The sequence below is a fragment of the Dreissena polymorpha genome, chromosome 2 (assembly GCF_020536995.1).
Source record: "Dreissena polymorpha isolate Duluth1 chromosome 2, UMN_Dpol_1.0, whole genome shotgun sequence".
NCBI lineage: Eukaryota > Metazoa > Mollusca > Bivalvia > Myida > Dreissenidae > Dreissena > Dreissena polymorpha.
This window is the reverse complement of record NC_068356.1, coordinates 45,921,005-45,993,093: the sequence shown is the minus strand read 5'-3', so window position 1 is coordinate 45,993,093 and position 72,089 is coordinate 45,921,005. Positions and strand designations below refer to the sequence as shown.

Sequence of the window (72,089 nt, the reverse complement as noted above, 5' to 3'; positions counted from 1 at the left end):
ATGGTGTCGCCATTTTAAGGGACGAATCCATGAATCACTGGTCATCAATTAATTATCGTTTATGCTAGACATGGAATTAAAATTTGCCAATATGGAATAACAGTGTTATGTGTTGTAACTACAATATGAGTTAGTAAAATGGTTAAAGCTTTGAGCAGGGTTTTTGGTTTCGTATTCAACATCGTTTTCCTTACTACAATAATGCTTGTGACTTGATGCTGCAACGATGTGGTTTCACACAGAGTTTCATGGTCGTTTTGTATGGTATCATTTGATGAAACAAGTTAGAAAAATACACACATATACAAATATATATATCAAATAGAGACATACTAGTAAAATCACACTTACACAAATTTGTTAGATCTATCTATTTCAACTTGTTTTTATAACTTTATATCAAATATACAAATTTAACAAAAATACATGAGTATCGCTGAATAGCATGCGGATAGAACGAATAACAATTGACGTTTGAAAATTAAGATGTTAATATTACAAGAATTCTAAAATACTATAAGTTATTTTACTTTCTTAACATGTAAGCAGTTGCAAGTTTGTCTAGTGTCAATTTTTTTTTTGAAGTTTTAATCGACGTGTGTTTTCAAATGGTTCTTTATCATTATCGTTTAGCCTAAAGGCTATAATATTGAAATGGAATACCTGTTTTTACACATTTACTATCAACCGTTATCGGAAAAAGCGAAGTTTTTCTTGGCACAATCCATTTTAGACAAAAATCCTCAGACAAATGATAATAATGCTGTGAACTCAAAGACTCGAGCATATCAAAACTATAACCGCAAAAAATGTAAGTTTATACAGAAAATGACGGTTTTATATTTAAAAAATCTTCCGTTCAGAAAATGGTTCAAAAGGAATTATAATCGTACATCTACTAGAAAAAGTCAGAGGGTTGATAAAAGAAAAGAATTTCCAAAAAAATGTTTGACAGATATCTAAATTAAATATGAAAAAGGAGCATGAGCAAAGCTGAGCAATATATAAGAGATAGATTGCACATGCGGTATAATACATAAGTGGGTTAAAGTTCCCCAGAGTCGTCTCACAGATGTAAATGTATCCTATAAAAAGGACTGGACATATTTATCCCCACGTTTTTCGGAGAAAAAGTGGGGATATTGTATTGATGTGCGTCTGTCCGTCCGTCCGTCCGTCCGTCCTGGCCACCTGCTCCTCCTACACTATTAGCACTAGAACCTTGAAACTAACAAACATGGTAGCTATGAGCATATGTGCGACGGTGACAGTGACGGAATTTTTATCTGACCCCTGGGTCAAAAGTTATGGGGGTTGCGGCGGGGCGGGGTCAGAGATTTTCACTCATTTTGTATGTTATTTTACATTAACTTCTTCATTTCTGCACCGATTTACTTCAAATTGATATTGAGTATCTCTTATGACAATAAGGTCAATCTCAACTATGCATGGCCCCATTACCAACCCTGGGGCGCCCCGGCCATATAGGCCACGCCCACCCAAAATTGCCTTTTACTATAATTTCTTCATTTCTACACCGATTCACTTCAAATTGATACTGAACCTCTCTTATGACAATACGGTCAATCTCAGCTATGCATGGCCCCATTACCAACCCTAGGGCATCCCGCCCACATAGGCCACGCCCACCAAAAATTGCCATTTACTATAATTTCTTCATTTCTAAACCGATTCACTTCAAATTGATACTGAACCTCTCTTATGATAATACGGTCAATCTCAGCTATGCATGGCCCCATTACCAACCCTGGAGCGCCCCGCCCACATAGGCCTGCCCACATAGGCCACGCACACCCACAATTGCCTTTTACTATAATTTCTTCATTTCTACACCGATTCACTCCAAAGTAATGAACCTCTCTTATGACAATACAGTTAATCTCAACTATGCATGGCCCCATTACCAACCCTGGGGCGCCCCGCCATCATAGGCCACGCCCACCAAAAATTGCCTTTTACTTTGATATCTTCATTTCTACACCGATTCACTTCAAACTGATACTAAATCTCTTTTATGACAATACGGTCAATCTCAACTATGCATGGCGCCATTATCAACCCTGGGGCGCCCCGCCAACATAGGCCACGCCCACCCAAAATTGCCTTTTACTATAATTTCTTCATTTCTACACCGATTTACTTCAAATTGATACTGAACATCTCTTATGACAATACGGTCAATCTCAACCATGAAAGGCCCCATAACCAACCCTGGGGCGCCCCGTCCATAATAGGCCACACCCACCCAAAATTGTCTTTTACTATAATTTCTTCATTTCTACACCGATTCACTTAAAATTGATACTGAACTTCTCTTATGACAATACGGTCAATCTCAACTATTTATGGCCCAATTACCAACCCTGGGGCGCCCCGCCCATAATAGGCCACACCCACATAGGCCACGCCCACCCAAAATTGCCTTTTACTATAATTTCTTTATTTGTACACCGATTCACTTCAAATTAATACTGAACCTCTCTTATGACAATACAGTTAATCTCAACTATGCATGGCCCAATTACCAACCCTGGGGCGCCCCGCCCACATAGGCCACGCCCACCCAAAATTGCCTTTTACTATAATATCTTCATTTCTACACCGATTCACTTCAAATTGATACTGAACCTCTCTTATGACAATACGGTCAATCTCAACTATGCATGGCGCCATTATCAACCCTGGGGCGCCCCGCCAACATAGGCCACGCCCACCCAAAATTGCCTTTTACTATGATTACTTCATTTCTACACCGATTTACTTCAAATTGATACTGAACATCTCTTATGACAATGCGGTCAATCTCAACTATGTATGGCCCCTTTACCAACCCTGGGGCGCCCCGCCCATAATAGGCCACACCCACCCAAAATTGTCTTATACTATAATTTCTTCATTTCTACACCGATTCACTTCTAGTTGATACTGAACTTTTCTTATGACAATACGGTCAATCTCAACTATGCATGGACCCATTACCAACCATGGGGCGCCCCTGGGTCAAACATTCGGCGTGGGGATACGCGTCGGCCTCTGCCGCGCCATTTCTAGTTAAAAATCAATAAAGGCATTATCAAACTTAACACAAATTCCGGTCTAAACTGAAAAGAGCATTTTTAAGGGTTCAAACATATGTAGACAACTTACTTTAGCAGAAAGGCCATTCACAAAAGGGACTGTTTAAACAAATGAAACGCGTGCTTGTTCCATGCAAGAAGTATCCATAGAATGTGAACTTGGTTAGTCTTTATTTAACAATTAATAATCCGACTGTTTTGAAGTATATTAATGATGAGTGATGAGTCAACAACGACGGACACTGACAGATACTAACTAAAATTGTTAAACCTGTACCGCTGTGTGCTTAAAGGATTTCAACATACAATAAAAGCAAACCAGCAGTTACTTATACAAACGATTATAGAAACGGTTTATACAAAAGGTGGATACAAAACGAAGCACATAAACATGTACATCAATGCGAATCTTTGTATGAAACTCACATAACTTTCTAATAATTTTCTCACTGAAAACTCAACACCGACTGTGCTATATTTCAGAAAACATTTTGAAACACATAATTAACAACGTGTCATTTGTGTACGTATATATAAAACCAATGTTTATACCACACGAAAACGCATTTTTGATTAAGATATAATGCTTCTAGTGTAGATCTTTCGCAAACATGTTCATATCGAGTTGGATGACATTCAGAAAGACTGCATGAACAGAACAAACCTACCAAGGTCAAGAAACCTGTTTTGGTTGTGTGTGGTGAACATGATTTGTCACAATTTTACCTAGCTCTTTAACGATATTATCACAGTCAGCTTTGATGAGAGCTTCGCAAAGTGTTGGCGAATCGGCGTGTGGATAGTTACGTCGTACACAAAGTTGGTGTGTGGATGATTAGCCGAGTTTATTTTCCAGAGTTCTTCCCCAGGCAAATAATCGCTTTCCTCGAGACCAAGAATGTGAAAGAAGACGTTTCGTTCATTTGAAGTGATCTATTTAGCCAGGCACATAAAACAATCTATCGTAAATCTATCGTTTTTGTCAAATTTAACGTTTGGGAAGTTATTTTTCCAGTGGAGAACGTCCGTGGGTTAGGCCTATGATAAAGATACAACATATACACCACTCACCAGTAAAAGATGTACACGATTCAATTAGATTCCATTAGTTGATTAACTAATTTATTTTCAGACAGTACTTTAATTTACCGTCTCAAAGTGTTGCAGTGGAACCATGTAACTTATATTAATATTCTATTGAATCCGCTCTAGCACCAAATTGAAAATCGAAAAATATAATAAAGAATGATTTAAATTGCTTATTCAATAAAACTGAGAATACAAATCTTTAGACGTATACGAATATTTAACTTAAACTGAAAGTCGACATAACTTGTTCACGTGACAATGACACAACTATACAAGTATTGTAGTATTTACCTGGGTGTGTGTCGATAAACGTCACTTGTTGTAATTCCCCTCTGACGTTTTCATTTTCAATTCCATCCGTTTCGACAGCGCCTTCCAGTGAAGTATCACTGCGAATCAGACGAGCAGCACTTGCACCAATATTTGCTCCTGCAGTGGCTTTGTTTATAAATGTAGAATTACAATTAAAGTTCAGTGGTGATTATTTCAAAGACATATTTTCATGAGATCAATACTCATCCAATTAAATCAATCTATTGGCGTTGGTCTATTTTCGAAAACCGTTAATAATATACCAAATCACATCCTCAAAATAACGATTAAATTGAAGATATGGCTGATCGGTGTAATGAAAACAAAAGCGTAACTGTATTTATTTCCCTATAAAAATTCTGGAGTTTCATTGTTTCTATATTAATTTACCTGTTGGTGGGCGCCTGGATGTTTTCGTGTGTTTTCGACACTTGCACCAGATGAGAACACTTGCTGCCATGATTGCTAACAAGACACTTCCAATTATACCTATAATACCATTGGCATCAATACGCGCATGTGCGCTGACATTGACATGCAAACTCCCGGAAGCAAAGGAAACTTCCGGTAAATTCGCTGCACCTAAGACATCCTTCAAGTCTGGTTTTGTTTGTTCCGGTTTTTCGACGCACATTACTTCTGCAGAACTTGAGATTGCTTTAAAACTGTGAATTGTTGACAACAAGAATTGATATATCCTCAAGTACCTACTGCAATAGTTAATATCAATTAAAAGAATGTACACATGCTACATAAAATGTAATACAATGAGACAGGCTTTGTTATTACCAATGCGCGTAAAATTAAAATAGAGTTTTGGAATTGAATCACTTAGATTGTCATAAAATTATTACATTAAAGCTAAAATCCATAATCAAATAAAACTATAACCAACATTAACAAGAGGAGAACAAACAGTAATAGATCTGTATGAACCAGACACCCATGGTAACCCCGTCGAATGTTTGATTATTTTAACATATATAGCCCAAAATATATTGACACTACGAATAACTATGATAAAATCGCATGGCATACCCGGGCAAGCATTCCCCGCAGTGACCTGGAGAAGATCCGCCGCACGGCTGAGACTCGTACCGATTAACCGCTGAACAGTTTTTGAAGCACAGGTTGCAAACCGGAAATGAGTGTGACTCCCGGAAGTAGCGTGGTGAACACGGCTCACAGGGATGACAAGACAGGAATCCGTACCGCGCGTTGTATGCCCTGGGGAGCTGCGAATATATTTTTCGAAACGTATAACAAAACGCTCATCGGTTCAAGAACTATTGTTCATAAATCAATGCTGTGTAGCTGTCGTTTTCCTGTATGTGTGAACGTAATTAATATTTTTTATATAACGACAATGTACTTTAAGAGCCATAAAATATTACCAGTTCCGGCTGATTTCAGGATCTACATGTGTATCTTGCCTTATCTGCTCCATGTTGTAAGCATTCATTATGGTCCCAAGTACTTGTAAAGACAAGTGTATTCAACGCCTAAAACTATCCATAGTGTTTGATGTAAGGAACAACGTTTACAATCGTTCATTGACGCAGTGTTATGGTATGGACATTCGCGCGGACTACTTCACGAAACAATCGCTTGGGATTTACATGATGCCGATAGAGTTTAAATAGCACACGGACTGGTATAAAGTAATTTTAGTCGACGGAAAAAGATTTTATAAACTGTGTCAGATGAGAGGTTATGAAATCTTTTGTATCTAAGGACAAATAAAATGGCAAGCACTTCAGCAAATTATGAGTAAACTAACGCTGTCTAACTATCGAGTTTTGACATAAACAATCGCCAAGACGTTTATAATTTCCATTTGGAAATCGTTACTATAGACCATAAACAAAACACATTTTAATAGTTATGAATTAAATGGCAGTTCATGCCAACAAACAGTGACATGAAATTACATATGTATTAACGCATCAGTGTTGAAAAAGATTCAATGAAATTTATAATGTCATTGCGCGTTGTTTTAATTGAGAAGCCACACCAATTTGTCTCTATATCATGTCTCCAAAATAACACATAAAAAGAAGTTACTGCTTTCAAAATTATCACGACTTTATCATTGTCAACTGTTTAATTTGTATAATCATACTGCATCACTATTGTATTGATTCAAAGTGTATTACTATTAAATATATTTGCTGATCCACTGAAGCCATAAGCGGTCTGGTCATGAGAAGCGATTGACCAGACTATGCGAATCCATCCACAGTTTCATCAACAAACCATAAGTAATTGTTCATGGTTGCATTTCATTTATTAATGTAATCATAGCAACAACAATAATTATCTGAGGCAAAACGCTGGAACAACATGCATACTTCCCTTGCAGCCCTCTTACCACATAGTTTCATCTACTTGCTTAAGCACATTTTCAGTGATTGGAAGATCCAGACTTATCGAACGGACAGACGGAGCCTTTCCAGCGAAACCGGTATGGCCGGTTTGGTACTAAGGCTTCACATTAGCTTAGTCTTTCTATGCATAAGAATATCGCACTGTATAAATATATTGCGTTCTACATATTAACCAAATGAGAGTAACAAGTTATGGGAATTCCCCTGTTAAACCTTGTTAATATACAACATTAACATGATTGCTTTTTGGACTAAATATTAACCATTTGCATAGGTTCAATTGTCCTGAAAAGGATTAAAATAGCGATTTTTGGTTTGTGAATGGCGGACGTTTGTTATAGTCATTATCACCGTCACCATCATCATTCATATTTATATTTGAACTTATCAAAACCTGAAGTTTCTGATATATATATATATATATATATATATATATTTATGTATTTATTTATTTATGTATTAATGTATATATGCGAAGTAAAGCATTAAATGCATCAGAAGTAAAGATATTTTTACTGTTTACTTAAGACATTGCATTTACAGATATAATATACATATTAATATTTTAACATCTAAGTACATATAAGACTTAGATAAACTGTAAATACATTATAATACATGATATAATGTGGTGTAGTCCTTTATTTATGACAAGGAATTAAAAACCAGATAGAATGGCACACAGCACAAATAATAAACATCAAAAACAAGCACACCCGAAAGAATAAATCTGGGGTCAATGTCTAGGAACGGTAACAATAACCATTAAAATAAGCACATATGTATTTGTTAACATTTATGCATTCAAAAGTATGTAGGGCCCAGTTTTTTTAAGCATCTGGTCTCCGGATGCTTCTCCACGCCACCCTTGATAGCTTTAACATTGCCTGATATCAGTTATCTGGCGTAATAGTTGCAGAAGAGCAACACGGTGTTTCCAGTATATTCTTCCCCGCAGACATAAATGTGCGAGGCAATATAAAATGGACGAATTTCTAATAGCATTGAATGACGCATTTATGCTGCACGAGGTGAAATGTATCCGATAACACTGTTCAAAGTTACACGAAGACACCAAACATGGACATGCGTCTATGATATATACTAGCCAATGACCATCATCCACAACGTTTTATCCCCCAACAGACAAAGCGTATAGCAGAATTGTTTTACTGTAAGAGGACTTACTGTCTTGTTCAACACGAACCCACCCCGTCGCACGTCGGGCATTGCTCACATCGCCCCTTCTTCGCTCCCTTCGCGATTCCTGGGATTTCGACGTATCTAGTGTTATCGAGGCAGGGTCTTGGTCCGACCTGGATTGTCACCGGAATTATTATCACTGCCAGGGCCAACGGAATGAGCGACATTTGCCCTCTGGTCGCTTTATTTGGTAAACTTAAAAAAATAAATGTAGAATTATAGAAGTTTGCATTTTTAACCCGTTTTAAGGTCAGGTTGCATTGCAAACGGACGATAACATATTGTATTAAAGGTCTACTAGGCAGTATAAAGTTATTCATGACTCTTTCTGTTTATACCTTAATAGCTAACCTGAGCACGACGTGCTCACGCGAAATTTCCTTATCTTTTTTTGTCCGATGTGTGCCATTGTTTAAAGTCGCCATAAGAACACTCTAGAAAGCAAATGCTCTTGTTGCTTTTGTGAAAAAAATAGATGTACAACTTGCAAGCATTAATACGTAAGTTAACAAGAGCTGAGTTTACATACGTAAAAACCAATCATGTTAAGAACAGAAACAAAAATTAATTGTAAAAATTCACATAAGATTGTCTAGAGTCTGTCTCTAAAGGCCTTTATGTGTTCATGATTCCTACATCGACAGTTCAGAACATATGTATAGATTATTCTAGGACAGCCAATGTGATCAAATACAACAGGTAAAGGGTGTTTTAGTCGTCAGTGCCCATTTGTCATTACGAGCTAGAAGATAATCATTTTAAACAATCCTTTTAAAATAAATACAATTTAGCCCCCAAGTAGATGTTATTACATCAGACACAAAGAAGGAGGAAACTTTTGCTACTGTATATCTATCTGAATAATGGTCAACGTTGTGCTTTGTAATCTTATGTAAACGTGTTGTGTAACCTTCGGCGGATGTTGACATTTTTCAGCGTCGCAAAATAATAATTTTAAACTAGTGAATAAATGGACTTCTGGATCGAAACAAAGGCAAATAATAGAAGAACAGCACTGGCTTCGAGTCATTTAAGCTGTGAGTTAGTGATCGCGTGAATTTATGAAATACAGACTTGTTTTTGCTCTCGCCGTGGTTTCGTGTGGGTGGGGAGCACTATTGAAAAGAACCGCCAGCAGAAGGGTCATGACCCAAAAAACGTAACGCATGACTGAGCAGCAGATTAGCATAGTCGTGCACTGTATTTATAAACCCCCAGAGCCGTTGGCAAATAACAATGACTACTAACGGTATCAGCGACCAAGCGTACCAATCAGTATACCGCGATTCAGACCAAACATCTTTAAAAACAGTGCAAATGAACATCGCGGATCATTATGAAAGCATGTCACTCACGGGGGATAACCTGTGCGTTACGACACTGACCCCTGTGCAAAGTTACCCGTCTTCACCAGATATTCAATGCGGACAAACAAGACAATTTAGTCAAAACGTTGAAGAAAGTTCGCAATCACTCATATCGCAGATCCTTGAATCATCATTTCAAGTTGACGACATCGTCTTTGATCGCCTCAACAATAAACTCTTTGGTTTGGTGAAAGACGCATACATATCTAAACTGCTAGACATGTCAGAAAACAATGACAGCACTCTGCCACAATACCGCCAATACTTATCTCGACGAGCGCGTCTATGTGAAAATTGCCCGACCGGAAGTCTTAAGGAACACCGCGGAGCTAACCGCTCGAAAAGGTACGCCGAAGACTGCTACCTACTTCAGCAGTTCCTAGATGGAAATGTTACTAACGTCGACGATCTATACCGTTTCCAGCACGAAATGATAGTCAATTCCCAACCAACACCAGCTCGTAACCAAACTCAAGATAGGAACATGATTGATCTTAAAGAGACTGTTGCGTTTCTGAAAGCAGAAGTTTCTTTACTGAAAACAAATATGTGCAAAGTAAACGAGAACATGGACACGTTACATAACGATCTTCACACAGTAAAGTCAGAATTACAATCCTGCTCAAACATCATTAGCAAGCATCTCGACGTAAGCAACTCGAATACCGACAATCTGGTTCTGTCAAATGGAATTCTAGCCATATCGCGAACACTAATGAAACTTGAAAAATCACGGAACACTCTCTCGGATAATATTTCTGCTCTACAAACAACGGTACGCGACAACTCTATTTGCATCGAACAGTTAAAGGATGATGAAACCTCAATAAAAAACAGTAACAAAATCATGTTAAACGATTTGACGCAAAGGCTTCAAGACGACATTACGCGCTCCACTAGCGACACTATAAGTAAGTCGGAACACGAAGCAGTACTGAAATCTGTTCATACACGTCTCAAACAATGACGTGAACATAAAATTGCCTCTGACAATTTCGGCGAGAGAGTAGAATCGGTGCTCGAAATATTCACATCGACAATTAGCTCCAAGCTTGATAGAGTGTGTAACAGCATCCAAGATAGTCTAAGGCTCTCCGGCATGAAACCAACGTGCGCGTGCTAAACAACATACGCCCATATGATTGTCGCGGAAGACAGTGCGGCTGATCTGCACGCTCAAACATCAAAAACACGAGAAGTTACTCCAGCAGACATAAGCATCAACACAAATACCATATCATGCTTGACCGAAATCCAACAGACTGTGCTCCCGAAACCAGCTCCCAGAGCTATGCACCCCTGCTCAATGGAACAACACAACACCACAGGAGCGCGCCAACAACGCGAAATACTCATCGACACATTACCTCCATCAGAGCATCTATTTGTAACTAACAGCCCAGTGCGCAACCAGAGCGTTATCGAGCAACCCGACTCACACAACTTACAGCACACCTCACAACATGATCTCTATGTTGCGACGCATCTGGATGGCTTCAAGCAACAAAACCGGCGTCGCGGTCGTTTCAGCACAGTCGCTAGAAAGCATCACCAATCCTACGTTCTGAAGGGCATCGGCCTAGACAGCGATCTTGAAGGCCTAGAAACTTTCTCACAAATGATATGAGAATAACATATAGATCTGTGAAATTCCTTGTAACAGCTCGCGAAGACTGCAAAGTTGCTCAAATTGTAGTTGACACCGTGCAGGCTGAGAAAATTGACGCTGGCATCACTTGGCCAGATGGCATATCATGCCGCCCATGGATTCAGCGCAAGGAATACGTGCGTCGTTTTCGACACGAAACAAACCGCAGCAGCTCCTTCACGAAATAACATGAATCTACGCCTACTTTCATATAACGCTACAGGCTTAATGACGGCCATCCCGTATTTACTGAAAGAATTGAACACCAAACGAATACCTATATGTGGCATCTCAGAACATTGGCTCTTTGACAACAACGCTAACATTTTAAACAGTATTGACAAAAACTATCGTGCGAATACCATCACATGCGCCAACCCAGCCTACGCCAACGGTCGTTACTTCGGGAAAGGTGGCGTAGCGATCATGTGGCATAAAGATCTTGATAACCTGGTTGGAATCTTAGACACATACAACGACAGAATTGCAGCCATACGCATATGCTGCGGCTCTATCTCAATTCTCATACTACAAGTCTACCTCCCTGCAGCTAATCATGACATTAGCAGCTTCAAAAGCGCAGTGGACCAACTATGGGACATATGTAGTGTGCACACCGAATCTAATTACATCATGATAATGGGCGACTTCAACGCCAGATTTCCCAGATCAGTTGTCACCACTCATCTCCGATCACGTGACATGTACGTTTCGGAACTTGCTAAATCTCTCCATTTATATGTTGCTACGGACACAGTGTCATGCACAGGTCCTCCATTTACGTTTTACCCTTACAATGACGCCAATCCCTCGCGCATTGACCATGTACTACTAGACGAACGTTTATCACATACAGTCAACAGTTGCGGGGTCATACCTGATGCACCACTGAACGTTTCTCGCCATCTCTCAGTTTTTATTAACCTCTCTATCGATATACGCCAAGATGAAACATGTTCTTCTCAAGCACTACCAAGGGTGACATACCGTTGGTCAAACTCCTATGAAATCAATGAATACAAGAACGACGTAAGTGAGCATCTGTGCGCGACTCAGTTGGACTACACAGACGTCAATGAGACGTACTCCCATATAGTCCGATGTATAAGTTCTGTGGCAGAAAAATGCGTCTCAAAACGAACAAACAAACGCTTCCTCAAACCATTTTGGTCTTCCGAACTTAAAAACAAACATCACCAACTACGCCTAGCACGCCTTGCATGGATCTGGAGCGGTAGGCGCACTGGTTCACAAGAATATGCGCACTACAAAGCAATGAAGAAAACCTTTCGACGAAACCTTCGCATGGCCAGTCACCGTTACGATGAAGAAAAAATGGAGAAAATAGACACTTTAGCCGAAATAGATCAAAAAGCTTTCTGAAAAAGTTGTCAACTCCAAATGCGCAAAAAGCCAACAAAATGGTCGCGAACTCGATTTCGATGGGAAGCGGGAGACAACCATCGATGGGGTGCTCCGAGGTTGGAACTCCCACTTCAAGCGCCTATACTCATTCAAAGAGAACCCCAAGTTCGACTCTTTTCACAAAGAAGTAGTTGAAAATTTAGTAAAAGAGTACCTCAAAACTCCAGACGCCGATCACGACTACACAGAAATTGCCTACGAAACAAACACAACTGAACTGGATCACATAATACAGGAACTACCAAACAACAAAAGCGCATCACTCGACAACATCAAATATGAACACCTGAAATATGGCGGCCCAACCTTAACAGATTTTCTTGTAAAAGTCTTTAACTCGATCTTGAACCACTGCCAAGTACCTAACGGTTTCAAACATGGTCTTATTGTCACCCTGCATAAAGGAAAGGGGAAGCAACGGACCGACCCCAACAGCTATCGGGCTATATCACTTATTCCTGTGGTCGCAAAACTATTTGAAAAGCTTCTAATGAAACGCATAGAAAACACCTCAGCATGGTCTAAACTCAACAAACTACAATACGGGTTCCAGGAAAACAAAAAATGCAAAATGGTATCATACATGCTACAAGAGGCTCGCGACTACTGCTACGAACGTGGAAGCAGCCTCCATGCGTGTTATTTGGACGCTCAGTCCGCCTTCAACAAAGTTTGGATCAACGGGCTGGTTTACAAACTTCACCAACTTGGTGTCTGTGGAAAGTTACTCCGAGTTATCTTTGAGTCACTCCAAAATTGCACCAGTCGCGTACTATCACGCGGATTTGTCTCGGAACCCTTCCCGATTCAACAGAGCACCCGGCAGGGCAGTATATGTGCACCTTTTACATCGTCTACATAAACGACCTGCTAAACGAACTCACGACATCCCCATACGGCTTTAGGATCGGCGACCAGTCATTATGTTCCCAAACCCAAGCTGATAACGTGGTACTCCTGTCGCTTTCGCGCCACGGCTTAAACGAACTAGCGGAGAAGTGCAACTCATACGCCAACAAGTGGCGTTCACTTACAACGCTTCCAAATGTACCGTTATTACCATGGGCCGAAAACGATCCAAAGCAATACCCGCTCGCCAGATCGCTTATGATTCAACACCAATACCCGAAGCGGCAAATGACAAACATTTAGGTATAATACAGTCGATCAGTGGAAAATACCCTTCCGACATTGACGCTGTGAAACAGACAATAAGAGGCACGTTCCTTTCCCTCTCGCAGAAAGTGTCCGGAAGGTCCGGAGCAAACCCACACACCGCGATTAAACTGTACAAGACCGCAGTAATTCCCAAAGCGCTGTTCGACTGCGAGCTGTGGAACAGTATCTCCATTGCCGACATGCAACAACTCGAGGTAGCCCACCACTTTTGTTTGAAACGTGCACAAGGTCTCCCTCATCTCACGCGCTCAGACATGGTGCTCGGCCTTGCGGGAATGACTTTCATCGAAGCGCTTATCGACCTGCAAAAATTAGCATTCCTTGGCTCCTTGGCTCACTATGCCACGCTCATACAGGCGAACCGTGCCATACGCTTTTCATTTTAAGACTGTGTCAGTTTGACTTGTGCGAAAACCGGAAAATTGGCTTTATTACAGATATTGTGAAAATTCTGCAAAAATACAACCTTGAAGACTACTTAACGACCTTTAAGACCAACAGCTTATTCCCGTCAAAAGAGAAATGGAAATCTGTCTGTAAAAAAGCAGTGCGCCAACACGAAACCAGTCACTGGCGTATGAGGCTCGAACAACATAAAGATTTTTCACGTTTTAAAAAAGTACACAAGAGCTTGGAACCGGCTACCATATGGAGAGTCGCGAAGATCCGCCCAGACAGCTTCTCGCTCATGACGTTCCTGTCTCGGTTATGCTGCAAAAAACCTCCTGAGCAACCCGTCCTATGCTCAAAGTGCACACACCAGCATATGCACATCGAAGTGATACACGCACTTTTTTGAGTGCCCCTTTACCGACTCGCCGGCTCGTCTACAAACGTTCATAGAAACCGTTCGGCCACTAAGCGCACCACTGCACGAACACTTGAAAAACGTAGAGCCTGCACCACTGGTGTTGTACCTTATGGGTATGATCGATGACGTCATAGCAGACTTGATGCCTATAGAACTCTACCCAGAGTTTTTGATTAACTGAGCGAATTTTCTACAAAGAGAACTCCACGCATTTCGTCGAACCCTAAACCTGGCACTTCCAAACTTCGCTTTCTTTATTAGTGAAGTGCATTGGACGCTGATTAGGATATAAATATGACGCGTTCAAAGAACTGAGAAATAATGTACACCCTTGCGACTTCCAATGTCATTCTTGGAAACTAATTATGTATTCACATGCATATATACATGTTTATAACAATTTGACTTAATCTCTAATTATTTACATTGATTGTTTTTGTATTTGTGCTATGTTTGTATCGTTTGTTTGTATCATGTACATCTTCAGAAAATGGAGGCAATAAAGATATATATATATACTACTACTACTACTACTACTACTACTACTACTACTACTACTACTACAACTACTACTACTACTACTACTACTACTACTACTACTACTTTTATTACTACTACTACTACTACTACTACTACTACTACTATTACTACTACTACTACTACTACTACTACTATTACTACTACTACTACTACTACTACTACCACTGCTGCTTCTGCTACTACTACTACTACTACTACTACTATTACTACTACTACTACTACTACTGTATACTACTACTACTACTACTACTACTACTACTACTACTACTACTACTACTACTACTTTTACCACTACTACTACTACTACTACTACTACTACAACTACTACTACTTTTACCACTACTACTATTACTACTTCTACTACTACTATTACTACTTCTACTACCACTATTAGTACTACTACTACTACTTAATCACTAGTAACAGGACGTGTCTTGACATTCTTCCGAGAGATGTACGATCAGCAGTCAGCGGTGGACAGTCACATGTACAGACGATGGCTAATGTTTGATCACACAATTGCACCATAAAGATAGTATAGCATGGGTCTTTTATATATATGTATCTGTATCTAATACCGAAGTACTAGCAAAATCACACTTGAACAAGTTTGTAAGATTTATTTATTTCAACTCGATCATATAACTATATTTCAAATATACCAATTGAACATAATACTACATGAAAAGTATGCCCGTAGAACAAGTTACAATCGACAGTTGAGAATTAAGATGTAAATACAGGCACACTCAAATAATAGTATTGATTTAACGTTCTTGAAATTAAAGCAGTTGCATGTTTGCCTTGTGTCCATTTTATTTCATGAAGTTTTTATCGGCGAGTGTTATCAAATGGTTCTTTTTCATTTCAGTTTAGCCAAAAGGCTATAGTATTGAAACGGAATAAATTGTTCGACACATTTTTTATCAACGGTTATCAGTAAAAAGCGAAGTTTTTCTTGGCATTATCCATTTTTTACCATAGTCCTCTGACAACTGATAATAATGCGGTGACAAGAAAGACTCAAGCATATCATAACTTTAACCGAAAAAAGGTAAGTTGTACAGAAAATGACGGTTCCGTTCAGCAAATAAGCAATACATAAGAGATATATTGCACTTGCAGTATAATATACAAGTGGGTTAAAGTTCCCCAGAGTCGCCTAACAGAGATTCATGATTCAGAATAATAAAATGTAAATGTATCCCATAAAAGGACTAGAACATTTTAAAATTCAATATAGATATTAACAAAATTAACAAAATTTAACCGGCAAAAACTTAAAAGAGCATGTTTTAAAAGTTCAAACATACGTAGAAAACATAATGCAGCAGAAAGGTCATTTACAATAAGGGCAATGTTTTAACAAATAAATCGCATGCTAGTTCCATGCAAGAAGTATCCATAGTATGTGAACTTGGTTAGTCTTTATTTAACAGTTACAAATCAGACTGTTTTGAAGTATATTGTTGACGAGTGATGAGTCAACAACGACAGACACTGACAGATACTAACTTTAATTGTTAAACCTTTACCACTGTGTGCTAAAATGATTTTCAAAATAAAATAAAAGCAAACCAGCACTAACTTATACAAAACGATTATAGAAACGCTTTATACAAAAGAGGTATACAAAACGAAGTACATAAACATGTACATCAATGCGAATCTTTGTATGAAACTCACATAACTTTCTATTCATTATCTCATTGAAAACCCGACACAGACTGTGCTATATTTCTCTTTAGAAAACATTTTGAAACAAATAATAAACAACATTTCATCTGTGTACGTATATATAAAACCAATGTTTATACCACACAAAAACGCGTTTTTTATTCAGATATAATGCTTCTAGGGTAGATCTTTCGCAAACATGTTCATATGGAGTTGGATGACATTTAGAAAGACTGCATGAACTGAACATATCGTCCAAGGTCAAAAAACCTGTTTTGGTTGTGTGTGATGTACATTATTTTTCACAATAGGACCTAGCTCTTTAACGATATTATCACAGCCAGCTTTGGTGAGAGCTTCGCAAAGTGTCGGCAAATCGGCATGTGGATAGTTACGCTGTAACCAAACTACAAGCACGTCGTACACAAAGTTTTTGTGTGGATGATTAGCCGAGTTTATTTTCCAGAGTTCTTCCTCGGGCAAATAATCACTTTCCTCGAGACCAAGATTGTGAAAGACGACGTTTCGTTCTTCTGGTAGGATCTTTGTAGACAGGCACATAAAACAATCTTTCGTAAATTTATCGTTTTTGTCAAATTTCACGTTTGGTAGGTTAACCTCCAGTGAAGAACGTTCGTGGGTTATGCCTATGAATAAGATACAACATATACACCAATAAAAGATGTACACGATTCAATAAGTTTCTATTAGTTGTTTAACTACTTTATTTTCAGTTCAGTACTTTTATGTACCGTCTCAAAGTGTGGCCGTGGACCCAGGTATATATATATTTATTATATTGCATCCGCTCTAGCACCAAATTGAAAATTGAAAAATAACTAAAGCATGGTTTAACTTATTAATTCATTAAAACTGAGAATACAAATCTTATGACGTATACAAATTTTAAACTTTAACTTAAAGTCGACATAACTTTTTCACGTGACAATGACACTTATATTCAATAATTGTAGTATTTACCTGGGTGTTTGTCGATACATGTCACTTGTTGTAATTCTCCTCTGACGTTTTCATTTTCAATTCCATCCGTTTCGACAGCGCCTTCCAGTGAAGTATCACTGTGAATTAAAGGAGCTGCACTGGCACCAATATTTGCTCCTGCAGTGGCTTTGTTTATAAATGTAGAATTACAATTTAAGTTCAGTGGCGATTGTTTCCAAGACATAGTTTCATGACATCAATACTCATCCAATTAAATCAATCTTTTGGCGTTGGTCTATTTTCGAAAACCGTTAATAATATACCAAATCACATCCTCAAAATAACGATTAAATATAAGATATGGCTGGTCGGTGTAATGAAAACAAAAAGGGTAACTGTATTTATTTCCCGATCAAAATTCTGGAGTTTCATTGTTTCTATATAAATTTACCTTTTGTTGGGCGCCTGGATGTTTTCGTATGTTTTCGACGCTTGCACCAGATGATAACACCTCCAGCCATGATTGCTAATAGGACACTTCCAATTATACCTATAATAGCATTGGCATCAATACGCGCGTTTGCGCTGACATTGACATGCAAACTCCCGGAAGCAAAAGAAACTTCCGGCATATTCGCTGCCCCTGAGACATCTTTCAAGTCTGGTTTTGGTAGTTCCGGTCTTTCGACGCACATAACTTCTGCAGAACTTGAGATTGCTTTAAATCTGTGAATTGTTGACAAAAAAGATTTAATTTATCCTCAAGTACCTACTGCAATAGTTAATATCAATAAATAGCATGTATATAATATGCATAGAATGAAAGTATAAATATAATGATACAGGCTTGGTTATAACCAATGCGCCTACAATTAAAATAGAGTTTTGGAATTGAATCACTTAGATTGTCATAAAATTATTACATTTAGGCTAAAATCAATAATAAAATAAAACTATAACCAACATAAACAAGAAGAGAACAAACAGTTATAAATCTGTATGAACTAGACACCCATGGTAACCCCGTCGAACGTTTGATTATTTTAACATATATAGCCCAAAATATATTGACACTACTACCAACTAGGATAAAATCGCATGGCATACCCGGGAAAGCATTCCCCGCAATGACCTGGAGAAGATCCGCCGCACGGCTGAGACTCATACCGATTAACCGCTGAACAGTTTTTGGAGCACAGGTTGCAAACCGGAAATGAGTGTGACTCCCGGAAGTAGCGTGGTGAACACGGCTCACAGGGATGACAAGACAGGAATCCGTACCGCGCGTTGTATTCCCTGGGGAGCTGCGAATTTTTCGAAACGTATAATAAAACGCTCATCGGTTCAAGAAAACTATTGTTCATAAATAAATGCTGTGTAGCTGTCGTTTTCCTGTATGTGTGAACGTAATTAATATTTTTATAACGACAATGTACTTTAAGAGCCATAAAATATTACCAATTCCGGCTGATTTCAGGATCTACATGTGTATCTTGCCTTATCTGCTCCATGTTGTAAGCATTCAGTATGGTCCCAAGTACTTAAAGAGACAAGTGTATTCAACGCCTGATACTATCCATAGTGTTTGATGTAAGGAACAACGTTTACAATCGTTCATGGACGCAGTGTAATGGTATGGACATTCGCGCGGACTACTTCACGAAACAATCGCTTGGGATTTACATGATGCCGATAATGTTAAAATAGCACACGGACTGGTATAAAGTAATTTTAGTCGACGGAAACAGATTTTATAAACTGTGTCAGATGAGAGGTTATGAAATCTTTTGTATCTAAGGACAAATAAAATGGCAAGCACTTCAGCAAATTATGAGTAAACTAACGCTGTCTAACTATCGAGTTTTGACATAAACAATCGCCAAGACGTTTATAATTCCCATTTGGAAATCGTAACTATAGACCATAAACAAAACACATTTTAATAGTTATGAATTAAATGGAAGTTCATGCCAACAAACAGTGACATGAAATGACATATGTATTCACGCATCAGTGTTGAAAAAGATTCAATGAAATTTATAATGTCATTGCGCGTTGTTTTAATTGAGAAGCCACACCAATCTGTCTCTATATCATGTCTCCAAAATAACACATATAAAAAGAAGTTACTGCTTTCAAAATTATCACGACTTTATCATTGTCAACTGTTTAATTTGTATAATCCTACTGCATCACTATTGTATTGATTCAAAGTGTATTACTATTAAATATATTTGCTGATCCACTGAAGCCATAAGCGGTCTGGTCATGAGAAGCGACTGACCAGACTATGCGAATCCATCCACAGTTTCATCAGCAAATCATAAGTAATTGTTTATGGTTGCATTTCATTTATTAATGTTATCATAGCAACAACAATAATTATCTGAGGCAAAACGCTGGAACAACATGCATACTTTCCTTGCAGCCCTCTTACCACATAGTTTCATCTACTTGCTTAAAGGCACTATAAAGGTGACGATCCGTAATTTTTTTTTAAATATATTTTCCTTATTTTATTTATAAAGGTTATCAAAAAACAATATATATATGCTATTGGACATTACCATAAAAATATGAGCAATACAACTTGTTTTGAGCTCAAAATACAGTGTCCTCCAAGTCAATCGTGTTTACAAACAATCAGTTTATTTACATCGCTGTTTACTAAATCATGCCGAGCGATTCCGGCCGATTTTCCGGCAACAAATTTTGATTGGTCGGCACAAGACATTGTGTATCATGTGAGCGAGTCAAAGGTGAAGAGGCCAGACATTCAAAACAAAAATGGCGTAAATTGCAAAGAGAAAGCGTACACTATCGATAGAAGAAAAATCGAAACGCAAAAAGGATGCGAAAACATCGTATAATCTTGGCCGTATTACTATTGGAAGTGAAGTTGTAAGGTGGAGAGACTTTCAAAGGCAGCACAAATTTCGATCGAACGAGGAAACCGCCCGTTTTCTTTTAGATCAGTGAGTAGCCTATGAGTGTTGCATGAATTTTCGTGTTTGTCACATTGTTTGTGGAACTGGAATAAATGGGTGTCTTCATGATCCTTTAGATGAAAACGAAGAGCGTGAAAAACCCTGGCTTTCAACTTCAGACCATGCAAGAGTTTTACAAGACCTGAGTGCTGTGATCCTGCACATGTTCAGTGATTGGAAGATCCAGACTTATCGAACGGACAGACGGAGCCTTTCCAGCGAAACCGGTGCGGCCGGTAGGGTACTAAGGCTTCACATTAGCTTAGTCTTTCTATGTATAAGAATATCGCACTGTATAAATATATTGCGTTCTACATATTAACCAAATGAGAGTATCAAGTTATGGGGATTCCTCTGTTAAACCTTGTTAATATACAACATTAACATGATTGCTTTTTGGTCTAAATATTAACCATTTGCATAGGTTCAATTGTCCTGAAAAGGATTAAAATAGCGATTTTTGGTTTGTGAATGGCGGACGTTTGTTATAGCCATTATCACCGTCACCATCATCATTCATATTTATATTTGAAATTATCAAAACCTGAAGTTTCTGATATATATATATATATATATATATATATATATATATATATATGTATTTATTTATTTATGTATTTATGTATATATGCGAAGTAAACATTAAATGCATCAGAAGTAAAGATATGTTTTACTGTTTACTTAAGACATTGCATTTACAGATATAATAAACATATTAATATTTTAACACCTAAGTACATATAACACTTAGATAAACTGTAAATACATTATAATACATGATATAATGTGGTGTAGTCCTTCATTTATGACAAAGAATTAATAACCAGATAGAATGGCACACAACACAAATAATATACATCAAAAACAAGCACACCCGAAAGAATAAATATGGGGTCAATGTCTAGAAACGGTTACAATAACCATTAAAATAAGCACATGTATTTGTTAACATTTATGCATTCAAAAGTATGTAGGGCCCAGTTTTTTAAGCATCTGGTCGCCGGATGCTTCTCCACGCCACCCTTGATAGCTTTAACATTGCCTGATATCAGTTAGCTGGAGTAATAGTTGCAGAAGAGCAACACGGTATTTCCAGTATATTCTTCCCCGCAGATATAAATGTGCGAGGCAATATAAAATGGGCGAATTTCTAATAGCATTGAATGACGCATTTATGCTGCACGAGGTGAAATATATCCGATAAAACTGTTCAAAGTTACACGAAGACACAAAACATGGATATGCGTCTATGATATATACTAGCCAATGACCATCATCCATAACTTTTTATCCCCCAACAGACACAGCGTATAGCAGAATTGTTTTACTGCAAGAGGACTTACTGTCTTGTTCAGGACGAACCCACCCCCGTCGCACGCCGGGCATTGCTCACATCGCCCCTTCTTCGCTCCCTTCGCGATTCCTGGGATTTCGACGTATCTAGTGTTATCGAGGCAGGGTCTTGGTCCGCCCTGGATTGTCACCGGAATTATTATCACTGCCAGGGCCAACGGAATGAGCGACATTTGCCCGCTGGTCGCGTTATTTGATAAACTTAAAAAAATAAATGTAGAATTATAGAAGTTTGCATTTTAACCCGTGTTAAGGTCAGGTTGCATTGCAACCGGACGATAACATATTGTATTAAAGGTCTACTAGGCAGTATAAAGTTATTCATGACTCTTTCTGTTTATACCTAAATATCTAACCTGAGCACGACGTGCTCACGCGAGATTTCCTAATCTCTTTTTGTCCGATGTGTGCCATTTTTTTAAGTCGCCATAAGAACACTCTAGAAAGCAAATGCTCTTGTTGCTTTTGTTGAAAAAAAAATAGATGTACAACTTGCAAGCATTAATACGTAAGTTAACAAGAGCTGAGTTAACATACGTAAAAACCAATCATGTTAAGAACAGAAACAAAAATTATATGTAGAAATTCACATAAGATTGTCAGGAGTCTGTCTCTAAAGGCTCTTATGTGTTCATGATTCCTACATCGACAGTTCAGAACATATGTATAGATTATTCTAGGACAGCCAATGTGATCATATACAACAGGTTAAGAGTGTTTTAATCGTCAGTGGCCATTTGTTATAACGAGCTAGAAGATAATCATTTTAAACAATCCTTTAAAAATAAATACAATTTAGCCCCCAAGTAGATGTTATTACATCAGACACAAAAAGGAGGAAACTTTTGCTACTGTATAGTTCAGCAAACATTGTTTTGTTTATTTACATTTACAACATCAACATTCAAAAACGAAGGATGCTTATGTCAGAGATCTATCTGAATAATGGTCAACGTTGTGCTTTGTAATCTTATGTATGTCATACCGTAGACCTACTAATTGCTTATTCAAGAAAGTTTTCATTTACGCTCTGAGGTTTTATAAAATACATATACGTGCACTTAAATTGTATATTTAAGATATTAATGATCACGGTGATACACAATTAGTAACACAACAAGTAACATTAGTTAAGTAATCTTAGTAACCTTACTTAGCCTTTTTTCAATGTTATGTTTACAATGCTGATAACCAACTGCCATGACATTTTACAATTGTCCTAGTATCCACGCAGCGACTAGACCTCCCTTATATTTTACAGGTTTATCCATGAAAGGATTTGTTAACCGACTTTGCCGAACAAAAAGCAAAGAAGTGTCACCGATATATCTTCAAATCTCTATCTTGCTCGTAAATTTGCCCTACACGCAAGTTTATTCTATAAACCGATTTTGTAAATCGGTCAGAGTCGGTATGCAAAGCATTATGAGTAATACGTGTACGCTGTGAATTCGGTCAAACTGTGGTGAATACCCATGCTGCAATTGTGCAATGTATTGTATCCTTGATCATGAATGATTGATACATTCTAGCCAGACAGAGCATTCGCAATCATAGAATCTTTTTCTGGTAAATGATATCTTGTTTTGCATGTTATTTATTTGGGGCTTATTTTTTTATTATATTGAACTACAGCCTCGGTCATCGCAAATAAAGGAATTTTGTTGTATGGTTAAAACAAAATAACCAGTTTAAGAGTTCACTCATTGAAAGCCGAACAGAAATGAGTCGAATCGTACAAAAAATGGATTGTATGACATATGCGGCAAGATTAGCCCCAGAACAGCCTGCGGAACCGCGCAATCAGGTCAGGAGCTACTCTGTCCGCAAATGAGTCGAAGAAACCTTGTGTGACTTTTTAACGGACTAGAGAGCAGCTGATCAGACAAGCGTGTTATTAACTTACACATCAATTTTAATTTTTGGCCTGGGGCTTAGCCCTAAGGCCATAGTAATGATACACATTTCTGAGACAGTCAGAATTGACTGGCTGCCAAAACCCACGAAAGAATTAATTCCCAAAAGTCCGATTTACCACTTTGCGGTAATTCATGCGCAATCAAAGAAGTTCTGAGCAGATCTCAATAACCCGCCTTGTAAATACAGAACATCACTATAAAACATGACAGTGTCATAAAACGTGTCACAAAATATTATTGAAGCAAAATTGCTTAGCATTGGCTACGACATAGTTATTACTATTGTTTGCATATTCATGCGAGAATAAGTTCCTCACTTGACGGTCTAGTCCGAAGAGATACAAGTGTCTACTGAGACTGCAAGAAGAATTTTTTTTCTAATTTTTTGAAGACATAACATTTGGTATTTATAAACATATTTTAAGATATTGCTATTTTATTTTGCGTTAACGATACATTCAAGAAAAAAGAAAATGACAAAAAACAACAACATATATTCATGATCATTCTCGGAAATATACGAAGTTTCCGGATATGATATTTCACTGTGCAGATCGAGCGCACAAATCGAGCGCGAAAAGTTGTACGTGAGACAACATACACAATATGTACACCGTTCTTTATCAGGGTAAAGGCCCAGTCTCACTATGATGCCGGCGGAGCCCCTTTGCGTGATCCGGAATCTACCGGGATGAAACGGGGCTCTACCAGGATGAACCGGGGCTCCATCGGGGACGACCGGGATGAACCGGGGAAAATCGGGGCTCCACCGGGAAAGTATCAAATGTTAAATACCTCCGGGATGAAGCGGGAGTCACAGGGAAGGACCGGCAACGACCGGCGCGGCGCCGGAAACAACCGGGAATGCACCGGGAACAACCGGGACTGCACCGTAGCTCCACCGGGGTACATACAGACCCCGGCAGAGCTACGGCAACGCCCCGGTGAATGCCGTTAAAGTCCCGTTATAGCTACGGTATATAAGAAAACAGATGCTCTGTCGGTTCGCCAGCATCATTCACAAGGGCTCCGCCGGGGCATTACCGGCGACGACGGGGGTAACACTGGGGCGTTGCCGTAGCTCTGCCTGGGTCTGATGCCGGTTTAAACACGGTGAGTGCCTGCGGTGTTACGGTATACCGGGGCTCTGCCAGCTTTCACCGGGGCTCAACCGGGGTACTACCGGCGACAACCGGCGCTATGCCGGAGCGCTGCCGGCTTTCACCGGGGCACTACCGGCGACAACCGGGGCTCTGCCGGGGCTTCACCGGGATAAACCGTAGCCAGTCCGGGTTGACCGGGAATCTGCCGGGATGTTGACCGGCTTCAACCGGGGCGGCACCGGGAAATAGTATGACTGCGTTAAAAAATTTCTACTAATCATCCCGGTCCTCGCCGGTCGACCGGCGTTAGCAAACCGGGATGGACCGGGGCTTAAGTGGATTTTCTTTTGTATACACATTACAAAGGAAGTATGAGTGTTTTCCTGATCTGTTAATTATGTAATAGAAAGCTTTTTTAGGCTATTGACAGTGATTTATTTGACGCCAACAATAACAGTTTTTCGCGGCCATGTTGTTGTTGTATATCTTCACCGCCTATGTAGACAAACCTCTACCAGATCTTTAGAGTTGAACAAAAGGTTATCATTCCCACAACCAGTATCGTGTTGTCCTCCATCGTCTATGTACACTGTAGTATATACACAACTATTGTCTTGTCTTACAGTCTCTGAGCTTCTACACTCAGCCGCTAGGGTCAATCCGTATGAATTCGGACAAAGGGAGAAATTCGGACAAAACATCGTAAATGCATTTACGTCGCACTAAACCTAGCCCCAGGCCTTAAGCGCCTACAGTACAGCGCTTTGATTAGAAATGTTATCAGAAATTCGCATATGATTTAGCGTCTTTGGGGTCTGTCTCTAAAGGCCCTCTTTTTAAGGATTCCTACATAGTTTAGAACATATTTGTAAACCCTAAACACTATTCTAAGAAAGATAATGTCTACATAAATAATAGGTCAATATTGAAATGCATGTATTTTTTATTCATTTGTCATCATTGGAAAATATCAATAAAAATAGGCGATTTTCAACACAATGCTTTTAAAATAATCATAAGTGAATTCTTCATGAAAGTGTTATTGCGTCAGCCATGAAGTACAAATGGTCAACATAAACATTTCAATTGATTCGTTTCTATAATAATTAAAAACACGTTATTTTCTATAAATGGCTTCTGTTGCCAGAAATCGATGTTAATTATGTTTTATCTTTTGCCATTTAATCTGACGAATGTTTCATCATATCCGTGAACTTATTTGTGATGTTAGCAGATTACTTATATGATCTTAAATTTTAGAATATTGATTTATCAACTTAAATTTTATATCAATTTAAAGACATTAATGAAAATGACGGTACATAAATATAGAAATAGTAATACTTAAGTTTAAGTAACTTACCTTCGGTTACGTTCAAATTTAACCTTTCAATGTTGATAACCAACTTGCATGCCATTTGACAAATTTATAAAACTGAATGATATGGTTAGCCTTCCTTAAGGTTAATATTTTGAACCGTGCACGGATTGGTTAACGACGTTGTCACCGATATATCAACCAATCACCTATAATGCTTAAAATTGCGACTGGGAAACCAGTTTATTCTATCTTTAACACGTTTTCTGAAATCGGTCAAAGTCGCTATTCAAAGCATAATAGGTTGAACAAGTTTAATAATAATTCAATACTATCATCCGAAATACTAATATTGTACACGTAATAATAGTTAAGCATATCGAGCGCATTGCTTTTTTAATGCACTTGAATACAAAAACTTTTGTCTCAAACTGGGGCAGATAGAGGTTTTAGCTTGCAATCGCGACTGTATATATAATTATATATTGAACATTTAGGCCATGTATATATTGAACATTTAGATCATGTCTACGTATTTGATTTGTTCCATTATAGTCTGTATACTTTTCTTGTATTTTGTTAACATATTGCGACATCAAATCCAATAAAAAAAACTAATAAACCAAATAGTGCAGTGTGCAAAAGAATGTATGTACCCAGGTCTTGGCGGCACATAAGATAAGTGTCATAATGACGATGTCGCTGTAATTTAACAGTAGTGTATAGTAAATGATAACTGCAAAAATGAGTTCCTTTACATACATTTAATTTCTGATGTGACACATACATATAAATTGTAGTCAGTGGCTTACACCAGTTGTTCAACACTAGAAAACACATTTTAGCACATGTTTTCTACAATAAGATACTGAAAATATATAACGAGTAAAATACCCACTAGTTTAACTGCTTGATTAAGCGTTAAAAAATCCTCGGTCACTTGGCTTCAATCATTTAACCAACATCTGTATGTTATGAGTATATGTTGTGTCTTCTTACAAAAGGGCGCTAGTGTCTCTCCCTAAGATCGTGGAACGTCTAGTTTTACGACGCATTGTGGTCTTGCTGGAAACGCACAAAACAAACAAAAACTCGCCATGGTCATGCTACTTGATGCACACCCTACCATATCGGGTAATCTGTGAATCAGACCTGATAAATACGGTAACCTATATCTGTGATACAAACAAATGACAATTTATGTCTTTCTTAATTTATTTAAGGTCAGCAGATTTAAGTGAACGAAACACACATAGAAGACAATTTATAAAATTCATTTTAAAGAAAAAATAAAATTATCTTCGCTCACTTTCGATGTGTTGACTGTTATTGCAGCGCAACATAATGCGATCAAAACACTAACTTATTGACTACGACATAGAAAACTTTTTTTTAAAGAAAACAGTTTTTTTAACACAAAACTATACATGAACGCGTTCGATTTACTATCTTGGTCTGTTTGTGTATAATTATATAAAGTAAATGCGTAAACCTTATTATGATTTACAATGAAATATAGCCAATGGTTATTTAAATCCTTTCTTGACTGACAAGTAGGATATGTTTAAGTCAAGTCAAGTAATATTTATTTATAAAGTCGGGTATATAAGAACATTTTAACACAAGCTCTGAAGAGCTTTTAAAGTCGACTTATAACCTAGACATTTACATGATAACAACATAGCACATACAATTACATTTCTTAAAACACATTATTAAAATGTTAAACATTAATTTTATCAAAATGTTAAACATGACAAAAAGTTAAACATGACACAATGAACAAAACATGGCAACACAGTATTTGATTACACAATTGATTATTTATCTAAAAAATCAGTTTCTTAATTATTTAGATAATTAAACAATCATACAATCATCCAAGCAATAAGCTAAAATTAAAACTACTCAAGCACGGATATCTGTAGATAAAGATTATGAAACAGCATAATTATTATTATAGCAGAATAACATACAAAATAGACTGACTTTAATGATTAAGCATGGATATTTAAACAGGTTTAGCACATTAAGGTTATATATCACTTATTTCAAATTGTATTCTGTGAAAATAGAGCAATTAACGCATGTAGTATATTTCTATCCTCTGGAGAGGGAGGAGGCTAAATTATAACAAATTACATATATGCATATCACATTATAGCTGGAGCTTGAAAGAACTTGGTAAAACAATAAATTAAAATAAATAAAACATAATTAGAAATTAAACTTAAAACTTCTGGGGTATCTGCTGATCTTGACCATGAAGGCCTAAAAACTTCTCTAAACGGAAATGAACTTAGACGCTGAATATTGAATATAAACACAAAAGTGTGACCAATAAAAGGATTTTAAAACACGTATCCCCCAAAATCAGATTTGGAGAAAACTGATCAGCAGCTACCTCATAGGAAACTCAAATACATAGCATTGCAGCTTAGGATTGGCTACCTAGCAGAAGCATTGTCTACACGCATATTAACAAGCATAACGGCCTGGCAGGAGCTGCATCTCTACACTTGGGATCCTGAAGTAAATCAGAGCACCTCCCCGGGCAATACTAGACCCCCAGGGATGAAGGGGACACTCCCCACCCCAAGGCACTGCCAGTACAATGGCAGGGCTAAGGGTTTGGATTGTCCCTGATCCAAAATATGTCATACAGGGAAAGGGTACGAGACCATTCACTCTCCCCAACAAGCATACCAGAGGGGGTAGAGACACAGCCCCTGCAGAAAGCTAACTAGAGGGAAGCAAAACCTATGGATACAAGCAAGCAAATAATAGCAAACTATGGCAAACAAAGGGAAAAAACACCAAGTAAAGCGAACAAAAATGAAAAGCTAACTACAGGTAAGCAAAAAATATATATACAAGCAACAAATAAATAGCAAACTATGGTAAACTTCGGGACAAAAGACACAAAGTAAATGGAACAAAAATGAAAAGCATACAGAAGACAGGGTGGCCTAATACTATATAGTGTTGTACCTGGCCAGCCAGCATGTCAGCGCTCCCTACCGGGCACATGCAGAACAGCTGCAATTGGGTCCATTCCATTGATCGATCAGGGATTTGAACTGATTGTAAGACGAGCACTATCTGAATGTGTCCGGCAGAGAGTTCCACTTACTGGCTACAGAGTAACGGAAAGAGTTCCTGCCATACCGTTCAGTTCTAGGTCTAGGAAGTTACACACAGTTTGTATACCTAAAATTATATTTAGAATCTTTAAATTTAACAAGATCATGTAGATAACTGGGTCCCTCCTTGTTTAATATTTTAAAGGTCTCTAAAGCAACACTTCTCATTCTTCTAATTTTAAGAGATGTGAGTCCATATAAAAGTAATAAATCATGGTATAAACTTGAATAATCATCATAAATGAAACGTAATGCTCTTTCCTGCATTTTTTCAATTTTCTTGGTATTAGTTTCCCTTGTAAAATGCCATGTTAATGGATAGTAATTTATAGGTTCGACATAATAAAAGAGTAGTACATAGTAAGCCTTCCAAGTTTGTTAATAGTACTACCTATTATTTTTATGACATTTAATTGCCTAGCAGCTTTTTTGCATACATTTGCTATATGGGTATTGAAATTTAGCATAAAATCAAAGGTTACGCCAAGTAATTTGACTTCCTCGTCACACTTTATATTTACGCCATCGAGATTAAAAGTTATTTAAAGATTGTGATTTTTTCCCAATGGCAATGGCTTGTAATTTTTCAGGATTGGCTTTCATGTGGTTTTCATTAAACCATTTGATGAGTTTTAAGCTGTCATTTTCTAGAGTTTTAACCAAATTGTCAGGATTTTTACTTTTGAAAGATAAAGTAATGTCATCTGCATAATTATATAAATCGCTTTGATTCACAAATTCAAAAATTCCATTGATAAAGATATTAAAGAATAGCGGTCCAAGAATGGAGCCTTGAAATACACGTTTAATAATTGATTCAAAAGTACTTAAGGTTACGCATGCGCAATTAATTTCCTTCTATATTACATATAAAATAGTTAAAGTTCGATATCAATTTTTACCATGATCAAGCAATGACCCACTATATCATCATACATCATTAGAAAGATAAATGCATAATCTTTTGAAAAAAATGGATGTCATTAAATTCTATACGTTGTAACTGAAAATATTCACCTTAGAATAGGCAAACCGGTTTTGACAGATGTGCAGGCGACCATTTTGGGCTCAAATAGTATGACCTACTTTCAAAGCCGGGAACCATCAACAGAAAAAGTAGAGCATAAAAATGACTTTTTTTCTTATTGCTTACAAATATACCTTCAAATTAATACCAAAAACAACCATTTGCAATGTATTTAACAAATCTTATGCAGCATGCACTCAACAATGTGTGCTAAGTATCAAACTGACTGCATGTAACCCTAAAAACAGGAGTTCCGGTTTGGGGTTATGTGACCTTAAGTTATCCCCTATTTTAACACATTGTTTTCTATTCGACACATAACTATTTACCAAATCAAGGGCAGAGGCAGATATACCATAATATTTGCTTTTTAATATAAGTAAGTTGTGAGGTAAACAGTCAAAAGCCTTAGAGAGGTCCATGAGCACAGCCGCCATATAGTTATCTTTTTTGAGAATTTTGAGAAGGGTTGTACTGCACCATTGGCCTGGTCTGAAGGCACTTAACATAGGGTTAAAGATGTTTTCTAAATAGTCCAGTAGCTGTATGTACATGGCTCTCTCAATGATCTTTGACGTTATTGGGAGTAGACTAACAGAGCGATTGTTTCCCTTATCTAGAGTACTATTTTTCTTATGTATTGGGACTACCTGGGCTATTTTCATGCACTCTGGAAAGACACAATCACTGAATGCCCTCTTTACAAGATTTGAGAGTGGATGTACAATGATTGGACTAGATAATTTAAAAATTTTAACAGATTAATTGTCATCACCTGTGGCTTTCCTAGCATTCATGTTATTTAATTGTTTCATCACAAACTTTTCTCTAATTGGCTTAAAAAGCATATTTTTCTCCTTACCTACCATTATTTTATCAATTTTCTCGATGCTGGCATGCTTATCATAAAAAATTACGTTACTATCACCAATATCGTTTGCTACATTAACATAAAAATCATTAAAAATGTCACGTAATTTTATCTCTTTTTGGTCAGTAATAAGTTTTTCATTTTCTAATAAGACTGTGTTTTTGCTACAGATAGTTCCTTTATTTGGCAAAAATGGTTTAATGGTATTCAAAAATCCCTACTCTTACTTCCCCCGAGCATCTTTCTGTTACGTTGCAGTTTGCGTGTTTTATATAATGTTTTTATGAAGATCCCCGAGCAACTAAAACCATTCATATATGATAAATGTTATGTAAATACACGCTTGAAGATATAAAGAAATGTTGCGTTAGTGATTTCGCAAACAATGTTATGAATTGAATGGCTTTAATAACGACCAGTGCTACTACGTGATAGTAGCTGATTTCTATACCGTGAATCCCCTATTTAACATACAGGAATTAACCACTTAACAGAATAATACTTAACCATGTAGAGTTCGAAAATCATGAAATGTCGAATGACGAACGATGGACTAAAAGTTAAACAATAATTTTTATAGTTGGCCCATATTGTGTGTACTCTTATAAGCCGTTTATGAATACTTAATAATTCATTTAAAACAAGACTTATTTTTTTAAGAAATGTAGGCGTTTAAATTATTGTGATGTAATGTTGGTCTAAATATACAACAGCAGTACACAGCTAGTTGGTTATGTGTTTTATTTAATTTTTCGTTGACAGAAAGTCTCTTCTTAGCAAAAATCCAGTGAAGGCGGTCTGTACAGGCTAATCTGGGACGACACTTTACGCACATGCATTAAACCCCCTTTTCACAGAGAGCGACTTAAATGTTTGTTTGTATCAGACGATTGTATTCAAATCTAGTTATGATCAATAAAATATACGTAGCATTCGTACCAAAAAAATGTATATTGATGCTATGTGCATGAACATAAATACAATATCTTAGAGTCAACCAACCAAAGGCTATAAGCAAACATTTAGTGGTCTTTTATGTTATAATCATACCATTAAAAACAAATCAGACAAGTTGTACATAGTTGTGCATGCAAACATGTCAATCCTTCGCTTAAATCATCATGCCTTGAACAAGTGCAAAATTGTCACGTACTTATCACGTGTTGAAAAGCAATACGCATTTGCATATCATCACTTTTAAAACATGAAACCAGTACATATGATAGTATAAGTACGTTGTTATGAATTCGAGTTGGAGTCTCGTTAATCCATTAAACATAATCAGCCATGAAGATATAACCGCCTTTAAACGAATTATTTAATTTTCATACTCAACTGTTAACGTCCATATAGAAAATTAAATAGTTACAATAAAAAGTCGATATTGCTGGTGGTGTTAGGTTAGGTCAGTGGACCTGTATTCACATGTGATGCCCCAAAATAGTGGGTGACATTAAGCATTGCACTTGTCCTCCAATCCGTGCGTATGTGCGTGCATCTCGTGGGTTAAATAATTGTTCACTGCAGGGTGGTTTTTGTTTGAACTTTCGCTGCAGTAGATGATTGTAAAGGAAGGCATTTTGCTGCAACCAGTTTTAGCAGAATTATTGCCTCTGTTATTACTGTCCACAAACCAACAGTAATTGAAGCCGAAGTAATTTACCCCTTACTCAGTTTAACGTAGGGCAGTTATCAGTTACTGGCATAAGTATGTACATTTGGTACTGATAATTGGGTAACACAGGACATGCGTGACAAGGTCAACTGACCACCGAGATACGAATGAAAACTTATGTAAATTGCGGATGTCAAAAATAAAGAACGAATCATTGTACCAAATATCAAAGAGCAATATAGTTTCACATATGTTAAGTGTTTCTTTGTGTGTATTATGCATGTGAAAATTAATCATTTGGATCCGCTGACGTAGATGCTTGAGCATATGTATAACAAAACTTTGTAGAGGACTACTATGGTATACATTTAAAAGTCCAACCATAAATTTTCATTGTTTTTAGTTACAGATGTGTTTTCTTTTTAACTTTTTTCTACAAGCCCATCATAGGCACATCGACTCAGGGGAAATAACTGAATACGACAAGAGCCTTTTCGAGACTTGTATCCTACAAGCATACATTTCGAAACAGTAATAACTGTTATTTGTTGATTTCGGGAACGGTAATGAGCTAATCAGGACTAGTGATTTTTAGCTCGACTATTATATATAAAATATATATAGTGGAGCTACCCTACTCACCCCGGCGTCGGCGTTAGCGTTAGCGTGCAAATGTTAAAGTTTTCGTACTTCCCCAAAATATTTCCTATGTCCCTTGACATATTGCTTTAATATGTTGCATACTTCTTAACCAACATGACCCCAACCTATGAACAGACAACTGTATCAAGAATTTTGTAAGAATTATGGCCCTTTTTTCACTTAGAATATGCATATTATTGATAAATCTATGATAAAGTTTGCGTACCACCTCAAATATTTTCAATGTCCCTTGACATATTGCTTTCATATTTTGCAAACATCTTAACCAACATGACCCTAATCTGTAAACAAGAGCAGAAAACTGTATCAAGCATTTTGTAAGAATTATGGTTCTTTTTTGTCTTAGTAACTGAATATTTTGTTAAAATTTGTGTTGAGATCCACTTGACTTCTAAAGTATCAAAGCTATTGTTTTCAAACTTCAAATATTTTCTTACTATCATGAGAGTACTGTACCTGCTAAGTTCAATTTGACCTTGACCTTTGAATGACCTTGACTCTCAAGATCAAGAGTAAATGTTAGTTAAATTGTCATAAGTTCTTTATTTATGATAAGATTGTATTAATACCTTGACAAAAAAACCACTTACCTGAATACCACAATCGATTCCACCCAAACAATACCCCCGCCCTAACCCAGAATCCCTGTCCCTCCCTCCCCCCAATTTTTTTTTTCCTTTTTTTATTTTTGAAAGATCATCTTATTAATGACCACACCTCACATTATATCCCCTCTCAACCCCCCCCCCCGCAAATTGTTTTTACCTTTTTTTATTTTTGAAAGATCGTCTAATAAATGATCACACCCTACATTAAACCCCCCCCCCCCCTCTCAACCGCCCCCCCCCCCAAACCCAAAAATAGTTTTTTTCTTTGAAACATGGTAAAAAAACAAACAAAATTTTTTTTTTCCTTTTTTTATTTTTGAAAGATCATCTAATTAATGACCACTCCTCACATTATATCCCCTCTCAACCCCCTCCCCCCCCCAAAATTGTTTTTACCTTTTTTTATTTTTGAAAGATCGTCTAATAAATGATCACACCCTACATTAAACCCCCCTCCCCCCCCCCCTCTCAACCGCCCCCCCCCCCAACCCAAAAAGAGTTTTTTTTCTTTGAAACATGGTAAAAAAACAAACAAATATTTTTTGACTTTATTTTTGAAGGACCGTCCAAACTTCCCACCTAAGCCATTGCTATCAAACTTGAAAAAAATCTTATTACTTTTGTTATGTCTTTACAAATGTTCAATAGATTGTGGAAAATATACCTGAACTATTACCTTGACCTTATTTAATAATTTGAACAATTACCCCATGATGGCTTACGTTATACTGCCAAACACTCGAATAGTCCAGCGCGCTGTCCTCTGACAGCTCTTGTTATCTTTATTGTTCGTACCTGTCGCACAATCCCAAGACAGTTCGCCAAAATATAGCCATGGTGTTTTGTCACTAACATTGAAATGGTAAGTCTCCGTATATATTTATTTCAATATCCTGAAAAAGTTCTGTATTAAATACACGTTTTGTTGTCTATTTTATATGTTTCATTTGCATTATAGTTAACAAATGGCAAACTAACATATTTTAGATTGTGTATTTTTATTGCAATATTTACTTCTTCATATAAAACAAAACATAACAAATAGGGTAACGAAAATACAAAACTATATGAGCATCAATAAATATTATGCGTATTGTACAAGCGTGTATACTTGAAACAGTATTAAGATATCAAAACAATCAGACGACAACAATGTGAGTATTTGTTTATTGGATTTGCCTAATATTTGTAAAGCAACAAAACAAAAGGAATGTTGGAATCTGCAACTTTGCCCCGCATAAAACATAATGAAGTTTTTCTGGACAAGTGCTTTGGATATTTAAGATTAGTTAACGGTTTAAAAGCAAAGGCGTTTTTTTTCACGCGATGCAGTGGCAAAAATCCTTAGAACACATGCCAATTTTGTTGTTGCCAAAGAATTGCACTATACTAAGTTTACGCAAGTATTGCAACACGAAAATGGAAAAAGTTAAATTGTACAAAACTTTTGGATTTTATAACAAGATACAAATACATTCACTAAATGGTACTATAATCACTTCATAGCAGAGAAGTATTTAAGTACATCATACAAAGTGATTTTGCAGAAAAAATAGACCACTACTCATGACCAAAAAGGTTAACACATTATTTGATTAATACATGCGTTATACGTTGCACATTATAGTCCGTTATTGTTCAAAAATAAGTAAAGTACTAAAAACGGCTCTCCGATTAGCGAAGTGGATGGTACACGTGCTTCTCGCCAGGCGACCCGGGTTCGATACCCCCGGAAGACGATGAGTTTTATTGGCGGTCACCATACCGAACATGTGTGTTTTTCTTGGAAATCCAGCTTCCCTACCCCCACCCCCACAACACAATACCACTCCAAAATTGTATTTTTTTCCGTAACAACAAACTAGCTATAGATTGCAGATATATATCAATATGTGTCCCTACTTTTGTGAGTCTAGTATGGAAATTAAGTATCAGGGCGGGTATCAGGTATCACAGTTTGTCTCAACACATAATGCAGCCTTAAGGACCCCATAAACTTCAAAATAAACACACGCATGCTATTAAAAATCGAACGTTTCTTACTAAAAACAATAGTGTTATTGTTTTATAAACATATTTAAAAATAACTAAACAAAAGCAGGAAGACAATTCACCATAGGGGACATGAAAAAACAAATTAAACACGAAGTGATAACATGCAAAATGTATTAATACCATGTAAACGTGGTTAATCTTCATTTACTCAGTTACAGCTGTGAAGATATTGTAAGTAAATTGTTGCTAAGACGACGATGACAAACAGTGACAGACTAGAATAGTTCAAAATTTAAACAGTGTGCTCAGGTGATCCTCCAAAAACAATACAGAAAACCCGCCATTGTTGACGTATACCCAAGGTGTTTACAAAACAAAGTACACGAAAAAGGACATTAAATCGAATCCCCGCATGAAAATTATCAGTTCTTTGGTGCTTAGCTACTTAACTTAATAAATTTAATTTCATGATACAATGCAACATTACACATTGCACATTTGTATTCACACTTTAACAAACAATATCAACCATTTTCTAACAGAAGCTAAATATTCCATTTCATTAAATAAAATATTTCAGAATTTAGTATACACCAATGCACTTGTTAACGATCATGTTCAATTCTCTTTAATCACATTACACAGTGTGCGCGATAGTATTAAAATGTTCATATTTCAGATCTTCTAAAAAAATATACTTATTTAATGGGGTGACAATCGCAATAATTTATGGAAAGAACATACTGGCCATGGTCAAGAAACCTGCTTTGGTTCTGTAAGTTGTCCAAGCTGTGTCACAATCTGAGCGAGTTTATTTACGATATAGCCACAGTGAGCTTTGTTGAGAGCTTCGCAAAGTGTCGGCAGATTGGCGTTGTCATAATGACGCTGAAACCAAACCTTTAGCACGTTGTACACAAAGTCGGCATGTGATGTTTCAGCCGGGTTTCTCATCCAAAGCTCTTCCTCAGGCAAATAATCGCTTTCTTCGAGTCCGAGGTAGTGAAAGAAGACGTTCCGTTGGTTGGGAGATAAGTTTTTAGACAGACACATAAAGCAGTTTGTCATGAATTGGTCCTTTTCGAATTTCCTATTGGGAATGTTAATCGTCGGTGTACACTGGTCAGGGTTTAAGCCTGTTTTAAAGAACACAAACAATTAAATGTGTAGTAATTTTCTAGTTTTAAAGGGGCCTTTTCACGTTTTGGTAAATTGACAAAAAATTTAAAAAATGTTTAAGATTCGCAAATTTGCATTGTTGTTATGATATTTGTGAGGAAACAGTAAAACTGAACATTAACTATGCTCTCAAATATCCATTTATATATGCATCTTTTGCTTCAAAAACCTGAAAATTATAAAGTGTTGAAACGCGAAGCGAATGAATAATTTGGAGAGTACTGTTGTTGTCGTTATAGTTTGTGAAACTACGGGGACTGCTTATATAAAGCATAAAACACACCAATCATTGTATAAAGCACGGATTGCCGAATGGTCTAAGCGGTAGACTTTTACTCCAGGTGTCAGTGGTTCGAGTCCAGTTGAGGATAACTTTTTTCTTTTTTTGTTAAATTGTATTATTGTTTTTTAAATAGAGCTTTTTAGATGTTTATATTTATCAATATAAAGCATTTAATGACAAACCTAAATACATGCCAAAATCTGTTAAAAGGTCCCTTTAAACAATGACTGTGTAAACTGACCCATTCCCCATTATAAGGTCGATTACAGAATGGGGCTAACTGTAAAGCAAAATATTAAAAGGCAAGTATATTGTTATGATGAATATTCCAGTTCAACATTATGAATACCTTACATACCTTCATCCTCTCCAATTGAAATCACTTCTATCATCTCCCCACGGACCTCTTCATCCCTTTTCCCATCTATTTCCACGCTGCCACCCAGTGTTTCATGACTGTCAATTAATTTAACTGTACTCTCACCTTCAATTGCGTCAGTTCCTAATTAAAAGTAAAATGGAAATGTCGTTGGCAATATTCTAAAAGAGGATATCAGTGCAATAAAAATCTACACTTTATATTTTTATTTTAGCTCTTTCCACAAAACAAACTAACCAGCTAGCAATATTGACAAAGTCAAGACAAGCAAAGAACATCTTGATCGTTATTTAACAACATGTACATGTTAACAACGCGAAACAAAATCGCGAATATGAAATTTTAAGCGAAGCATACATATCTTTCGACGTCATTTTTATTACAAAAATATTTGAAACATCATGCAACTCTATATAAGTTCCATATTAGCTTTTTTGAATTAACTCCAAATTACAGTCACATGAAAGAAGACGTTTCGTTAGTTTGGAGAGATATTTTAAGACAGAATAACGTAAAGCAGGCTGTCGTAAATTAAATGTATAATAATTTTTGGGGCTTCAGCTTTAAATACTACATTGTGTAAAATGGTCCATTCAATGTTATAACGTCGAATGCTGAATGGGGCACAAAGAAAGCAAAATTTTAAAGGTTAATATTGTGTTATAATCAGTATTAAACTTCAACGTTATGATCGCATTACATACCTTCGTCTGCGCAAATAGTTATCACTTCTATCATCTCTCCACGGACTTTGTCATCCTTTTTCCCATCTATTTCCACACCGCCATCGAATGTTTCATCGCTGTTGATGATCAATTTAACTGCACTCTCACCTGCGATAACTTCAGTCCCTTGTTAAATATAAAACTGAACTGTTGTTGGCAATTGTCTAACAGAGGATATCAGTATAATTAAAATCAGTATTGTATATTGTTTTAGCACTTAACAGAAAAGAAATCAAACACCAAGTTCTACTGCATAGACTGCTTTAGCGAGATATGATTTTACCTCCTGTTGTTGTAAATATAAATACAATAACAAGAAAATATTTCCTGAATGTGAAATTTCAGGCGAAACATAAACATCCGAAGACATCATTTTTAATTACACAAGAGCTTGTCAAAGTAGTGCCAAATCCCTGCCGAAATGTGTTTGCTTTTATGACAACATTTGTTTTAGAGAGTAGAATAATATTTGTAAAACATGGCACCTGTGTCATCTTTTCATATTTCAGGGATCAATAAGTTATATGGTGTTGGAGTTATGCTGTAGAGAATAAAATATATAGAAATGAAAGAAAGGGAGGTAATTAAAAAGAAAACTATAAACGGACGGACGCACAGACAGACGGACGGAGACTATTTCTATTTCCCTTCCGACATTTTTTCGGCGGTGATAATCATTCAAAAACTAAGTTAGATAGAGTTATTGTTCTTGGTCACTGCACTTCTCCTAGTTGCCATCTGTTTATATTCTAAGTTGTAAGTAAATCCATTGAATAGATTTAGAGTAATGCTCCGGACAAAAATTTACTTTGAATTTAAATAAAGGGAGATAATTCAAAAACTAAGGTAGAAATAGTAATGGTTTTTAGTCACTGCACTTCTCATACTTTCGATCTGTTTATATTTCAAGTTTCAAGTAAATCCCTTCAGTAGATTTAGAGTTATGCTCCGGACAAAAAAAAACTTGAAATTAAATAAAGGGAGATAATTCAAAAATAATGTAGATAGAGTTACGGTTCTTAGTCACTGCACTTTTCCTACTTGTCATCTGTTTAAATTTCAAGTTTCGAGTTAATCCCTTCAGTAGATTTAGAGTTATGCTCCGGACAAAAATTTACTTTGAAATAATAAAAAGTGTGATAATTCAAAAACTTAGGTAGATAGTGTTATGGTTTTTGGCCACTGCATTTCTCCTAGTTGCCATCTGTTTATACGTTTAAAGTAAATCCATTGAATATATTTTTGGAGTTATGCTCTGGACAAAATTTCGGACGGAAGGACGGACGGACAGACGGATGGAGACTATTACTATATCCCCTTCCGAAATTTAATTTCGGCGGGGATAAAAATATAGTTCACGCATCATGTAAGAACCTATTAGTTTCATATTATCTTTGTTCAACCAACTCAAAATAGCATATCCGTCGTTTAATTGTTAATATCATAACTTCAAAGTGTTGTTTACTGACCGAAAATCAACAATGAACAAAAAGTGTTCCTTAAATACAATATTCAGATGAGTTCCATAATGCATACACATATAACGTAACTGTCTTTTTCTAAGCGCAGTAACAATACATATTACTATACCTGCATGTGAACGCTTGCATCTTGACGCGTGATGTCGACACTTGAAGTACGTGATGACTCCAATAACCACCAGGAAGACGGCAACTCCAACCATTAAATAAATAGAACCGACTTGTACACTGGCATGCGCGCTCACATTAATCTGCACGTTCTTGGAAAAAGTAGAGAATTCCGGTATATTTGCTGTCGGTGATAAGGACTGGATTTCTGTAACTTCCGGTTTCGATCTTAAGACGCACATTCCTTCCGCAGAACTCGATATTGCTTTGAATCTGTAAAGAATTGAGGAATACAACCCAATTACAGCCACGTTAAACAGTTGATATAAGATATAAACTACATAATCACAGCCCATTTATCACATTTGATTTTTATATACGATGTGCTGTTCTTGCCAAAAACTATACGCGTGCAGATAGAAAGCGGACACTGTATAATATTTCTTTTTTGCATAGAGACATTCTTGATCTCACTTTTATAAGGGATTATTTGTCAAATTTTTTTTTAAACTTGTTCCTAAAGGGATCGTTTTACGGGTTCAACAAGTAAACGGATTTAAACATCGCCATGCATGCAATACTGCATAGCCTTCATAAACATGAAAAGTTTTAAACTATGGCCGACTAAACATTAAAATAGTCCATGTCACATAGTGGTAACTGACATACCCGGGCAGGCATTCCCCACAGTGACCAGGCGAGGAGCCGCCGCACGGCTGAGACTCGTACCGGTTCACCGCTGAACAGGTTTTGGAGCACCTGTTGCAAACCGGAAATGAGTGTGCCTCTCGGAAGTACCGTGGCGGACAAGGGTCACAGGGATGACAAGACTGGAATCCGTACCGCGCGTTGTATTGCCTCGAGAGCTGAAAATTTAGATATTTGTACAAATATAGTTAAGACCAATAACATTCAGTTGTAGAAAATATTTCTTGATAAACCTATTTCCTTAAGATTTATTTCTTGGAAAGCTATAAGCTTTCAAAACAATCGCGAGTCCGTTTCTTGGGTAGAACCACTACTGAGGCGGACATCAAATCGCCATAATAACCGCGACATAGTAACAATTATCAAATTAACGGTTGGGCAACTGTTCATTTAATATCTTAGGCTTACATTAATGTGTTAAACTTTCAATTTTTTTTACTGTAGTTAATATTTTAATGGACATGAAACAGAATCCACCCTGCTCGAACGATCACGAGGTCAAATTCACCGCGTCGGCGTTATCGAATTTTTTTTTGTAGTACATTGTTCACTACGACCGACATTATCGACAGTCCTTGATATAAAATTTAACGTTTACAACCATTCATCGCCGATATGTAGTCGTCTCGAAATAAGGACAGTCTACTTTACGACAAAATCGTCCGGGTTTAAATGATACGCCTTTAAACTTTTATGTCACAACGAAGCTATTTTAGTCCCTTAAAGTTGCAGAAACTTTGTGGAATAAAAAGTTTATAAATTTGAGTCCACGACTGGTGTAACGTTCAATTATAAATCGCTCAATTGGCTGATATACAAAGCCCACGACCAGACGTAAAACATTTTTATAAATGGTGTTATAGTTAGGAACTGATTTACATTACGTATTAACACACATTTTCTTGAAAAGGGTATGAACATCACACTTTAATACATAGTTATCACTGGAATATTTGTACGATGATCATGTTTATTGAATGACATAACGCTTTTTCAACTGGTGATTTTATTTAGGAGCCACATATTGGTCTACATGGTGTGTATCTAAGCATATTAAACTTGTATTCAAGTATCAATAATTTTCACTTGCTGATCTACCGGTACCGAGGATTTAAGATATGTATCAAAATAAGTTCATCGGCTGTCAACAGGTACGCTCCGCCGATAACAATTATTCAACTTAAATAAATCATGTTCTATATAATAACCGTTGGCAACAAGTAATGGGGATTCCCCTGACCGACCGAGTTAACAGACAGAATGAACTGGTTCGAACCGAACATCGTGTAGAAGTTGACGAATTTTTCATTACCACAGTTTTATTTTTTATGACAAGGAATTTCAAGTTAAAACATTTATAATTCGTCGTCTTCACCACCACCATTTTAATAATAATCATCATCATCATTATCATTATCATCATCATCATCATCATCTTCATGATCATCGTTATCATCATAATTATAACAATCATCGTCATCATCATCATCATCATCATCAACAACAACAACATAACAATCATCATCACCATAATAGTCATCATCATCATCATCATCATAATCATCATCATAACAATCATTATCATCATCAGTGGCGTTGTAACCATTACCATCCAGTGTTTTTTTATGGCAATTTCGGGACCGATATTTGGCCCCATTCCCCAAAAAAAGAGTATATATTTTTCCCCGATTTTGTAGAAAAAAATCCCCTCCAGAATGAAAAAGAAAATTTATTTATTTTTTTTTTTTTTTTTTTTTTTTTTAGAACGAACTCTCTTATGATAAATATTCATTTCATAACAACTAACAAAGTATATAACAAATTAATAATATTATATGATTTTGAACTATTATAAAGAGTTACATTAAATTAGTATTTCCCAAATCAGTGTACTTTTCATATGAATTGTATGCTTTTCCCAAAATGGCCAGGAAAAGGCCTGATGTATCTATATATTATATTGTGTCAATATTTGATGATATAAACATTCCAATTTGGTCCGTTTTATTGATAAAAAAATGTTCACATTTGCCATTTTATCGATTAGAAAGTCCCAATTAGACTCAAAATGGCTAGGAAAACTGAGACTGTGCATGAAGGCTTAACTGTCTGAAACTAATGTTGAAAAAATCATTGGTATATATTTTAGAAAAAGGACAGAAAAATTCAGCTGTGAATATTACATTCATACATGTGTATTCATATAATAAATTTCAGAACATATAAAAGAGTGAATTTATGTCCCCCTTTTCCTAAAAAACGACGCGTTTTTACCCTTTGGACGGGCCCCGCCACCATTCCCCTATTTGTGAAAAAAAACACTGCCATCATCATTCAAATATGAAGACATGTAAAATTAAATGAATAAGCCTCGCTCCCAGAGATATAATTATAACAGAACCCTGTTGTATGTGTGCATACTACGTTTAAATGGTTTAATATAAACTTACAGTCCTATTCAACACGAATCCACCCCCGTCGCATGTAGGGCATTCTTCACATTGTCCCCTCACCTCCCCACCCACTGCCCCGGGGATGGCAACGTAACGGGTGTTGTTTGGGCAGGGTGTTGGTCCGCCCTGGACTACGAGTGTTGTCAGCGACAGGGCAAACGGGAGGAGATACATCTGTCCAATCGTCAGTTGACTTGTAGGAGGAGACACATCTGTCCAATCGTCAGTTGACTTGTGGGAGGAGACACATCTGTCCAATCGCCAGTTGACTTGTTCAACTTAAAACAAAGATACAAAGGTGTGCATACTTTTATCATAAAGGCTTTCTTGGTGAAACTGAACCTTTTCTTATAGGTTTGTTTCCGTAATATAACATAATCAATTATATTATAGGCCTAATGTGCAATCCACTTTATTCTCGATTGTATTTATGTACTGTATATCCTTTTCAGTTATCCTGGCGTCACACTGTGAGTTCTTGGTACCACCTTTTGCTCATGCTTTGTCGTCCGTTGTGAGCAGTTCGTCGTCGATAGTTACCGTGTGAACATTCTTAAAGGGATCTTTTCACGCTTTGGTAAATTGACAAAATTGAAAAAAGTTGTTTCAGATTCGCAAATTTTCGTTTTAGTTATGATATTTGTGAGGAAACAGTTATACTGAACATTTACCATGGTCTAATATAGCCATTATATGCATCTTTTGACGATTTTAAAACCTAAAAATTATAAAGCGTTGCAACGCGAAACGATTGAATAATTTGGAGAGTTCTGTTTTTGTCGTTAAATTTTGTGAAACTACGAAGATTGCTTATATAAGGTATAAAATACGTTCAATATGTGTACACGGCGGAATAGCTCAGTAGGATAAAGCGTTTACTTCAGGGTTCTGGCAGGACTCCAGGGGTCACTGGTTCGAAACCTAGTCCGGGCAATGTTCTTTTCCTTTTTTTAATGTTATTTTTGATTTTTTACTGGAGCTTTTACGATCCAATGTTTACATTTATCGATATAAAGCATTTAATGAATAAGTTAAAAAATGCCAAAATCTGTGAAAAGGCCCCTTTAAATACAAAATGTATAACCATATTCTCATTCAAATGTTTAGAACTTTGCAATTCTCTATGCCGCCACATGGCATATCGGTATGTCAGCTGGAGTCGCAACTAGGTCACTACGTAAAGGTACGAAACGCGTGAACATTCTATAAGCCCCTTTTATTCCCGATGTTTGGTCAAACATTATTTCAGTTATGTATTGCTCGAGTCCGTCAGAAGTTAAGTCAAAATATTAAGACGAAATCAGATTATTCTTAGCTTTTTAAGGAGCAGAATCCAATAAGGGTATACATAAGCAAAATCGTTAAATTTTGTTTATGGAAATGTGCAAATGTGTGAGGGACGGACAGACGGACGGACAACGCCAATTCTACGTACATCCGGCTTTGGCGGTGGATAATAACCAACATGTATATCTACGGCCAACTAAATAGGATCGGAAATGTGAACAACATCGAGCGTCTTAGATGTCTATTCTACGTTTATTCCCCTTGTAAACATTATTTCTACATCGAAATTGAGAATACATATGAAAACCAATAATGAACTAGTTTTTTTCGTAATTTTCTGCTGTATAGTTCATCAAAACATTTTGTTTATTTACTGCGCACATGTAAAACATAAATTAATCATTTGATTAGTTGCTATACTTCTAACACAAATCCTTTGCTACGAAAGAAGCTGCTGTTGCTAAATGTATGTACTGAATTATTGTGAACATTTCGCCATTAGGCTGACGTAGATTTCATCATACTGCACTAGATAAAAACACTCGTAGCCTACTTTTAAAATATTGACTTGCGCATTTCACGATATATAGACTACTATAGCTCTGAGATTTTATCATAAATATAAAATACAAAAACGTGTAGTCCTATAAACTGAAATGTTCTATCAACATAAACACGCCAATGATCATGGTGAAACACGGTTATTAAGAATTGAATCTTAAGTTTAATGACATACCTTCTGCTATATTACAGATATCCGTTCAATGTTGACAACTATAATGACATTACCTCTGACTACTGGTACCCGAACTCAACCCAGCGATTAACTTCTCTTAGGGTACCAGTTCAAATGATTACGATTTGAATGGGAACCCATTTAACTCTATTTTTGATATGTATTTTAAAGTAACAAACTGAAACGGGTCAAGCTTTTTTAGTTAATAAATATATGTATATTGACTGATATCGATCTAGGACTTTCGACGTACAGAAACATACTTATATTCAAATTAATCGTTTTTACGAGTGTCAATTTAGTACCAATAAAAATTTAATTTTGTATTAACGCGAAAAATGTTACTTTGATTGGATGTGTTATCTTACGTTGTCGGACATCAATTACCACCTTATGTTGTGTTTGCGGGTAAGCATGCGCTTGAATCCCTTCTAAAAGGAGCGACGCGTGGAGCAGCAGACACAGTCACTGAATGTGGATCGCCAAACTCTGCTGTATTCAATCATAACATTGACCATCCGTTATTGATGTCTTTTCCCGATACAGTCATTTTCTAATATATTTTTTTTCCAGAAGAGTTCCCTCTCTGCGTTGATTGAATGGGCAAAACAAAAATATAATTCTGTCTGTTGTGCCCCTCACTGTAAACATCTGGCACAGTCCTTAGATGTTAGTTGTAATGGATCTATAACGAGTTTAGAATTCTACTTGCCAAAACCTCATAAGCCTTAACGCCCTATATATGAGGCGTTCAAACTAAACGAAAACAGCCCCCAGTTGAATAGGTTGTCAGTTTCGACTCCAATAACAGTGGAATTGCAGAGTCTGACAGGTGCATTATGTGCAAACTCTTATATCCCCGTTGAACTGACACACATGATTAGCTTGGGCATAGCTCGTAAACTGTTTTCAAAAATATGAAACTGTAAACTATTATAACAAGACGACCGTCAAAAATATCCCCAAATAATGCGCGGAACAAAACCGATGTGTGTTTGCCATTGTTTTTCTTGTTAAACACGTCGAATAATTTACCGGTTTGTTTTGTATTACACTAAAACAGTTTGAAACTAATTTGTTTATAATAACATACATCGGTTTCATATTAATAAGCACTAATTATTGTATTTATTTATTAAAAAATCATTACATCGTCGAAAATAAAGAACACGATAATTACACAGAACTGGAGTATATCATTAAATCAACAAGTAATGAGAATCATGCTTTATACCGCTCGACTAAATTATTCATTGAGCTTCAAAAATGCACTGTCACACTCGGCCTTAACCTTTTCCATCAACACCTCAACCAAGAGTGTCTGTTCTGTCTTCTTCACACAAATTAAACCACTGTTTTTTTTTCAATTAATACGAACTTTGGACTTCAGATTATGCGCCTGTTTTAGGTCTTGCAGCAACTCACACAAAATAATATTTGGTAAAATTAATCGATCTTGCTTTATATCCAATGTGCCAGTTTCCTTGTCTAGTAAGCTGTTATTAAATCATAAAACACACTATGTATGTATTACCGCAAAAAACCATATGACGATTTTTGTTTTGATTTATTGTATGCAGGTAAATAACTGTAATTATTAGAAACATTACAAAGTAAGATTCAATTATATTCGGCTCATTTTTGAACAAACGTGTTTTTTAAACACTATAGTTATTGCCCGCTGTCCTAAGCTGTTTTTTCATAGCTTCATAATTGTATTTCTCCAATATAAAGTTTTTATTTACAATGAAATATAAACAATAGCTGTTCAAACAACCGTTTATTGACAAGTAGTAACTTTTCAGTTGTGTACACCGAAGTATCAATCTATAAAGATATACTCGTTGAAGCAGCTGTCAGTCGGTCGGTCGGTCGGTCGGTCGGTCGGTCGGTCGGTCGGCCGGCCGGCCTGCCTGCCTGCCTGCATGCCCGCCCGCCCGCCCGCCCGCCCGCCCGCCCGCCCGCCCGCCCGCCCGCCCGCCCGCCCGCCCGCCCGCCCGCCCGCCCGTCCGTCCGTCCGTCCGTCCGTCTGTCCGTCTGTCTATCTGTAAGGCTAATCTGGGTCGACTATTTCTGCTTTTATAATATTTTCGTATATATAAAGTCTCTTCTTAGCAAAAAATAAGTTTAGGCGAAAAGTGTCGTCCCTAATTAGCCTGAGACGAGCCTTTATGCACATGAATTGAACCCCGTTTTGACAGAGCGCGGCTCATATGTAGTTGTTGTATGGCATGGATGAAGGTTAACACGGATGAAGGTCATCGAGTAAAAATTGTTGTATACATATTTTTGCAGCAGGATCAATGAAAATGTTACGTTCACTGTTCGCTCAACACTTTGTTATACGTCACAAATTGCTTCAAACGCATGTTGGCGCTTTAACCACGACACAGTCTATAAATACGTACATTTTCCGACACAGAATCGCCTACTATGCACAAACAGACTTATATCTTTTTTGGTGTGTCAAACAAGTATGTAGATATCAAAACTGATAGTGAATTACCTCATGACGAGCATTACATTCAATTAAAAGTATTCGTTTTTATTTGTTCTACCTGTTTCTACTAACATTGTTTGGTGATAACAAAAGCTTAATGTTTTTTATCAAAACGATTCCTGTGTGAAAACGGTTATGTACCGTAAATTCATAAGCCATTAATGAATATTTAAAAATAAATATTTAAAACGATACATTACTGGTAGCTATTTGTGGTATATCATGTGTCAAAACAGATCATTTTATGAAAGGGCATGTGTGGTACAGTTGGAAACAAGCCAATCCGGCGCTAATACGTAATAAGTTTAGGCTACTATTGATAACGAATGGGACAGCTATTTGTGGTATATCATGTGTCAAAACAGATCATTTTATGAAAGGGCATGTGTGGTACAGTTGGAAACAAGCCAATCCGGCGCTAATACGTAATAAGTTTAGGCTACTATTGATAACGAATGGGACAGAGAGACCGTGACATTGCACAAACAACAGTGTCTTTATAATACACGATACTACAGAGTGAAGACGCATTCATTTACGATAATTGTTGAGTAAACTAACGCTGCACATATAGCCGCAGATCACAACAGTGGAAACATATGTATTGATTGGGTCGTGTTTGTCTTTAAACTGTTTAAGTAACAATGCAAAACACTTCCGATTAAGCCACTGCATCACGCAAATTTTGAAGATGCATTTTATTAGTAACCCTGGAGTAAGTATTTAAAAAAAACTTTTACAAGCTATTATCATGTCGACAAGAAATAACTCTTGAACTCGTTGCAAGCAGTATAAAAAATAAATCACAGCACATTTCTTACACTAGTTAAATCACGGAATTTAAATGAACTGATTCGCTTTTGCTACGGCTTGTAATTCGTTTCCATTTTTATGTTTGGCTTACTGCGTTTATGTATTTTACGATGAGTTGTATATAATTTTGTCATACATAAACTTCTTTTTCTGTTCCGTCATTATTTACAATGAAATATAACCCATCGAAGGTCAACTCAATCCTTTATTTTTGACAATATTTTACTGGTACATTGTATAAGGCTACATGAAATCCATGCTCATTTTAACTGACTCAGCCAACCATACACAACAATAATGTAATAATTAATTTGTTGTATAGTATATTAACTCTTAAATAATGTTGATTGGGAAAAAAAATAACTTGTTTCAGGCTAATTGTTTACTTCGTATTTATCATAATGATTTATAGAATTTTGCGTTCAACTGAAGTTGAAAACTATTTTAACAAACAATCCACATTTTTTCAAACCATCTTTAGATAGACAAATCCTGCCTGTCATAACATATTTGTTAAAACTCTAAATCAATCACCTAATTTACCGTGACACACCTATGGTGTTGACATAAAATGTTTAAAATCCTTACATTAAGTTCACAAATGATAATGAAATATCGCATGCCTGGTAATTGTATCGTTAAACACACCTGGCCCAGTTACACGTAAAACCTTGTTTAGCAATATCGACAGATGACCGATCATTTACAAATGAGTTAAAAATGTCAGGTCGTACTTTCCTATCTGTTCCATGATAGTTGCGTTGTGGTATATCATATGTCAAAACAGAGCAGTACATGAACGGTCTTACCTTAGTTGGCAACAGGCCAATTTCTCGTGCCATTACCAAATATGTGTAAGGCTAATATTTATAACGAGATCAACAAAGAAGCCGTGACGTTGTGTCTACAGCATATCTACAACAGCAAAAGGATACACAAAGGAAACCGTCAGCTACACCAGCAGGAAACAAACCTGACTAAACCATGCTTTCCTTTTTTGCTGTTGATCGAAGTTACGTTGTACGAACTATTTCCACTTTCGTAGATGAACGTCTCTGCATTTCAAAAATCAATATCCAACTAATATATATTAAAAACAAGAAATATCTTTAAAAAAGATATACGGCGTTGATTGTGGTCGATGTTTATGAACGATCAAAAGTTATCTCTATGAGATAAAAAGTAGCGGATGCCTTTTTTCTGCGCAGTTCTTAGCTACATCATAAGCAAATCAATTACGGGGTGTTGCGCCAGATTTCGTGGCTTATTATGCTTTACTGTGATATTATTACTCAGATATCTATATTTACAGAATAGAAAAACACAAGAAACATGAAAATAAACAAGTGCATATAGGTCAGCCGGCAATACTCGAATCTTATTTAATTGCATAATTATAGTATAGTGAATTATTGTGCTCATGCTTAATAAACTGGTCTAAATGGATAAATATTTCTAATTAATTTTATCCAAATTGGTCCTTATCATGCCAATGTTGAAACCATATTAAAAATCGATGATTGACATACCACAATAATATCGCCGAATATCTTTATTTAGTATCTTTCTGATCAAAACAGACTTCAAGTGCACAAAGTTTACGAGGCGGCGTTTATATAAAGATTTCTGCAACTGACCGCAAACTGACAAACTGACCTTGATACCTTGCGGATTGGAATGCAATGCATTACAGTCACTACGTTATTGTCAGTAAGACCGGTGTAACACAATGATCGCAACCCCTTCTGCGAACTCCGACGATGAACTGTATATAAACTATGACTTTCACAAATAGCCGCTTATTGACCCGAAACCTCGCGGGTTGAAATGCAATGCAAGTAAGTACTAAATATGACAACATAGCCTTTAGTATAAACGCTTTTGCGCTGGTAATTCTCTGAAAATAAAAGGTGAACGCACAAACTGTATTTATGTCGAAAATTGATTGTAAAACTGTTCTATCTATTGAGCCTTTTCATTAGAGATAAAATTGTTTCATGCAGTAAAACAGTGTTACAAAGACGCGGATATGTTTCCAATGTTCTGGTGTTATACTCAAATCAGCCAATGGAATAAATGAAGTGTATTCATTCGTACCTAGCCGCGGGAAATTTTATTTGAGTATTATTGGACCCTTACAAAGGTCAAGTCAGGGTGAAAAGCTGGCTTAATACAGCTTACGCCGAATAAACATAGCACACATAACACATATTTGATGGAACAGCTTTCTAAAATTAAGCTGCTAAGGAGGTAATCGACACACGCCGTAGTCATACAATTTCATGAACAAGCTTAGTCTTACCAACTTATTAAATCATGATCGTAAAGTAATCGTGTTATGCCAACCGAAGAAAATACAGTTAATGCTGTGCACACGTTTGAACAAAAGGAATAGAACCAAATGTACCGCACTCCGTACATGAAGCATACTAGATAAAAGTGGAAAATATTCAACTATTCAGACTTAAAATTATTAAATAAAATGATTCTAAGATACTCGGTTCGAATAAGTTGAGCTTGTCTTTGATCTCGATCGATCGGAGATTTTATGGGAATACCCTATAATTGTTACAATGGGTTACTTTCTAGAACATGATTCACTGAGTCATTCCACACGCCGGGTATGCGGATACTTTGATAACAGATGGCACTTCGATACCAGATAACAACAAAAGCCACGCGCGAGAGTTGAGTTCTTCAGCTTTTTTGCATTTATGTTCTGTTCATTTGGTTTTCAGACACCTAGCATTGTTTGGTCGATTAATGATAAAGTACTTCGTATTGCGGAGCTAGAAAGTCGTGAAAAAAGAAACATAGGATTATAAAAAAAGACAACTATTTCATCAATAATCGTTATGAATTCGATGATAAGTACGTATTTCAACAAAATAAAAATACTTGGAAATAAATCAAGAACGTGTCAACTAATCGAAATTAAAGATCAATATTTCTATTAATGTTACAACATGTTAAATTTTAGTTGAATAACGTATTTGAGAAAATTCAAATGTTTTAAGAGTCGGATGCGAAATTTTCATGGACACTTCTTTTACCGATCATCTCAAAGACAATGACACTTCGATTCCAGATAACTCGACACTTTTTACCAGACATAACACACTATTTAGTGAATCAGAAATGCATAATTCGCAGTGCAATACTGCTATAGTAAGCAGGCAATAAATAAAAATGTATGTACTGACGTAAATTAAAAACGAATTACCGAAACATGTTCTTATCCCTTTGGAATATGATAATAAAAGGGAAAGGGAAGTGTAAAGCTCAATATAAAGGGAGTTTGCCAATCTCTTTTAAATTTTGTGGCTACGCAATAGTATCGTCTTCATGATGCGATTCTAATAAGCACCAATGGCAAAGGATTTTATGAGGTGTATTGGCCGCTTTAAGAACCCTTGCTCCCCTTATCTAAAATTCTGCTATAAGTTCAATTGAACACAGTCGTGTTGATCCACATGAACCGTTGTATTTTCAATTCTCTTAATCTCAATTTACCACTTAAAAACAAGTTTATTATTCAGACAATTATTTTCTATCGTCACTTAAAATATAATACTTCAGAAATAAGCATTTGAATCTTATATAAAATGTACACTTATAGTATTAATTATATAAATTAATAGTAATAAGATGTTTGAAAACGAACAATGCCATTGGTTATATTTCACAGGTGTATGTAATTACGTTATGCATAGATTCCCAATGTGTCGGGCTTGACAATGCAAATTGATTCGTGCTTCAAAATGTTTGGTTAGAATAGCCATAATATACATAAATGCATTTCAGGTAGAAGATAACATTCGGTTTTCAGAGTGCCCAATTTGTTGAAAGTCTCTGTTATCCGAAGTGCCCTTTATCGGGAATCAAAGTATCCGCAACTTCATGAATAGCACCTATTAAAACATGCTCTATCTCCGTTTATATTTCTTTGAATACTATCAAAATTTCAGCAAATGAAGCACAGTGATTACTCTACATGCTGGAATATCAAACAATTTCTTGCAATATTTCAAAGTAGTTTTATTTTGTTGAAATGTTTACTGTTCATCCAGTTTATGCTGTTTTCCTACCGAATTTTCTTTTTTTTTGGGAAAAATCTACCATTCTTCCGTGATGTTTTTCTTTGCAATAGAAGAGGATACACCATTTATAAACTCGACCATGCGCCTTGTCTAAAAAAACTAATGTTTATGATATAACTTTTAAAAAACCTGATGAACTTACCTCTCGCGCATGGCCTTTGTATCGCCAATTTTGAATTATTGTTGTGAAATATGTTGTTTTGCGAATGACTTATCAATTGAGACATTACATATGAGATTTTGCAAAAAACTGCTCGGTGTGAAGAAAACTACTCAGAACGATTTTATATATGGCGAATTAGGCAGAGTATCTTTTAAAACTATTCATATGTATAAGGCTATTAAATATTGGTTACGAATTCTTCAAACGAAAGAAAATAAGTATATTCTTCTTGTGTATAATTTATTAAAGAATGATTTAGAATTGTATCCCAGTAAAACAAATTGGTGCACCTTATTGAAGAACTTATTATGTTCGCTTGGTTTTGTTGATGCCTGGACTTTTCAAGGTGAAGGTAATAATGACATGTTTCTATATATTGTAAAGCAGAGATTAAATGACCAATTTATACAGAACTGGTACGCCAGATTAACTCAGTCTAGTAGAGCTTTATTCTACAACACAATTTCATCTTTTAGATTTCAACCATATCTCGAATGTTTTATTATTAGTAAGTTTTGTCAATCGTTTTCTCGTTTTCGAGTCTCAACGCATAGATTGCATGTTGAGGCTGGTCGATGGACCAGACCTTTGAGTACCCCAATAAGTGATAGAAAATGTGCAAGGTGCAATACAATTGAGGATGAATATCATTTTGTTATGGAATGTGTAATGTATACTGACATTAGGAAAAAATATATTGGCAGAAAATATTGGTTTAGACCTAGCATGGCTAAATTTGTAGATCTTATAAAGTCAGAAAATGAGAATATACTTAGAAACTTAGGAACCTATATTCATAAAGCATTTATTATTAGAAATGAGGTAATGTATAGAAATTGACATGGTAAAATTGATGCAAAATGTGTTTCGTGTGATACTGTAAATACATGCTTTCCATGTGTTTCTTTGTACTTGAATTGTATATATTTCATGTTTTCATTGTGTTTCTGCTGAAACTGTTAATATGTCTGATGTACTATATATGTTACTTGGTATATTACAGAAACCATACGCAAACTATGTTTACATGTTTGTTGGTTACTGTTACATACATTTTGTAATACGGATAATAAATATGATATGAGGCCTTTATGCCGTTTTAATTGTTAAGTATACCAGACTATGATAGCGTTGCTATTTACAACTGTAATGTATTGTAGCGAAATACGATTACATCATTACATTTACATGCATTTTTCTATTACGTTTAATAGATATGACATGTTGCATTAATACCCTTTGTATTATTATATTTACCAGGCTATACTAGCGTTGCTCTGTACAACTTTAAAGTATCGTGGTGTAACCTGTGAAAACAAATAAAGTTCTGTTCTGTTCTGTTCTGTTCTAATCTGAAATTGTTAAAGCAAAGTTAATTCTGCTGTTTATGTTATATCACACCATATAAGCGTTCTATCGTATGAATTGATATGACAAAAACATCTATAATGTCTGTCTTACTCGTTAAATCATAATGTAGTTCAAGATCTTACAATTAATATATTATAACGTGTCATTATAAGTCTAGTTTCCACAATATTTGTCTTACATGTTTCTTTCGGTAAGACAAATATATGAAAAGTGGTTATTAATTGTTAAGTACAGATGTTAGTGATAGCAGTTGCCTATGATATCAGTCTTACATTTTCGTTTCGGTAAGGCATATATATCTATGGCACTCTTAATGTTAATTCCATTGATGTTATAATACCCTCTGTGATAGAGATATAATTCATACAAGTTAAATGATTAAACTATATTATATTTTTGTATTTAAAGGTTTCTTTGCGATTGGTTATTTTACTTGTTTTTTCGTAACAGTAAAATTGAACTAAATTTATAAACATATCCGAAGAGGTCGATGTAGAGAAACCATTTAATGCAGGATAAAGTGGTGTAATATGGCATATTTATGTAAATGTGTATATATAACTACTCTTTTGTCATTGTTTGTTAAATCGATGTATATGTTTAGAATACAGCCCTAAAAGGCTTCTTTTAAACAACATACTATCATGCTTATATGATGCTATTTGATAGTACGAAACAAGTCAGGATAAATGTATGCTACATTTTAAAAACCAATTTCTATGTTTCTAAATTGTTAATAAAATATCATCTAGTAATCGGTACAAGGACACAAATAAATATAGGCAGCTATACTACCCAAAGTTGTTGATTGAAAAACCTCTAGGATAAGAACATATTGTATAATAGTTTAAAATAGATTGGTTAAATGCTTAGAAAACGTTTCAGAATTATCTTGCATGTATGTTTTTTTAAATATTGTTCCCAAAGTGATCTTCTCCAAATATTGGAAACATACAACTACAACTTTTGTTAAAATTTTGTATTCTAGTCTACACTGTTCGTCAACACTTGTATTGTATATGTCCTCGTGGGCTTAAATGCCTTTTTGGATTGAAATAAACTGTCTGTCTGTCTGTCTGTCTGTTTTTATCTGGTATCGAAGTGTCATCTGTTATCAAAGTATCCGGACCTTAAATATGTTATTAATTACGCGTGTTAGAAGTGCAGTAAACCTTGCTTGACTGACGTTCAGGTTTGCTTTCTCTTTTTTTTAAAAACTATAGTATCAGCCCTTGCATATAAGTATTTTGAAAATTTGAGATAATCTAGGTCTGTTGTCGCGATCCTCGCAAATCAATATTTTAACTACGGTACCATCGGTACGACACATATAGATAGATATGGGTACACACATAGGTAGATCACGACAAAAACGGGTCACTCAATAGAGCTCAAATCCCCCAATGATATTTAAAAGAGGAAAATAAATGTTGCTTTTTGACAGTTGGGCTTATTCGAGGAAAGATTGCGCGTGGACATAACTACATTCTATTATTGTAACTCATTTAATGCAGAACAGAACAAATAATTCATTTCGACTTTATTATGCCATCGTCATAAACACACATTGCAATAACAGCATGCGTTTCAATTACAAGCAAAACATACATATATTTCGAAGATAGATTAAAATAAAAAAAATTGGAGTTCAACGTGTTTTCGTGAGAATGTCGCATGAATGAAATTAAAACATATTGATAACATAATGTCAAAACGCAGTTTAATAATTACACAATGATTGCATTATCCTGTACGTGTTTTCTAGGTGAAAATAATTATATTATATACAACATATCTAAGACGGACATTTTCCCGCTATAATTTAATAAGAACCTATTTTAACTTTAAACATATTTTATTTCCAAGTAATGACATTGTACAAATATATACATTGGTCCATACATATATAATGAAAAAAAGGGTTAGACCTGAAGTTTTTCAACATTATCGGGAGTCTTTCCCTTGCAACAGTTTTAACATGTTGTAATGGTGACAGACTTACATAAAATATTAAGAACCTATGCATACAGGCTCAGCTGTAACAATGTTTGAATAGAGTGTGAAACAGATCATACCTGTTCAAATATGTATCAATTACCGTTTGAGCTAGGTTGTGGATCTCGGCCTATTGACCGATTTAAAATTGAGCACACATACAATATATAAAGAACTTATACACTAAATGAATTATTTTAGTCATCGAAGCAATCCGTTACAAATTGTGATATTCGAATTTAAAGACGTATCATAACATCCTGCGAGATTTTTTGTGGCCTATTATTTCTAACTGTTTGTTGACACATTTTGTGTGGACAACAAAGAACAATGATCCAAATTTCCATAGGACGCAATTAAATGGAGAACCTAAAGAATTATGTTTTTCTATCAAGAGTATGTGCACATTTTGATGCGGGTTTGTTTGTTTTTAGGAAAATACCGTCAATGTATCTTTAATTATTATCGACTGTACTTGAAAAACAGTTTTGTTCATCATTTAATAAGTCCATCATTTAGGTTCATGTATTTCATGTATGTTTACTAGGAGATGATAACCCTTTTTACCTAACCAATAAGGATAACAAACAAATCAAAACAGACCAGGACATATAGTGTGCAATTCTTAGTATTTAAATAAACGTAAAGTAAACAATAACTTGGCTCGAAGGAATAAATGATGATCACACTGATTCTATGCCGCTTGATTACATCCAAAGTGCAATACACAACAGCCTATATGAATATTAGCCTATTTATGCTCTACATATGGATTAATTTGTGATAAATATCTTCTGAACAATTCGTTTGCTTGAAGTGCTGTCATCGAGATAAGGCAACTGAAGAAATGTATTTATGGCCTCGGAGTTAAGCACTCAAATAATGGTAATTAGGAAACATGCAATTTAAATACAAATTAAGTGATGCGACAATAACTTTTTACGTTTCTATGCTCATGTAAAGCGTTTTTATATAGGTTTTAACCCATTTATTCCTAGTGGACTTTCCAATCCTTCTAAATTTGATCAATTTATTTCCAAAACTAGGGATGTCTAGTGTATTTATTTCTATCTTTAGAATACAGAAATTCCTTTAAGCAAACAGCGCAGACCCTGATGAGCCGCCGCATCATGCGGCGTCTCATCTGGGTCTACGTTGTTGCCAAGGCGTTTTTTCTAGACGCTAGGCATAAATGGGTTAATACCTAAAGAGAACATATTTAACCGCAACGACATACCCACTACGCTACAAAGGGGTAGTACAGACGTTTGACACAACTATGACAACAAATATTATACAAAGCACAACATGGTCCCTATTCGCGTTGTCGTACTAAGGCCGAGATCAAAAAGATTCAAAAATACTTTTTTTTCTCTAGTTTGAAGGATTTGTTCAACGAAAAATAATATTTTTTTGCACCATATTTATAATAAAATGATTTGTTATAGAGCCCCCCCCCCCCCACACACACACACGTGCGTATTGTAAAGAAAAATAAACAAACACGATATATGTTAATAAAACACATCTCGCCGGTTTACTTAGCCTTCACATTTTTCCCTATGTCGCAAATAAACAAACATATGTTTCTTAGCCCGAGTGGTATTTCGTTTTCTAGACAGTGAATAGTTTGAATAAAGTAATAAAACGTAGGCCTAACTACAGTTAAATGCCCAAGACCACGCGCGAAAAATAATCACAAGCGTGTTTGCCTTTATGATAGAAGTGTACAGTTTCTAGATCAGTCCAATACAAACAAATATACATGTTTACAAACAATTATCGGAATGTTTCAGAAATTCCCCTTGATATTAAAGCAATTAATCATTGAAAAATAGTTTAAACCATCCGGTTGTCAACAAAGATCACGTGTTAAGTCGATGATGCAATACTGTCAAGTACTAACAACTCAGGTGACTGCTAACTACATGTTATACGATATGACCCAGACGGGTTTTGATAATGTTGTATTCAACATACTACAAACGCGTGATCCGGTTTTTTTTAATTGGTCGCGTTAGCGGACAGCTAAATTTACAGAGCATATTTTGCAAATCAGTATGTGCTTAGAAGCCTTAAGTACGGTAAGAACCACAACTCACTCTGCAAGGGACGATTACCGCTGCCTGTCTGCAGCAGACGACAAATGATTCTGCTCTAGCAGTGAGTGTATATACTTTTTTTAAATCAGAGTTTATTTACAGGTCCTACCGGCCTCTTCACGAGGTCTTTGAGGTACCCTCTAGCAGTGAGTTTATATACCAGCTTATTAGTCGACATTGGCCAGGCTAGTGTTTATCATTGAAATCTGTACATATTGGCTGCTTTCAGGGAAAACGGGGCTTAATGCACGTCAAAATAAGATTAGCCCGTGCAATGCGCACAAGCTAATCAAGGAAGACAACAGCAAACAAATGTAGTGCCTTCAGCGCTTTGATTACGTTTACTACGATACATGTGCACTTCTACACATAGTACCGACTCTGGATATAAATTAAATTGATGTAAATTCATCAGTATTACACACGCCTAATACTCCTATATTATTAAATCAGCCAAGCCAAATATTTAGATTTAAAAATGGTCTTACAAATAGTTTTGCAATTCTTGCGAGATCTGCATTTGACTGTATAAAGCTACTGCAACGCTTAAAGATAGTTGCAATAATACAACTTCCAGCTATATTGACCCTCCGGGTACGCTCTGAGCTGTACGTATGTACTCATAAAAGCTCATAGCATTCAAGAAGAACTACGCTTAAAGATTATCAGCAACAGTATTTCATATCAAGGTGAAAAGTAATTGAGTTGAATAGATATAGTATTTTTCAGAAAATAACGACTTCTGATATAATAAACAGTTTACTCCAGAAGTATCACATAGTTTGAAACATGGAAATACCGAAAAAAATGGTCAATTCATGTATAAGAAAGAAAAATGAGTACAGAATATTAAGAAAATACTATTAAGTCTTTATGTTAAGAAATATGCATGTCATCTGCTTATAGTACATAACAGCCCCGATATTCAACCAAGCTCGATAGTCTCAATTCATTTTTCATGTGCTTAAATACTCATGGGTAGATCGAGAGCGTGAATCGGAATTCCGGATTATGAACAGACGACATGCGCGAACAATAATCGACGACTGTTTTACGCACAATGTTTACAAACATTGTAGTATTTTCCATTGAACGTGAAAAGTGAATCTGTGAAGCTTAAAAGTAAAAGGCTGCGACATTGAAAAATAACTCATGGTAAGTAAGTATACGAGTTGCTCTAAATGTTTAAACGTTGTAACTTGTATATGTTTTTAACTTTCTTATTTAAAGAAATGATGTTTTATTATCTGTTTTTTGTTTTGTTTATCCTCGTGTGTTCACATGATTATTACCTAACATATTTGTTAAAATATCCCTGTGTTCAAGCACTTAAATATTGAATGTGAGATCGAATCATTTTGATGGGTTTGAAAGTTGATATAATATACATACGTAATTTGTTGACAATTAATTAACGTAGGACTAGTTTGAACTGAACAATAATTGTCGTGTACTTTACGGGTGTAGGGCTGTGGCAGTATTGAATGGCTTCGTTCAGTATCTCGTCCATGCACAGTAAAGTATCGTCTATCATCACCAGCACAGTGAAGTAATACGGACCGTGCTTTTTGAAAAGGGGGTTTAATGCCTGTGTGTAAAGTGTCGTCCCAGATTAGCCTGTGTAGTCCGTACAGGCTTATCAGGGACGACACTTTCCGCCTAAACTGGATTTTTGCTAAGTAGAGACTTTCTGTTATCGAAAAATACTATAACAGCGGAAAGTGTCGTCCCTGATTAGCTTGTGCGGACTGCACAGGCTAATCTGGGTCGACACTTTACGCACATGCTATACACCCCCTTTTCACAGAGCACGGTCCATATTACAAATTTTGAGTTTGTGGTGTTGAGTTGTCTCTTCAATTTTTAGTTGGTTCAATTTATGATTTACGAGCCTTCACCATTACGTTGGTTCTAGTTATAGTAGAAGATTTTCCGTAGTTGTTGGGTTGTCTCAAAACAAACGGTTAATACAGCCTTGTAGCGTTTTTTGTAGGTCACATTCACGTTTCGTGTTGTATTTTTGTCTCCATAATATGCATGGGTTAATTTGTATGGTAACAAGATATTGGTTACTTAATAAGTTCAATGTTACATCTCATGAAGTTAATACCCAAACTGAATGTGTCTTGGATTACTTCACGAAATTGAGCGCTGATAGAGAAATGGGATCCCCGAAAATTGTGAGTCATTGTCACAAGGCGGGGGGGGGGGGGGGGTTAAGTAAAGCTGTGTTTTTTACGAGTGCAATTTTGTTATCCATAACAATTTGCAACATGTGAGTAAATGTTAAGTTATAATGGTGTCGGCGTTTCGATGCACTGTCAACTGACCTGACAATATAGCTTTTTGCGACCGCACTCCGTTTTTATTCAAGATTTGGTTGTTAAATAAAATTGCGCAAATATGTTGAAGGTAAGAGGAAAAACTTGATTCGGTTTTCATCGATGTTAGCTCGAGTTGACATTTCACTTTATCTAAGTATATACATATAGGATCTGGCACGAGTTGTCATATCATACCATATTTTATTAAAGGCCCGATTAAAGGAGTTCAGGAATTTTGTTAGTAAGCGAGCCTGTATCGAGCTTACTAACGAATTTCCTGGACGAGTTTAATAAAATATGGTATGATATGACAACGAGTGTCAGATCTTGTTTATCACATGCTTTTAATTGAGCAAATTAAATAAATATTTACGCAAACATAATGATGAATCCCGAATGTTGTTTACATTTCGTGACGTCATTTGACGTTGCAACGTCATTTCAGCAAAATAACAAAATGCGATTGGTCAATAAACGAAAACTAAGCAAATGAAAACGCTTAAAAATGTTACATATTACACATGTGTAATATAAAAAATATAGAATGGTTATATTAAATGAGAAACAGGCTATGGATAGTGATAAAGTCATATATTCGATAGAGCAATATTGTATCAAGTACCGTCCGTTTATTTTCAGATGCTGTCAAATACAGCATCGTGCATAATCTATGTGGCGGCATGTTGTCATGCAGTTCAGGGGATGCTGATCAGATGCACAGGGAACACTCGCTATTTACTGTCCTCAAGGATGGGGGAATGGGACTCGGGAACATGTGAGGCGTGCCCGCGTTGTGACGGAGGAGGGTTCGTGTATAATCGGACTGTAAGTATAATGCATTCTATGTTTCCGCATATCTATACGTAATACAACAAATGTAACGCGTTGTTTGAGGCGCTGCATGAGATATAGCTCAAGAAAATTTAACCATCGACATACTATGTACAACTAGGCCACCATCGTTGGTTGACGTGGCGAGAGTTTCATTGCAATATTACCGAATCGAACTTGACTGCTTGATCAAAATTGTCAACACCACTTTCGATTTCCGTTTAACATGTTTTGTTAGTACCCTACCGGTGAAACCGGAGGGGACTTATGGTTTGCGCTCTGTGTGTCAGTCTGTCTTCAGTCCGTCACACTTTTCTGGATCCTGCGATAACTTTAAAAGTTCTTCATATTTTTCATGAAATTTGAAACATGGATAGATTGTAATATGGAGATTATGCACGTCATTTCAATGTGTTCCTACGTCAAAAATTATTGTTGCTATGGCAACAAATAGACTAGAAATATTGCTGAAAATGGTGGAGGTTCACCGATAGGGGACTTTTATTGCTTGGCAATAGTCTTGTTTAATAAGTCATACCTGACCCGCGTGTTTAATATTGATTTGTATTCGAGTATTCCATGTCCATGTATTAAATGTAAAATGCAAAAAAGGTTAAAAATCAAGAGAATTCTGATTTTCTCCAAAACGGAAAATGATTTTAATACTGCAAATAGGTTAAAAGTCACATGACCGTAAAATACCGCGTGATTATCATTAAAAAAAATAATTTCGAGTTTGGGCGATAACCGTCACATTGTGTAACGAAACCGTTATTTAGATGTGTGTTTAGATAGTTTTGTCAAAAGTTAGCTATATTGATGTACTATGATCCATCTATCTTATTATGTTGCCTATTTAGAAAGTTCAACAATAAAAACATTTTTGGGATGTGTTTTGTGTGTACTATCGATTAACTGTCAGATTCTGGTAGACATTATATGTTTTTTCCCATAACTTTATGTCGCACAAAATCAGAATATATAAAAAGAGTAATTTTCAGTTATGGCAGCTATAGCAAATAAAACATGATTTTTTAACCGGATAAATCATCTTTCGTAATACCTTAGTGTGTCAGTAGCCATTGAAAAAATGTTGTTTTTTCCCGAATACTATTGTCTTTATGAATGTTTACACAATATCTATCATTTAATATCGTTTCAAAGTTTATTACTGAAAAAAAAAGAAATCGGTATTGTATATTGAGCGACTGAGGGTGTCCTTTGTATATGTTGTTAACAAGGCACTAAGCCAAAGGACATATCAACTAAAATCGTGTGTAAAATCTAAGTAGCATTTGAAAAATGTATTCTACCGGATAATATTGTGAGTATGAATCACAAGATCTTACATTTTCAAGTTGATTACTGCGCATAATGAAAAAAAGGTTTTGTGTAATTGAACGACTGTGGATATCCGTTGAAATTTTTGTCAATAAGGCACTACGCCAAAGGACATATCAACTAAAATTTAGAATAAAAAGTTTAAAGGTACATTATTCTTCGTAAAATTTGTCTTTCCGTCCGTGCGATACAAATCCTTTGAATAATCTGAGGGATTGACGTCCGGAGATCGCAAACAATTAAAACGGTTATTCTACAACATTTAGTTATTTTCCCACCTAATATATAAGATCTACATTATTAATGTGTTATGCGAATTAGAAGTTTTTACTGATTTCCATTTAAAGATGAAAGGACAATGTTTGCGAAACCCTGAACAAACTTTATCAGGATTATTAAAATATTTGTATTCCTTAAAGCTACCGCGCCAGAAAGATCCTATTTACGGATTCACTTCATGTTATCCATGCGTTCCTTGTCCGATTGGGCAATACCGGGAGGCCGGGTCGTTTCCCGTGTGTAACCAGTGCGTGAAATCATGTGCCGCAGTGAACAGGTTCGAGTCCCGACCCTGCGGCGGCTCCTCGCCTGGCTATTGCGGGGAGTGTTTCGACGGGTAGGTGTCTGTAAACGGCCCCCAAAACTCGTGTATCGTCTCAGGTACCTCATTCCTGGTATCACATCATGATTAGCATTGATATATGATCATTAATGTGTCTTTGAGCGCTCGTTTCATGTACTTCCGTAATCATTTCCTGAAGTTAGTCATGTGTTAAGCTGACGATGTTGTCGTGGTTGTGATGACAAGGATGACGTTTACTGATATTGCTTATGATTATTGTTTCTGTTCTTGTTGTTGTTGCCAATGAATACAGTCCTTGATGCTTCTATTCTGCTGCTAACGATGATGTTGATGACATAAGTAAGATGAAATTAAACTATTCGACATATTCACGTTTGTGCAATAATGTTTTGCATGTACATCTATATTGATCACAATATTTTTATTTCACTGTTTTAGATACGTTGCTCTCGCCAACGCTGCAGAGGGTGAATGTTTGAAAACACCCGAGACTACACAACGGTCCACTGATAAATCCCTTCCAGAGGCCGCGACATACCAATCCCCTCCTGTACCATCTGAAGGCGCGACGTCTCACTGGGTATCGATAGACACAACGGCCGTAGAGATCAACGCCAGAGCCGAGGCCAGTATCAACATTGATGGGGGTACCGTAGTCGGGAGTCTTGCTGCGAGCATTTTTATGTGCGTTTTGGTTGTTGTGGGCATGAAATGTATCCGTAAAAGATCGCAATCAGGTGAGTTGGTTTTAGCTATCCGTTATCAATTTGCAATCATGCAATATTGATAAAACAATCGTTTGCAATCATTGTATTTTGTCCGTGATAGAACCTGTAGCCTGTTATAAGTTTATAGTTTTCACCATCGCGAAACGTAATGCTAGCAATTGATACTGTATATAGTTATGATAATGATATTCAGAACACATCATTTCGTAAATCAGGAAGATTTGTTCAGCCCGTTGCTGATACTGTAATATGTAATGTTGAAGGACGAGGCCCAACGACCGGAACCTCTGCTAGCGAGGAAAACACAGCCTTTATCCAAACGGCCCCAGTCAGCAAGGCGACACTGAACACTAGCCGTTATTCGCTGAGTAACCAGGTGGAGGTGGATGCCGTGCCGGATGTGCGCAGGGAGGCACCGGAATTGGTGACTGGTAGTCAGTTAGAAGGTACGTTTACGGAAAATAACTGGCGCGAAATCGATCACGTGCGATATGAACTGACAAACATACCCAGCATTCATCTTGTCAAATAGTAATTATTGAAGTATTGATTTCATATTTCAGCCCTCCTTCAATTAGCTCACAGAAGAACCTATCCCAGTCATGTGCTCACCCTCGACGATCCCTTCACTAAACAGTGTATCACCCACATCGCGACGAACATCGGAGGAGAAGCGAACCGACGCGACGTGTTCCGCGCGCTGAACATCATACCGGCGGTTTACGAGCCGGAAGAGGAAAAGTGGCTGAGGGACAAACACAATTATCCTGATTTTATATACACTGTTCTGCAGTCGTGGCTAGTGCAAAATACAGGGACAAAAGTAGCCGATCTTGCTCATCTTTGCCGCTGCCTAGAGCGGTCTAATCTGACTGTAATTTCTGATGCATTGACTTCTATGCACTTTGCTCAAGCTACACGATCTCAGGCGGCCGGTAGTGCTAGCTCAGAACGAGGTCAAATGGACACGGCGTCGAAAGCTTCTTATTTAGACCCATCCGTGTGAGTTTTTTTTTTCGGCCTAGCTGTTTAAACCTGCTTTTCAACTTAAATGACCTTTACATAACGCCACAGCAGACCCGAATGAGAACACTGCATTCATTTCATGGGCTGATTTGAGCATAATCCCCAGGAACATTGGAAACATCACCGCGTCTTTGTAGCATAGGATGTAACACTTATCAATGTAGGGGAATGCGGACTACCCCCCCCCCCCCCCGGTAACACTTATCAATGTAGGGGAATGCGGACTACCCCCCCCCCCCCGGTTACTCTCTGTATGTTTATTTAGGCCCAGTTACAATTACGGATTACCGGCATATTAAATCCCCAAGAATTTCAGGGTCAGTACTGGGTTAATGAATCCTCAGAGGAAGTCGGAATGTGTTGTTTTTTTCAACGCCTTATGTTGATCACACAGTATTGCTTTCATGATATCAAATAATAAGAATTTAAGGGAAAGAAATCAATGAAAACCTATCGGTAAATCCCATTTGTCTTGCATTGTGCCACAAAACTACCGAAATGGTATATGGTCCATGATAGAAGGGGAATCGTTTAATTATAGCCACACATGTGTGACGAACGCGGTCAGAATGGCTGAAAATCTTTCCTGCAAGCCAGAATATGCTACCGAAATTTTGCCACTTTGCTAGAAAAGATTTTAAAAGACCCGCGTAATGCGGAAACGGGACTTATGCAATATGCTGCCAAAGTAGCCCCAGTCCAGCCTGCGCATCCGAGCAGTCTTGTCAAGCTATGCATACTGAGGAGGAATACTCAGGAGATATCACGAAACCTTGTGGAAAGCGTAGCTCTTGAACAGACTGTGCAAGCGCGCAGGCTGGACTTTAGCCATGCTGGCTGCATATGCAATAAGACTAATTCCGCATGACGCGGATGTACGTGCACTTCATGACAAAAATTTACTGAGGTGGATATGCAACTGTAAAGTGCAAACAGAACACAACACTACTTAAATCTTATTTTTTCATTTAATGACTAAGACAAGTAAATTTCCTACCTTAATCCCAAAGTCAGGATATACGCCGAATATTTTTTAAAGATATTTCTTGTTTTTGATTAAATATTTTTGACATCATCAACGTCTTGTGACAAGGACATATTAAGGAGTATAAGCTTTAATTGAGAGTCGTATTTAATTCATTTGCCACACCTTCTTTGAATTATACGATAAAGATATCGGAAGATGAATTTTAATTTGTGTTCGGAAAATATTCCCATAATTATCTCTTCAAAACAATGTACCAAAAATGATCACAATAATAAGTGCAATTGTTTGTGGCAAGTGCTTCGCAAATTCGTTAACCATAGGTTTTACATGCAGCGTAAGTGCTTGACAATACGTTAACCCGCGATAGAGTTTTGTAGTGTACATAACTATTTCATATGAAACTTGTTTTTACCAGTGCATTTGCGCGATGTAGGCCTGAACATTATGAAATGTGTTAAGAACACACGTGCGAGTGACTTTCTTAGTGGGTTTATATAATTCTGCATTGACGTCAGTGCAGACGTACAGGAAGTATTTAATTGCTACATAATTGTGATGCAATGTATGTGTCTTGTGACCATATTGCAGCATGTTTGACCTGTTACGTTGATGTGCTCTCTTTGTTTACAACTCAAATGTGTTCCATGAGCAGGTACTATGCTTACTTCTGAATCTTAATGCATTCTTTTATGTTTTTTTACATTTATGATATGAGTCGTGTTCTGAGAAAACTGGACATAGTGCATGTGCGTAAAGTGTCTTGCCAGATTAGCCTGTGCAGTTCGCACAGGCTAATCAGGGACGACACTTTCCGCTTTTTATGACATTTTTCGTTTAAATGAAGTCTCTTTCTAGCAAAAATTCAATTTAGACAGGAAAGTGTCGTCCCTGATTAGCCTGTGCGAACTGCACAGGCTAATCTGGGACGACCCTTTACGCACATGCATTATGCCCAGTTTTCTCAGAACACGACTCATATAAACCTTGCTCTGGGAAAACGGTTCTTAATGCATGAACAGGCTAATCTGGGACGACCCATTACGCACATTTATAAAGCCCAGTTTTCCCAAAGCGAGGCTCAACTATATTTCTTTTTCTCATACACGTTTTGAATTTGCTCCGGCCTTTCTGTCTTTCAAAATTTCTGTGATGATATCTTCGCATTAAATTTTTATGATCTTTTTGGAACTTTATTCGTAACATTTTGAATTCTTATTTTATATTACCATTTTCGATGTTATGGTCTTATACGATCTGTAACTGTACAAATTATTGAATAATACTGTTGATGTTTATATTTTTGTTAATAAAATACATTTGCAAAACTATGGCGGTGGAGTTTCTTTCTTTCTGTGTATACTCGTAATGGAGTTTCAAACTGTTCCTGATTGTATTTAGTTTTTCGTTTGTACTATCAGACCAAGTATTCATAAACTCTAACGGAAAAATAAAGTCGTACTTAAATAAAGTTACTTATATTAAAGTAAAATAAGAAAAAACAACAGTATTTCCTAGATTTGAATAAATGACATGTTTGCAAAACTAAAGAACATTACTTGACAGTCATTGAAAAAGAGTATTTTCTTACGGTTATTGCTTAAGTCTTGTTTTCCGGTACAGGTCCGTGATTTGATTCACAAAACTGCATCTTCAATTATCGTAGCATAATTAAATGAATGAAACTGCCAACGGTTTACACAATAAGTATGACATGAAATGCATTCACTCCAACTTAAACAAGTTATGTAAGTAAGATTTTGCAATTAGAGTTGAACGATCATCGGTTTTTAAGTTTTAAACATTAGTTGCACGATAATTTATGTTATTTAATGGTCTACAAATGATATCATTACTTGGAAGTTGCACAGTTCGAGCGTTTTACCCCAACCTTTTCTCTTTTGAACGAATATAATTATATGTGTTCAAACGTCATTTGTTGAATTCATACGTTAAAACAATCGATTATATTTGACATTGTTTTTATTAAAATACATATTATTTCGATGTTTAGAATTTAATTATGATATTAATTAATGAAAACATCATTTTGAATGATAAATTATCATATAATAACGAAAAATAAACTTTTCTGGAAAAAAAATTCACTATCAAATATATATATTTGATAGTAATTTTTTTTCAGAAAAGTTGATTTTTCGTTATAATATGATTCAAAATGATGTTTTCACTAATTAATATCATAGCCACACGCTAACCACCTTTGGTTTAATACAGATAAGAGACGGGAAACACAACCAGTGATGATTCATATCCCTCATCAGCGGTTTGTCGACAAAAAGTATGTGTTCACATACGGACCATGCTCAAAGAACGTATATACCCTTTAAATGCTTTATAGTAAACTGCGCTTTGTAAATTTTACAATTCATATTTTAACTATTATAATGTTTTTATGAAATTAAAGAAATCAAATCAGAATGACTTCCATTGAAGAACAAACGTTATTCCGTTTTAACCTTTAATAAACTTTAATAACTCAAGATACTAACATTGCTTATTACGTATTAATATTCGCTAAATATATCGACTAAATAAACTCGCTGCGAATTTTGTTAGCAGGAGCCGTAATTTTGTAATCAAGATAAGAAATTTCGTAGCGAGTAAAGGCGAGATATAATGCGAATATTAAAACGAAATAAACGCTAATCACTTTCTTGTTGATACGGCTGGAAAGTGAACGGCATTTAAACAATTAATAAAAGTAATAACTGTTATAAAACGGCGAAAATACCTGTCTCGGCATGGACGTCACCATCTTGTTTTTCACGTGAATACCGCCTCTGAAAATAAATACTTAAAATTCTACGAGCTGACCCATATGATACAGCGGCCAAAACCTTAAATGATGAGGATAAGGATTCAGTGAACATTATGTTATTTTTATTTACAAACAGTATTCGTGATATAGCTGACCCTTTGTTTTTGAAAGAGTGTATTTTCAAAGATCAGGTTGCTTTTGAAAATTATACTAGTAGTAATAAGGAGTGGTTTGACAGTGATTGTATAGATGCCCATAATTTATATCTAGATGCACTTCGATGCTTCAACACTGATAAAACATTTAACAACAGAATAGTTTTATGTGAGAGAAAAAAAGAGTATAAAAATATTGTCAGAAAGAAAAAAATGTTGCGATTATAAACGAAGAATGCATAAAATTACAGAATTAAGGAAAAGTAAACCAAGGGAATTTTGGAAACATTTTAAGTCAAAAACCAATAGATCTAGTGATATACCGTTAACTGAATTCACAGATTATTTTTCGAGGATTAGCTCGGATAATGTTGGTGCATCGAATTTAGAAGCGGAAAGTTTTAATTTGTGTAATGATTTTAATCTTCCTAATAATGTATATCCTGAACTAGATGAACCGATAACGGTGCATGAAATAACAACTGCTGTAAAAGCACTTAAGCGATTTAAAGCTTATGGGAGTGACAACCTTTTGAATGAATATTTTATAGAATCTATTGACATTCCGTCATCTTATTTATGAGATTTATTTGACAATATACTAAATTCCGGTTATTTCCCGGACCAGTGGACGGAAGGTATTATTATCCCCCTTCATAAAAAAGGTTTCAAATCCGATGTTAATAATTGTAGAGGAATTACGTTAGTGAGCTGTTTGTCACAATTATTCACTACTGTTATAAATAAACGCGTTGAAAATATCTATACGAAACATAACATCATTTCGGACGCCCAATTCGGATTTCGAAAAGGACGATCTACTACTGACGCAATATTTATTTTATTTTCTTTGATAAATCATTATTTATTTGAAAACAAACGTTTGTATGTTATTTTTGTCGATATGATGAAATGCTTTGATACTATTTATAGAAATGCTTTATGGTTGAAAATGTTTCAATGTGGTATTCAAGGCAAAATATTAAGAATTGTGAGAGATATGTACCAAAAAGTTAAGTCATGTGTAAAATCATTATCTTCATTTTCGGATTACTTTAGCTATGCTGTTGGCTTACGTCAAGGAGAAGTTATGTCGCCTTTGTTATTTTCTATCTTTGTAGAAGATCTTGAGTTGTTTTTGCAAAATAATATTGATTCAGGTTTGCAACTAGATGACATTGTTTTAATTTTATTACTTTTTGCAGACGACATCGTGGGTAAATCACCAGAAGAAATCCAGAAACATTTAGATAATTTATATACTTATTGTAATACATGGGGACTGAAAGTTAATATTGATAAGACAAAGATAATGGTTTTTCGAAAAAGAGGCGAATTATTGCCAAATGAAAAGTGGACATACAATGGCCATGCTATAGAAACTGTAAATGATTTTAATTATTTAGGTGTTGTATTTAATTAAACAGGAAGTTTTAATTTAAATCAAGAACATTTAATTGGTAAAGCTCTTAAAGCATTGAAAACGTTGTTTTGCAAATGTCAAGAATTTGATTTAAAGCCAAAAATTCTTTGTCAGTTATTTGAGCATTCGTCGGGTCTATTTTAGGTTATTCATCAGAAGTTTAGGGTTTTACGAAATCTAAGGAATTGGAAAGCATACATCTGAAGTTCTGTAAAAGGCTTTTAAGAGTTAAAACTAATACATGTAATGCATGTGTTTATGGTGAGTTAGGAAGATATCCTTCTTTTTATACATAGATACATGCGAATCGTACAATATTGGTTTAAAATAGCAGCCTCGGATAACATAATTATTAAAACTGTATATAATATTGGAGTTTCAGATTACGCCAAAGGCTGCCGAAATTGGATTTATAACATCAAGAAAGTATTGGATGATTACGGATTAAGTTATGTCTTCAATAGTGTCCATGATATTGATTTTAATTTTTTTAAACCCATTACAAAGTCCAGAATTATAGATTCATATAAACAAAATTGGCAACGTACACTAGAAGATAGTTCAATGTAAGACATCTATAGAACATTTAAGTCAAATCTCGAATATGAGATTTACCTAGACTTAGTTCCGAAACATAAAAGGTTTTATTTATGCCGATTAAGATTATCTGTACACCCCCTTCGTATACAGACTGGTAGATATAACGGAAACACTATTGCTTGACAAGAAAGATATTGTCTTTGTTGTAATACCACGGATATTGAGGACGAATTTCATTTTGTATGTATTTGTTCAACATTTGTTGATTTAAGAAAGAAATACATAAAAAATATTTCTATAATAATCCATCTGTTATTAAGTATGTACAATTGCTACAATCAACCAATAGGTCTGATTTAATAAAACTGTGTTTGTTTGTTAAGGAATCATTGAGTATTAGATTGAATTTGTTAAATCGTATAACATAATTTTCTTATTGTTCATCCTCTGTACTTCTGTATATATTTGTTTTGTACATATTCATTTTTGTTGACATTTGTTTTCTGCGCATATACATGTTGACATAATATCAATTCTAACCACATGTGATGTTGACGATGTACATTGTGCAAGTCAAATAAAATGTCTGTCTGTCTGTCTGATGAGACAGGAGTATACGTTCTTTCATTCAGATGTGTATTAAGTCAAAGTAATTGTATTGTGTTTACAAACAAACATGCGCTTTATTAAAATATAAATTATAGTTTA

General features: G+C 36.1%; 3 protein-coding genes across 12 annotated transcripts; 1 reads left to right on the top strand and 2 right to left on the bottom strand.

Annotated features, from left to right (window-relative positions):
• Window positions 1-356: 356 nt before the first annotated feature.
• On the bottom strand, window positions 357-26,519 carry LOC127866904 (tumor necrosis factor receptor superfamily member 19-like). 8 transcript variants are annotated; one of them, XR_008043158.1, is made up of 9 exons: window positions 26,404-26,519; window positions 22,009-22,219; window positions 18,786-18,982; window positions 18,130-18,404; window positions 8,075-8,284; window positions 5,538-5,734; window positions 4,890-4,964; window positions 4,479-4,625; window positions 357-4,136 (listed from the first exon to the last, which is right to left on the bottom strand). XR_008043158.1 is itself a non-coding variant. In XM_052407758.1 (7 exons), exons 3-7 carry the CDS (start codon window positions 8,114-8,116, stop codon window positions 4,102-4,104), a joined length of 696 nt encoding a protein of 231 aa, XP_052263718.1. In that variant the 5' UTR covers window positions 8,117-8,284; window positions 22,009-22,219; window positions 26,404-26,519; the 3' UTR covers window positions 357-4,101. The 8 variants fall into 8 exon arrangements, 4 of the variants coding, with proteins under 4 accessions (XP_052263718.1, XP_052263717.1, XP_052263719.1 ...); XR_008043155.1 differs by lacking the exons at window positions 4,890-4,964; window positions 5,538-5,734; window positions 8,075-8,284 and having other exon boundaries at window positions 357-1,564; window positions 1,716-4,136; XR_008043156.1 differs by lacking the exons at window positions 4,890-4,964; window positions 5,538-5,734; window positions 8,075-8,284 and having other exon boundaries at window positions 357-1,877; window positions 2,499-4,136.
• An 8,455-nt stretch (window positions 26,520-34,974) lies between these two features.
• Window positions 34,975-45,740, bottom strand: LOC127866903 (uncharacterized). The gene is made up of 7 exons (XM_052407755.1): window positions 45,620-45,740; window positions 43,594-43,874; window positions 41,105-41,301; window positions 40,437-40,708; window positions 38,826-38,972; window positions 38,101-38,244; window positions 34,975-37,416 (listed from the first exon to the last, which is right to left on the bottom strand). The coding sequence occupies exons 2-7, from the start codon at window positions 43,768-43,770 to the stop codon at window positions 37,034-37,036; spliced, it is 1,320 nt and encodes a 439-aa protein (XP_052263715.1). The 5' UTR covers window positions 43,771-43,874; window positions 45,620-45,740; the 3' UTR covers window positions 34,975-37,033.
• A 12,732-nt stretch (window positions 45,741-58,472) lies between these two features.
• On the top strand, window positions 58,473-67,813 carry LOC127866901 (uncharacterized). Of its 3 annotated transcripts, none has more exons than XM_052407752.1 (6): window positions 58,473-58,724; window positions 61,627-61,812; window positions 63,579-63,775; window positions 64,181-64,479; window positions 64,734-64,916; window positions 65,034-67,813. In XM_052407752.1, the coding sequence occupies exons 2-6, from the start codon at window positions 61,627-61,629 to the stop codon at window positions 65,474-65,476; spliced, it is 1,308 nt and encodes a 435-aa protein (XP_052263712.1). In that variant the 5' UTR covers window positions 58,473-58,724; the 3' UTR covers window positions 65,477-67,813. The 3 variants fall into 3 exon arrangements, with proteins under 3 accessions (XP_052263712.1, XP_052263713.1, XP_052263711.1); XM_052407753.1 differs by lacking the exon at window positions 58,473-58,724 and adding an exon at window positions 59,463-59,822; XM_052407751.1 differs by lacking the exon at window positions 58,473-58,724 and adding an exon at window positions 59,465-59,818.
• The last annotated feature ends 4,276 nt before the right edge of the window (window positions 67,814-72,089 follow it).

What these genes read in the sequence shown, in the direction of transcription:
- LOC127866904 (XM_052407756.1), bottom strand. Translation starts at nt 22,191, where the DNA reads ATGTCGCTCATTCCGTTGGCCCTGGCAGTGATAATAATTCCGGTGACA. An exon ending in TGCGGGGAATGCTTTCCCGG is followed by an intron (nt 18,405 to 18,785) that starts GTATGCCATGCG and finishes AACAATTCACAG; the next exon opens with ATTTAAAGCAATCTCAAGTT. An exon ending in ATGTATCGACAAACACCCAG is followed by an intron (nt 17,384 to 17,717) that starts GTAAATACTACA and finishes TCTTATTCATAG; the next exon opens with GCATAACCCACGAACGTTCT.
- LOC127866903 (XM_052407755.1), bottom strand. Translation starts at nt 43,770, where the DNA reads ATGTATCTCCTCCCGTTTGCCCTGTCGCTGACAACACTCGTAGTCCAG. An exon ending in GATTCGTGTTGAATAGGACT is followed by an intron (nt 41,302 to 43,593) that starts GTAAGTTTATAT and finishes CTAAATTTTCAG; the next exon opens with CTCTCGAGGCAATACAACGC. An exon ending in TGTGGGGAATGCCTGCCCGG is followed by an intron (nt 40,709 to 41,104) that starts GTATGTCAGTTA and finishes AATTCTTTACAG; the next exon opens with ATTCAAAGCAATATCGAGTT.
- LOC127866901 (XM_052407751.1), top strand. An exon ending in GGTTCGTGTATAATCGGACT is followed by an intron (nt 61,813 to 63,578) that starts GTAAGTATAATG and finishes TATTCCTTAAAG; the next exon opens with CTACCGCGCCAGAAAGATCC. An exon ending in TGCGGGGAGTGTTTCGACGG is followed by an intron (nt 63,776 to 64,180) that starts GTAGGTGTCTGT and finishes TCACTGTTTTAG; the next exon opens with ATACGTTGCTCTCGCCAACG.